This window comes from Cryptomeria japonica, chromosome 11, assembly GCF_030272615.1.
Source record: "Cryptomeria japonica chromosome 11, Sugi_1.0, whole genome shotgun sequence".
Lineage (NCBI taxonomy): Eukaryota > Viridiplantae > Streptophyta > Pinopsida > Cupressales > Cupressaceae > Cryptomeria > Cryptomeria japonica.
The window spans coordinates 156,824,792-156,896,880 of record NC_081415.1 but is presented as its reverse complement, the minus strand read 5'-3'; the positions used below and the strand labels follow the sequence as shown (position 1 = coordinate 156,896,880).

General features: G+C 34.7%; 1 protein-coding gene across 5 annotated transcripts; it reads right to left on the bottom strand.

The window, feature by feature from the left end:
* Window positions 1-38,575: 38,575 nt before the first annotated feature.
* LOC131066090 (nuclear transcription factor Y subunit A-7) lies at window positions 38,576-71,729 on the bottom strand. Of its 5 annotated transcripts, none has more exons than XM_058000794.2 (7): window positions 71,571-71,726; window positions 68,449-68,532; window positions 44,145-44,380; window positions 41,968-42,134; window positions 41,446-41,520; window positions 40,998-41,162; window positions 38,576-39,575 (listed from the first exon to the last, which is right to left on the bottom strand). In XM_058000794.2, exons 3-7 carry the CDS (start codon window positions 44,167-44,169, stop codon window positions 39,381-39,383), a joined length of 627 nt encoding a protein of 208 aa, XP_057856777.1. In that variant the 5' UTR covers window positions 44,170-44,380; window positions 68,449-68,532; window positions 71,571-71,726; the 3' UTR covers window positions 38,576-39,380. The 5 variants fall into 5 exon arrangements, with proteins under 5 accessions (XP_057856777.1, XP_057856779.1, XP_057856778.1 ...); XM_058000796.2 differs by lacking the exon at window positions 68,449-68,532 and adding an exon at window positions 44,967-45,058 and having other exon boundaries at window positions 71,571-71,718; XM_058000795.2 differs by lacking the exon at window positions 68,449-68,532 and adding an exon at window positions 46,646-46,797 and having other exon boundaries at window positions 71,571-71,717.
* Between the last annotated feature and the right edge of the window lie 360 nt (window positions 71,730-72,089).

The following is a 72,089-nucleotide window of genomic DNA, read 5'->3' as shown; positions in this document are numbered from 1 at the left end:
AAAATTTTGGGAGACTGTTATGACTATATTTAATAGCTTAAATCCAGAAAATCGGTTGATTTTGTTGATTTTTGATCCCTCTAAAATAAAAAATACCTTTAAAATTTAACATTTCAAATTTACAGAAATTTTTTAAAGTTAAGTGGTTAATTATAATTTGCGCTGATTTTAAAAATTTTGATTTTGTCAATTTTAAAATTAAGAGGTATCCCATTGGCCCTAATTTTAAATTCCAATTTCCTTTCATTCATCATAAAATTATTTTTTGGAAATTATGTCATTTTCTTCTTTCAACAAAGTTCAAATTGTTTAATCATTATTTTTCCAAATTTTGCATTATTCAATTTTTGTAAACTTAGTTCCTATAATTCAAAATTCAAATTCAAAATTTTTAAAATTTCCCTCTAGTGCATGAGTTTCACACTATTAGCCCTACCTATACTATCCCTGTTAGGCGAAGCATTAGAATTAAGGCTTCCCAAGATCTAATTACCAAGGAGATGGAGCATAATTTGGGTGACTTCTTTAGTGAGGATAATGCTAATTCTTCCCATCATAATCATGTCCGTATCTATCCACTTGATGATTCCCATGATGAATACGAAGAAGCTTTGACTAGAGTTTCCATAGATCAACTTTCAAAAATGGACAATCAATTTGATAACTTTCAACAATGGATGTCCTAAGAGTACCCTAATAGTGAAGCTCTTCCATTAGTTGAAGGCCTTAAATGCATGATTCAAAGTGATAATAATGGAGTTGATATATTGTGTGGTGTTGCTCATATTGTTGATTATAATGTCATGCCTATAAAGAGTTGTGTTGAGAACTTAGGTTATTCACAACCTTCGAATCAAATCAATCATTATATTCCTTTGATTACTTTTATGAAAAGTGTTCCTACTTTTACCTCAAACATCATGTCTACATCAACTCAAAATATAATTCTTACAACCATTAGTCTTGGGGGAAATCTCTCTTCTTCATTTAATCCTCCATCTTTACCTATTTCTTCCATAAGTATTTCTATTATCCCTCAACCAATCAATGTGACACAAGGGGGAAATTCATTCAACAATTTTATTCCTCCTTTAAGTGTCCCATTTCCTACTCAATCATCACCTATACCTACTTATCATAATGTCCCACCACCTTATTCTCAATCCATGCCTTCCTTCAATAACATCACACCAATTTCTCAATCAACCATGTCTAACATCAATTTTCTACCGAAGTGACCATTAACAATCTTTCTCAAATTGTGTCTTCCTTACAACAACAAATTGCTTCCATGAGTCAATCCAAGTTTAGTGCGCCCACATTTGATGTTGCGAGCCCACTTTCTCTTGATATTGTTAAAGTCGTCCAACCTAAGCATGTTGAGGTCCCTCAATTGGAACTCTATAATGGAAAAGGTGATCCTCTTACGCATGTCAAAACTTTTCAAACCTTGTGTACTGATTTTTCTTATGATCAAAGATTGCTTGCAAAACTGTTTACAAGAACACTAAGAGATAAGGCCTTACAATGGTATTTTTCTTTGCCTTCTTATTCTATCACTTCTTTTCAACAATTAGCAAATTCTTTCATTCAATAATTTCAAAACAACATTGGTCCTAAAATCACTTTGGCTGATTTAATGCATTGTAAACAAGGTGTTAAATAAAAAGTGACTAATTTCATTGGTAGATATAAGCAGTTGTCTACTCAAATTTCTTTTCTTGTACCTGATAATGATATTCAAAGAATTTTCATTTCTAATTTGCAAAAAGATATTAGGGAAAAGCTTATTTTTTCTGAGTATACTTCCTTTCCATAGTTGTGCACAACACTCCACAATCATCAACTGGCTATGAGTAAAATGGAGCAATCTATTGTCATGTCCCCTCCTTGATCGTTATATATATATATCCTAAATGAAACAATTATTATTATTAATTAATATAATAATTAACAACGAACAATTATTTGAATTTTATTTATTCATTTATTATTTATTTAATATATATATTAATAATATTCTTGAAATGTTCAAATAAAAATAAATTAATATTATATTAGACATAATAAGTTATAAACATTTGTTAAGAAATTATAAACAAAGGAGGGGTGATAGAGAAAAATAAACACAAATGAATATGTGGAGCATTAAGATAATGTCTTAACAAGTAATTACAAAACCAATAAACAGTGATCTCAAATGGTCTACATAGGCATCAAACTCGCTTTGCTAGAGTTTTGACCTTCCAAGACTTAATACCGGTGACATGAATCGTAGTGAAGTTAATATTGTTCAATATTGACTTTAATATTATATGGTCAACTTGTCATATTGATTGCCGACACATTTGATTTGATAGCCGAATTCATCATATAATATGGTCAAGCTATAGAAAAGGTACACACACGGGAATAAGGAAAAGAAAGGATAGAGATGGGATCATAGTAGTCACATTGACTGTTAAAAAGGTATTACAGTAAGGTTATATGAACGGTCAATAATTACGTGAGATGCTATATAATTCAACATAATATTAATATTATAATTAACAATAATAATAGAATCTGATCTTGTTAACATTGACAGTGCTGGTATAAATTAATATGATTGATATAATAATATTATTAATACGATTAATGTCAATACAGTTTAATGTTATTAACATAATCACTTTTGTTAATACATAATAATATTATTGATATAGTATAAAGATGATAAATAACATAATAATGTAAATAAAATCTAAAGTTCATAAGGTTAATATAATCTGATATAATATATTGATAATATAGTAATATATTAGCAATATATTACTATTGTAATGATAACCATAAAATGTGGACAATCCACATATTGGACTAGGTAATAATTGACAATATAATTTGAGTAATGTCATCTTAAATTCAATTCTTAACCTATAGATTACAGTGATCTGATTCTTCATCTTTCTCTAGTACTTGCAAAGATAGGGAGTGTGTGGGGGAAAGGAAGAGTAAATTGGTCACATGGTGAAAATATCCCAAGATGGGTAGAAATCCTTGAGGGAGTCGCATGTAGACTGTGTCATGCACCCTTGGCATAGTAAATATTCCATCTTGTAAGGATTAGCAGAATAGGGAAGAAGAGACTCATGCAATCTATGAGAAGTATATCATACAACAAATCTACAATATGTTCATCTTAACTGAAATAATATTGTATAAAGGATGAGTTCTTATTCCTAAACCCTAAAATTATTGCAAATTCATATTCTTAGAGACAAATTAGGAAGAGGATATTACATCTGCTCCTATGGCTCTGAGTGATAAGGGTGAGAGTGTTCAACAACTGTTTGCAAAGTTCAAACACCAAAAAGCTTCATCAAGTTGAATGATACAATCAACAACAACAATGTGAATGCTACAACAGGTGTGCCTCCTATTTCTAAATTCTTTAAAAAAGAAATACAATTTACTCCTTTGAATGAATCTTGACATAGTATTATGTCTCAGTTGTTACAAATGAATATTGTCAAACTTCTTCCTATCAAAGTGGTTCATCCATCTAAGCTTGCATCCCCTTATTTTGATAGAAATTTCTTTTGTCAATTTCACCGTCATCCTGCCCATGATACTGAGAAATGTTTTGCATTGAAAAGTAAGATTGAAGATTTGATTGATAATAATACTATATCTGTGGCAGGTGTGAATGATAAGGGAAACAAATCAGTAGCTCCTCATCAAAATCTTAAGATTTTTACTAATCCTTTGCCTTCTCATACCTCTAACGTGATTGAGACTGAACACACCTCTTTCTCTCCTTCTCATCTTACTACCACAACTCCGAATTTAGTAATATGGTAGAGAAACAAGAGACACCTAAGGACCCTTGTATTACATTTGACCCTAGTGAGACCATTAAATCACTCGATGGCCCTTTATACATAGTTGTGAAGGTTAAGAACATACCTTGTCGTGGTGCTCTTGTTGATCCCTCTTGCATGGTTAATGTCATCACTGAGGAGTATCTTTTTACTTTACAATTGCATAAACCGATCTATGATGACTCTAATGTGGTTGTGAAGTTATTTGATGGATTCTCTTGTCCTACCATTGGTTCTATCACCCTTCTCGTTGAAGTTCACACTAAATCTATGGATGTCAACTTTGTTATCATTCCTTCTTCCGAGTAGTTCCATGTGAAGTTGGGCTACCCTTGGCTATCTTCCATGAAGGCTATTTTTTTTCTAATTCATAAGTTTTTAAAATTTCCCCACAACGGAGAAATCATAACTGTTAACCACAACTTATTTTGACCATCTGAAAGAAGCCCAAGTGTTCCTATTGATGTCTTTTGGCCTAATCAATTTCAATCTCTTACACAAAGGAGTGATGCTCTTTTTCAATCTTATCAAAAATGGAAGAAAGATATGATTTTATCCTTAAGTCAACATATATCCCCAACAATTTATATCCCCATCCTTCTTGAAGATGAAATCCTTCCCCTAACGGATAGTACTAATCTTCCTCCTAAGGAAGATCCTCAACCTATTCCTATGTTAATTATTTCTTGTAAGGTTAGACCTATACCACCTCCCCATGATGGACCTGGTCTCCTTCCTACACCTAATATTCCTTCTTTATATGGCACAATTCCACCTCCTTGCTCTTATAGAGAGAAGAGACCCGCCTCTCCTCTTGTCCGACCTAAAAGACCTCAACCTAAACCTTCAACTATCAAAGAGGAGACTATTCCTCCTTCAACAAATATTCCTCCTTCTCATTCTTCCACTAAGACTCAACAAAATTATTATGCGAGAGACCGTTGACGAAGGCATCGTGCTCGAGCTCTTGAAGTTTTTCCTCAAACTATTCAATCTCCCAAGACTCTGACAGTTGACATGATTCCCTTTTCTCCTAAGAAATATGTCGAACCTACATCTCCAAATCATAAATTGCAAAAAACATGTGATGGTTTTACTCCTATTCATGTTCGCACTCCTCTGTCTATAAATAAAGATGAAGAAATGGGTGAAAATGTTGGCAATACAACTCCTAATGCTTCTGATAGTGACCATGAATATGTTGATGTGTACAAACATTTATCAACAAAATTTTCAAAAACCCTAATCCTAGCTCCTATAATCGAACAAAGTGACTTAGCCCATGAGCATAGTCCTTGTTTGGATCTTGTGTTAGCTCCATCTATTGTGCTCAATGTCGCTCCTCTAGCGTGTTGCTCGCCTTCCCAAAATAGTGATCAACAAGATCGAGAGGCGGATGTCGTGCTAGATTAGCAATATTAGCACTGGAGATCTTCTCCTTCTCTCCTCTCTTGCTCTTTTTGTGACCATTCTTCTATGTGTACCCCTATTCTTCTATTTTTCCCTTAATGTCTACTTGAGGATGATGCAAAGCATTGTGATTTCCTTTGCTCTCTTTCATGTTGACTCGAAAGACATCCTCTATTCCCTTTCTTCCAAGGTAGTGTCCTTTCTTTGGGGAATGACGATTATTATATGCACATATACATATATGATATACATGAGTTATCATATAGCATACTGACCCCGAGGAAAGCCAAACTACCTCATGTTTTGTGCTCATTATCCTTGGTTTTATTCCTCGATTGGGGGCTAAATCCTTGCGATAACGTGGTCCCTTTCTTCTCTCGCTCTTGAGTGTATCTTACCTTAAATAAATTGTTCCTGATAAGGTGTGCGCGATCACTTTAATGTGGGGGCATACACTATGCTCATATTTTCCTTCTTGATACTTAGAGTTATTTAGTGAACTCGGCTTTGCTTTATAATTTTGGTATTTTTTTCGTGACTCATAGTGAGGGGAACCTTGCTACTTGCAGTCATGGTTTTCCTTCTTGATTTTCCCTTTTTATTTGTCAATCGATGATGTAAGATCCTTAGTCCACTGGGGGCTTGGTGCATCTTGCCTCCTTGAAATGGTAGAAGTCTTTCAATCTTGTTTCCTTGTACTTTACCGATAGTATTGGCATATGCTTATTCTCTCGCTAAAGTGGGGGCTAAACGTAGTGTCATAAAATTGTGACCCCTGCAATTTGCAACCACATTAGGGTCTTCATATTGGCGATTTGAATCCCCAAACTTGATTGGAGACCCGAGACTTTCTCATCACTGGAAACTACACTTTTTCTGCCCTCCACACTACTTGTACATGCTTCTTGTCCTAAGACAAGGGCCACGCTAGGTGCCCCTATCCCTGCCCTATTTCGGGGCACCCTCTATCCTATCTTTGCATTGGACTTTGCATAAAGCAGGAAAAATTTACCTGTGTTGGCCCATGACAAAAAAAATTAGTCAATTAACCCTAATTGACGAATATATAAGTCGCATTTTCCCTCCCATTTTCAGAAGTTGGAGAAGCGAAGAGTGGGCATACGTTCAAGCAATCAAGCATTCAAGAGAATTCAAGCATTTCTTTCCAGCATTGAGCATTCTCAATTCTCCCTTCAAGGCTAGGTGTTGCATTCAAGTCATGGATTCAACCATTGAAGAGGAGATCCCTTTCAACATTCAATTTCACACAAGCAATTCTATCTACAACCTCCCTTGAGGTGAATTACATTTCAGTCTTTCATTTGCATTTACTTTCAAGTACTTTCTTTCATCATTTGGTTAATTCCAAAACTAGGGTTTGACCTGAAGGCAAACACCTAATCCCAGCCCCTTTTCCTCTATTTTTTATGTGTAGGTTGCAGGTACGTAGCTATGTTTGCAGATTTGAACTCTATTTGCAGAGGCGGAAAAACCCTTTTTGTTTCCTGGATTTTTCTCAGAGGACCGTGTGCACTTTCAGCACGGTCTCGACAATTTTTTCTCAAATTCGCAAGGCAACTTCATCTTGACATATTATAGCTAGATCCAGGTGCACAACTTCATCTCATGCTTCTATTTAAAGTTATAATCAGTTCTTTTCTACTTTTACACTTAGTTTCACAACACATAATTCAACCATTTTCCATTCTAAAAGAGGGGTTAGCTTGTCATTTCACACCATTATCAATTCATTTAGTATTCAATCTCTTTCTTAAGAGATCAGATCTAGTGAATTCTCCACCTCTTTTAATGTAATGTGGATAAAGTGTTTGAAGGGAAATCCGCACTGAAACTTTCATCTCTCCTTGGAGGGAAGAAAATATTTCCTCTTGATCTCTCCATCATTCACTTTTCCCCACACCACAATACGATCCAGTGTTGCTATTGTCTATTAAGGATGTGTAGGATGTGGTTGATTCCTTTGGATGATGACTCAAGGAAATGGCTCAACTTCTCTTTGGAAGACAACTTGAGGTCGTTGAGCTAATTCTTCTTCTTCCTCCAACACAAGGTTCACTCACATATATTTAGCTACACTTCTTCTACTGTTCCACATAAGAGTGTTCAACTGTGAAATGATATCTTCTTGTTCGTTTTCCCACCCTAAATTTGGTTGAAGTAATGGAAATATGTTCTCATGTAGAAAAACCATTTTTACTCACAGTGAGAGATTGTAGCTATTAATGTCCTTGGATTGATGATTCTCCTCGAAAATAATTCTCATTGAATGCTCTCCTTCTAGAGAAATTATGTTGATGTGTGTTTTATGACACCTCAAACACAAAATAAAGTATTGAACACTCTATCCTCTCGTAAACAAAATATTCTCAAATTCTAAGTGAAAGGATCACTTGAGATGACTCCAAGGTTTATACTATCGGGTCTTGACGTGTGAATAACTTCAATGGTTCTTGTGATTGCGGGTAATCCAAGGGGACTTATGTAATTGTGCTTAGGAAATAATCATTCAAACACAAGGAATACTCTATGAGTCTAATTTGTAATTTTGAATGATATGCAATGAGACTCTTTGATTACTACTACTGATGATTTTTTGATAAAAAGATGCAAAAGTATTAAAGGTTTGAGGAATACTAAATTAAACCTAGGAATGCAAGAACGATGGACGATTTTAGTGAAACTCAACTAAGCTTTGCTTTGACATGCAAAGAATAACTCCACAAAGCTAGTGTGATATTCTAAGGTAAGAAAATGATATTTAAATTACCACCAACGACATAGATACCATCAATGTGATGCATATCAACCAGTTGAGTAGAAATCTAAGTTAATCTTATAAAACGTTTCATTTGACCATGCAAAGCATTTGGCAATCAACAAAATACTAGTGTTATGAACATATGAATTTCACCATAAATCATGCATAATGATCTTTCATTCATCTAAAATACTTGAAGAAAATCTATTCTATATTTGAAAGGATGAAGAAACATGGAAATACTCCAAACAATAAGCCACCAACACTTCAATGATTTTTTTATCATTGGCAACATCAAAGCAACAATTCTTTAAAATATCTTTCTAATGATGTACTGATGAAATGAGTTGAGCTTATATAGAGCTCTCAATACAAATGAATGGCCAAGATCAATCTAAAATAAAGGGTCAATATTGTGCCACCTAAACCCTAAGTAGGGATTTTAACAACAAAATACCTAATTATTACATTTCCTTAAATATCAACCAATGAGAAAATAACAAATTTCCTGGCACAAACTCTAAGAATGAATCCTCCAAAGATAAAATGTGATGCCACATGGGATCATAAAAAAACTTTCTTCTAGAAGTTTGTTCCCCTTATCTCTTTCTCTACAACAAATTCAATGAATCTAAACATGATGCAATCAAGCTCATCCATTGGGACACGTGGCATGATCTTCAATTAGTTATCCATGTAATCTAATGTGGCTAAGGATGAAATGAAAATCTTCTCCTACTTAGGCCTCGAGTCTTCGATATTGCTCACAAGTGTCATGAATGACTAAATAACCTCTAGCTACTTCTCTGAAAGTGATGCAACTATCTTGAAGAAGATATACCTTACCCTTGTTGTCAATCTGTCAACAACTATGTCTACCTCTTCCTTCATCTCTTTTCCAAGTATTGTTTCACTTGCTACTACATTTCTATCATTTATCACTTTGGTCATCTCTTCAATTTGGGTGCAACCATTGTTGATACTTTCAAACATATCCCTTCTTATCATAATTGTGCAATACCATATGCAGAAGTTACACATCTGTCCATCCTCCACCACTCTAACATTCACTATTTTTCTTGTGGATAACCATCAATACTTGTAGCCTCAGAATGGTTAATACCTTAGTGTGACTAACGATATCATAAGAAGCAGTGAGCATTTGGATCCTGTCAAAGATATATGAAACTCTCTCAAATATGTGTGCTAACTCTCCCACAAACTCATTTGCCTTAAAGTAGGCATTACCAATTTAACTCTTCACCATGTGAGAGGTATTCCTCATTTACTCCAAGTCCTCAACTGAATCTAGTGGAAGCAATGATGGAGGAATGCATGAGGGATCACCTTGTCTTATTAGATTTCTGAGTTGTTAGACATAGTTCCTCAAGACATTCAATTATTTTTCCAACTTCCTCTTAACTTCTTGCACCATCTTCAATATATCTTGGACTATCTTCATTGACTCGCTCAACTCTTCTATATCTTATTCAGCCATAGCAGGACCTAACTCAATAGTGATCTAATCTTCTAGCTTGTCCACTCTTGGAGTAGCTATATGTATAGTCGAGGACCTTGTATTATCTCTTGTGATCTTAGAGAGCTTAGTAGGTTTCTTCTTCTAAATTGTCTTACCATTTATTTCTAATAATCTATTTAACTCATATGTTGTCTCTTCTTCTAGAACTATCACTTACCTAGACACTCTTTCTCTAAGCCATGTTGGGATAGTAAATTGTTCCTTTTATATTTCCAATTATTTGGACCGCTGATCTTCCTGGGGCAGAGAGATTCTTTCTTCATTGTCATCTTCATCCATGATCTCAACATATTCATCCCCTATGGTTGTATTATCTACAACTTGCTCTTACACTGTTGGAGGATCTCATGTTTGTGGTTGTTTTTCCTTATATGCTCTTTCACCTCGATTTCCTTATGTAGTAGATTCCAAATAAAAATTCATGACCTGATCTATGCCTTTCTTGAGTGATTGACCTTCATTTATAGGTGCTTGGTTTATTGTGAACTCATGCATGGATGAGGTGTTGGTGGAAGGATGACTTAACCTTATCTTCTGCTTCTTTTGTCTAGATCCTTCTTTGTGACTCTCCTTCCTCTTAGAACCTTTAGGTTGAGATGTCTAGGTTGCATTATCACTCCTGCTTAAGATATTGGTCTCTTCATCAGATGACTTTGGATCTCTGATCATATCATATATAAATTGAACATTCTGACTCTTCAAATTGTTGGTTTGAGCATTTTCCCACCTTCGTGTGTTGGCCATGGCATCTCTCATTAGCTCTTCTAGTTCTATGATCTCAATTTTAGTCCAATCACTTGTATATCTTTGACTCTTTCTTTGTCATAGGCACATTAGAGGCATCTTCCATCATCTTGCACTTGATAAAGGATAGGTAATACTTTACAAGTCTTATGATATCAATAGGTATTTTGGAAAACATCTTCCTTCTGATCTCAAAATCATCTTTGGAATTCATCCAATAATATTCAAGGTGTGGCTTGTGTTTGTGCCTACTCCCATTGATATTTCTTATGTTATCAAATGGATCGAAGTTGGTTCATGAAGGATAGGTAACAAGGGGATAGAAGTTCATATTTTCCTTTGAATTCTTAGCCATTTTTATTGATGGACATACTTACACCGACTGTCTAATTGAGGCAGGAAAGGAAATCCTAGCTTCATGTATATTCTTTTGAATTTTATTGTAGGTGACCAATTTCCTCAAGAGCTCCAATAATACCGTCTTATATGTGGGATACCTTGGAAGCTTATATGGTGATGATGAACATCCTTGAACTCTGATGTAGGTGAACTTGGGATATTGAATGAATGAGGGTCCATATTTCTTCACTAATTCCTTCACTTTCAGGGATAGCGTTTGATGGATACCACCTTGCAATGTTCTTATTATGTGCATGGAGAAGGCATCATTTAGTCTCTTGAAGTGTGCTTTGTTGTGGAAGTGTAGTTTTGTATAGCACTGACACACTCTTTTTTCTTCTTCTTCACTTCCAACTAGGGCTTTATACATTAACCCTTTGTATCCATAGGCTCTTTCAAGTGAGTAGACTATGTAGAAACTCATGCTAAACTACTTGGTGCACTCTAGCCTCCTCAAATGTTGATCAATGTTATTGCTAATGATCCTTGTCCAATTGACCATCTCTTCATATCTTGAGTGATTCCCACAATGCGGTAGAGAAAGGTGATCAAGTTGCCATATTCCTCCTTGAAGTCCACTCGATGAAGCTTATTAGGCATTTTGGAGGGATGAGACCTAGCCTTTGATATCTAATATTTGTTGATGATGCCTAATAACTTCTTAAGGTCGCCATCATACATCATCTATGCCCCTTCCTTGTTCTTTTATATCATGTTCTTGTGATTAGGTATTATTGGAGTTGAGGAAAAATCAACTCTACAGCTCCCAAAGATCACCTGCATGCAAACCTGTCACGGAAGGAGAGAAGCAAAAAAACTATGGAGACCATAATTCAGAGATCCAAAAAAGAGGAGTCATATTGATTGTGCAACAAGAATGCAATTCAATAATTATAGTTATTATGTAAATACAAAGAGATAATCCTTATAAAAGGATACTCAAAACCCTAAAGGTGAAAACCCTACAGAATTATAAGATTCCTAAGTTTAGCTTAAGCATAGAGTATAATAGATTAATAATTAAATAAATAATTATTAGCTAATAAGAGATTACTCTAACACCCCCCCCTTAAGATGAACTTAGGGAGTAGCTAAAAAACAACTAAGGACTAAAAAAGTATGTAAAAAATGCAAGAAAGCAACAATGGGTCCTGACAACTAGGCCTGATGAGGTACCCAAGTACAATAAAATCTCTGTAAAGTGGAGAAAAAGGAGAAAACCATGTGGGAACAAAACTCCTCTCCAAGAAGAGATGAAAGCTCAAGTGAAGGACTAATAAGCCTTTAAACAAGAGTGTTCCAGAAGATAGGAACAAAAAAGGAGAATGAAGAACACCACTGAAGCATGAAATAGCTACAAACATTGTCGAAGAGTAACTACTGATCTGAATAACTTCCACTGAAATAGAACATGATCAGGTAGAGAAGACTTTAATCTGTGTGAGTGCCCTCAAATGACACTACTTGAATTAGATGGCAAACAAAGGAAAACAACTAAACTCAAAGATACAGATGGCATGAAACACCAAAGCCTGAAGAGTCGATCAATTGAACCAAGGAAGCATTAGAACCAATAGGACAAATGTCCTCATAATGTTGAAAGGGAGAGGGATAGGTACACTGAAAAGAATGGCCAACAAGAATTGCATGACGAAGAACAAGGAAAATCGAAGGTACAGAGAAAGTACATAGTGTCATGGAAGGAACACTTACTTGACAGACATCATGAGGCTAATGTCATGGAAGGAAAACTCACATGACAAAGGTACATGGCAAACAAAAGGCAAACATCAACCCCCCATGGCACTTTATAAGTAGTGCATGTACAATAAGGCACAAGATGTGCAAGATCCCAAGTATACAATACATGATGACACTTTATCTTAGTGTGTTTGCATAAATACAATGCTACAATGATCAAAAGAGACAGAAGAATGGGAATAGAAAGAACAACCAAAGATGAGACATCCTACTCAAATAAAGAGATCTCAGGACTTGAAACATCCAAGATATTCACTAGAGTGTTGAAAAGCAAAAAACTAAATAAAATATACATGGAGTAGAATTTGGAAATAAAACTCATATGAATGGAAAAAATACAGAACAATATTTCTAATGATATAAAGTGTTCGAAAAATGAAGTTCGGATGCTCAAGTTATGTCTCCTAGAGTGCAAAAATGAACCTATGGCTTTGACAGAAAAAAAAACACCATCAAAAAAGAAAAATTAAAAATTAAAACCTCCAAATCTAGATATAGCTTGGAAAGAGCTTTTCGACAATATAATATTTATCGAAAAATGCCTATGTATGCCCAAGATATGGCCAAAAGACTGAAGGTGCTCCGGATGGGCCCAGAAGGGGCCTAAAGGCTGCCTACATAATGCTGACATCATCAGTCTGCGAGCATAAATTTGACAATCGTATGGCCATCACCACCAAGAAAACAATCTGCCTAGAAAAACTCGATGGAAAAAAATCCGGTGCCCAGCAAAAAATCTCGATCTCCAGAAAACAAAGGAGGTGTCGAAAATAGGTTGACCACTCCTGGGCGGCACGGGAGTGGTGCAGGGGCTGTGGCTAGGTGGCAGTCGAGCGGCGGGAGCTTGGCGGTCAGTGGGGTTTCTGGGCAGCGGGCGGTCGACGAGAGCCTGGCTGCTAATAGGAGTGGCGGTCGGTGGGGCTCGGTGGGTGCGTGGCAGGTGGCTAATGAGAGCCTGGTTGCCAACAGGAGTGGCAGTCGGTGGGGCTCGGTGGGAGCGTGGCAAGCGACAGGGCTCGGCGGCCGAAAAGCACGAAAGTGCCAAAGGGTGGGAGTCGGTCTGCAACACCTGCCACTTCCTGTACAACCTGCACCACCAGCCACAACAGGGGACAATGGGCCCATAGGGTTGTACCTTATGGGTACCCAAAGATTGCCCTTTTAAAAAAACAAAAAAAAACTGCGTTTTTTGATTTTTTTTTTAAATCAAAAGCAAAATTTTTATTTAAAAAAATGAACAACGCCCATTCAAAAAAACTACCTCGATCTACATGCCCGAGGTTGTACAACCTGGGCTTAAATATTTTTTTGCCTCCCGAAGACCTGACACCAAAATATATCAAATTTTATATTAAAATTCATGGAAACAACCTCCTGAATCCAATCGTGAGGTTCTTTTGGCACCAAAATGTACCAAAAAATCAGCTACCCCCAGAAATGAAAAAAGAGAACTACACAAACCCTCGAATACACAGATCTGAAGAACAAGGCCCAAAATCTCTCATGAAGAGAACAAGGGCATGCAGATCTGGAGCTTTGATACCATATTGGAGTTGAGGAAAAATCAACTCTATAGCTCCCAAAGATCACCTGCATGCAAACCTATCACAGAAGGAGAGAAGCAAAAAAGCTATGGAGGACAGAATTTAGAGATCTAGAAAAGAGGAGTCATATTGATTGTGCAACAAGAATGTAATTCAATAATTAGAGTTATTATATAAATACAAAGAGAATCCCTTATAAGAGGATACTCAAAATCCTAAAGGTGAAAACCCTAAAGAATTATAAGATTCCTAAGTTTAGCTTAAGCATAGACTATAATAGACTAATAATAAAATAAATAATTATTAGCTAATAAAAGATTACTCTAACGGGTATGTTAAAAGCCTCACTGATGGTGACCCTAGATAGGTATGCAAGGACCTTGTCGTCAAATGCCCCTATCTATTTGGTATCGACATTGCAGTGCTTGGCACATTCCACTATTAGCTTGTTGCATTGGATAGCTGGAGCAAAGCCAACTGCTTGTATAATTTCATTCTCGAGCATCTTCTTTGATACTCTAGAAGGTCCTCTCTTGTAGAGAGGTCCTTGAAACTTCTTCATGTTGAACTTGTCACGGTTGGTGTCTTTGACGTTGGCCTAAAGTGACACGATCCTGAACTATGGTAACACTCCTTTTGAATCTTCTTTTATAAGAGTTTGCCTTGAAACTCCTTTAGTCTTTGGGGTTGCCATCTTTTACATATGATAATTACCTAAGTTAGGGTTTTGAAATGGAAATTAAAGTGTAAGGCATGAATAATCATTAGCAAATATAACAATTCAACCTTAGAAAACTTGAAAATAAATACAAAACCTAATGAATTGCTATAATTTTAGCTTCAAACTTGTTACCCTTCTTAGCAACCAACCCATTGATAATGCCTAATGTCGTGAAGTCCATCTTCATCGCCCAAATCCTTTATCTTATGTAGTTCTTGAAACCTCCGATCGACCGATAAATCCTTAGGGTGTCAAGTCTTGTTTATGTTCAAAAGGAACCCCACCATACCAGATCAGTCTATCGCCTCTCGATGGAAGTTATCCTTTTGTTATTTTGCATTGTCACCCAATCTCATTTCACCTGATACTCTGACTCCAGATAATACAGTGACAATGGGTCCCTAACAAGTTACATATCGGTTGATCACACAATAGGGTCTTCTCGCACACACTTTCTTTTCTATTTTTCTCTTCTTGAAGGACGCAATCACCTGATGCTTTGATATTGATGGCTCAAAGATCGGTGATCTACATGATGACATCAGCCAAATGCTTTTTCGTAATGTGTAATAAATGGGACAATTAATATAAAAAGTTCATTTCAAATCCCAATACGGTACAACAGCCACCAAAGTCGAGTGATTAATTACTCAAAGTTTCCATATATCTGTCAAGCTCATGCATTTGGCATTCAAAACTTTTCAAAGAATTGAAGGGCGTTCTGGTGGAAGCAAGAAACCAGGTTTGGAAACTAAAACTCTTTGTGTTTAAAATTGTTGACTTTTCTAGTTATCTTATTGATATCATAAGGTTAGCATGTTATCTCAACATTCATGAGTACCTTCATTAGTCATATTTCTTTCTTGTTTTATTTCAATTCAAGCTTTCCTCTACTTTTAGAAACCCTAGCATTTTTGCAGTCAATTTCTATTGCGCCCAAAACCCCTCAACCTATAGAGAATAGACTAGATTCTATTAAAGATACAAAGTTTGGCCCATTCACAATGCATGACATCAATAAGAGGTTGTAAAACTTAGAAAACTCCCCCATTGCATGGAAGGTCATTGAGTCTACACTATCTCAAGCTGGCGGTTACCCCTCTGCTATTGCATGTCCCAAATTGGTCTTTTCATGTGTATAACATTATCATCCTGATTCCTAGGAAATATGAGGTGCAAATCAAAAAGTGATAGCCAAGATAGACATAGACAACATTTCCCTTCCTCTACGGATTCCAGAGAGAGAAGGGCAGATGGATTTCTCATTTCAGTCGAGATGGGAATATTTTCACAAATAGGTAGATTGGTGTTTGGATTCAATTGTTAGAGGGTGGTTGAAATTTGTTTGACCTAGAAAGTCTAAGTTACCATCTTGGATTAAAAGAAAACTTTTCATGGATGATTGCACCGATATCATTGTGTTTTTGTGTCGAGTGGTCGGTTGACCCGAAGTGAATTTTTTTAAAGAATGGATGTGTCACTTTATCCTTCTTGTTTGTGATGATGAAAAAAAAATTAATTGGGAAAGGTTAATATGTGACTCTCTTCACGAAAAACTTGTTAAGTTCAATAATAGAAAGAAATTTCATTTGTGCTTTGTGCTTCTCTATGTAATAGTTGCTGGACGATTTTTTTGGTTGGGTTTGAGACAAGTTGGTAATCTTTCAGATGGTGCCCGTGTTTATAATTATTTTCCTCATCTGCAAAAAGGAGAGGGTATGATAAATTTCTCTCATGTACATGATGCCTTTCTCATGACAGTCATCAGAGAAATTGAAGGAAACCCTGAAAAGATAATGTCAAGGGAGACTATGACTGTAATCCAAAAGTATGGAAGTTTTTACATACAATTTAGGAGTTTTTCATACTTAAGAGATGGAGGTTATGAAAAAGCCCCGTTGAAGCCCCCCAGGTATGCCTATGACTACCTTGTAATTTTGGAGTTGTGCTGCTAGATGGATTTTGTCAATATCAAGTATGTTCAAATGAGGAAGAAGAGTTATTCTTTTCCCCTTAGCTTGTCTCACTTTTCCTTCAAAATTAATGAATTTGGAAGGTTTTCAGATAAAATTCTAGCTAACCTTGGTCTTCATTCTCTACCCATGAGGACTCACTTTGACAGTAAAGGTTAAGTCAAAAATAATTTCTATGGAGCTTCTCATTATGCCCATGTCCCTAAGTTGGAAGATTTTTGGGACGATTGTGTCGACGAGAATGAAGTTTTTCAGAAGAGGTTTCATGCAGCTCACTTTGAACCAGATGTTAAATTTTAATATCATTTCAGTTGTTCTTGAGAATGTAACAGAGGATAATTCAAACTTGATAGATATTTCATATCAAGATGCCACTCTACCCCCTTTTTAATGGCCTAAAAATGAAGAAGAGATGAGCATCAAAGACAAAACTTCTCAAGTCATAGACAACTCGTGGGTCTAGCTGAATTGTGAAATCAAAAGTTTCTCTGATTCCTCTTCATAAAAAGGAACTCCCAAGGAAACTAGTGACAGTGGAAACAAGTGCATCTCAAGCATACTCACAGTCTTGTGGGAATACTGACCCACCTAAGAAGAACCAAAAGTTTAAGTTTGTTTGTGAGGAAGGCACCATAATGCCACCCAAGAAGAAAAGGACAACTCTGCAAATTAGCTCAATAAAGAGGACACTCAATTTCTTCATCAATTGGTAGAATAAAATCCATTATTTTCCTTCACTGATGGCAAAATCCCTCAGAATCATCTTCCTGATGTCTCTATAATGACACATGATAACACTACCAATACATTCTCCGTGAAAAGTCCAGTAAATACCTCATCGACCCCATGGCTTAAGAAGGCAATCGAGAAGCAAAAGAAGCAATACTACCACTGAAATGAGGATTGATACAATAAAGCATCTATTAGGGGAGACAACAAAGCCTAAAAAGGCAAGGAGAATGGCCAGGATGATTGTAGATCCCCAGACATACCACTATGTCCTAGAGATTGCCAACCCTAATGTTGATTGAAATGTACAGGAAATTATAGAGGGGGATTTTAATATAAGGATTGACATGGGACGTACAATGATGGAGGGAGACATATATCATGCTAAACATTCTGTCATCACTCTATCCAGAAGAACCAAAGTTGCAGAAAAGAAAAATCAAGAGTTGGCATAGTATGTTGATGTCCTTATTTCTTTCATTCGATCTGCCTATCCAACTGAAAGTCTCGCTACTAGTTCATCTTCAGGGTTGTCAATTACAGAACTTATCAACTCTGGTAAGTTGGAAATTTTTAAATGCTCATGGACCATCACCAGAGCAGTTGACAGTTGGGCTAGTCAAGTAATTGTTAAAGGATTATCATTCATCGAGCATGGTCTAATTAATTACAACACTCTAAATCAAATGATAGATTTCCATCAAGTTGAACTACAAAGAATAAAGAAAGAAACTCGTAGGCTATCCACATCCTTCCTAGAAATGAGAGAGAGATGTTTTAATGGAAACAACACATTGCAAGTAAACTTCAATCACAACTCACTGCTTCAGTAGTCCAATATACAAATATACGACAAGAATTGAAGGGTGTCTTTGATACAATTGGTATCAACATACTTGAAAGTGATGGAAAGGGGTTGATAGAAAAAGAAATAGTGAAGAAAAATTTCTGCAAAAAAGTGGAGGATAGTCTCTCTGCAACCAATGCAAGCCCTAAGTCACTAGAATGCCTAAAGGATGTCATGATGGTATTGAATTCAGTTTATGAGGAATTTCATGATATCTCTGGTAAAGTTGCAGATGCTAATCAGAAGGTTGCCAAGTGGAAAGTTAGAGTCGAAGCCACAATAGAATCTATGACAGAACGTATATCTCTTGTTCTATCCAGCTATAGAGCTTACAGGAAGAAGGTGAATTCATAGGTGCCGCAAAAATTACAAGGTAATGCAATAAACACAGCGATAGTAGGTCGAGAGGAAAATGATGATGATGAGGAGTTGCAAGATAAAGTGGTGGATGGGGGTGTTGTTGTTTAATTTCTTGTTTAGTTAGTGGTCTTTTTCTGATCTAGCTCTTGAACTATTAGTCCTGGTGGACCGGTTATTTGATTCTTAAGTTTAAACTTTCTTTAATTGGTTATCTCCAAGAAACAGTTATTTTTGATTAGTTGAGTTAAACTATTTATAGATGGCTAGAACCATAATTAAGGGTTCAAAATTTTGGAGAAAGGAGAATACATTGAATTAACAATAATTCTGCACGGTTTTTAGAAAGAAAAGGAATTTCTAGTTTGAAAGAGACTTGGTGTTGTTTCAATTAGAGTTCTAATTTTGTTGGATGTCATCATGGTGTCTATATCTGAATGATTCATTGAATGTGTTTAATGGGTTTCCTATTTCAGACTTTGTGTTGTGATGAAGAGTCATTTTATACATTATTGTGAATTCAGATCGGATATTCTATGGGTTGTTGTTAATGATCTTTTATATATAGTGATCATTCTTTAGTAGAAATATTTGTATGAATACTGATGAATGATTTGAGTTTTAGATATATGATTTATCTTTATACTTTGTTATGGAGGTCATGAATGTTTAGTTCTGCACTATCTTATTTCATTTTATCAAAATTTGCCTTTCCTACTTTTTGGTCAAAAGCACACCCCTGAAAAACCTCAAACTTACATCATGAGAGGGAGTTGTACCTCTAAAATTCAGAGAAAATTTGCAAAGGTAGTTGCAACTTATGCAACTATTGATTGGTAGTTTTTTCTCTTTTGTGGGAATAGAGTCACATTGTTATACTTTTGAAGGGAACAAAATTTGTTAACCAACAAAACTCAAACCCTAACCCTCTATAAACTCAGATTTTGCTTCGAAAATGGTCATGTAAATGTAAAAAATCAGTCAATTAAGAACAAAAATAAAAAATTAAGGTCTTGAAAATAAATGATATTGAAATAATTCAACAATCTAAAACTCTTTATAACTCTAATATGAGCTTGTGCCTACCCAAAGTCAGGCCTAATTATGATAAAATGCTTCAAAAATCACAAAAAACATACCTAGTATGAGCACTACCTTATAATTAAATAATGTTGATGCTCAAGAATTACCTTAAATGTTTCTTGGAGTTTTCCTAGATGTTGATTGCAGGTTGATGTGACAACAGAAAATTCGTTGATTTGAGGAAGTTCGCTGCTTGGAGAAGAAAAATTGTATGGAGTTGATGATAAAATAAAATGATCATCAACCCCCCTTTATAGTTTCTTTGGGGCATGACCTTTGGCATTTCAACTCCCTAGGAGACTGACCCTTCATTTCATATTTTGTAATGCTTCAAATTCCCACATAAGCCGACTTGTTTTTGCTTTTTAAATTTCAATTAAAATATCTATTTTAAATGTTGACTTGCCTATCTTAGTGCTACCCATTGCCACCTAGACCTTGAGTCGTGGATTTTAGTGCATCATGGATTCCTTGGAAGTGTGGATTCTTGAGGTCTTGTATTTTGTCCATCCAAGCATAAACTCACTCACCTTCCTCAAGTCATGGTTGCTTTGATCACTTTCACTCTTCATCAAACTTAGTCGCATATTTGTTCAAACATCATGATGTTGTACTTACCTCTATCAAGTCATGGATTTTTCCAACTCAATGAAAACTTGATCACATCCACCTCCAAGTCATGGATTTCTCCTGGTTGTGAATTTTTGAGGGTCGTGGACTTTTGCAAGTGGAGGATAATCATCAGCATCATTCAAGCTTGAAAACTCAAACACTTAGTCTATCAATTCACCTTCAATATGTTGTTGATCCTTGTTCAATCCACTCCAAGTCATTGATTGAGTAAATTCATTACTTCACCTTTATTTCATAGATCAAACTTGTCATCTTCATGTTTGAGGCATGGATTTTAGCAAGTCATGGATTGATTGTCATCACTCATCTTCAACATCAAGATCTCTTCATCCAATTCACTTGAAGGCATCTTCATCATTTTTTCTTAAGACATTAGGATATCATAACTCTCACTCATCATTGCCTTCAATGATCTTCAAACCTTGGACCTCCACAAGTCATGGATTTTGGCAACTCAAGGATAAAACTCATCACTCGCCTTCTTAGGTCATTGATTTCAGCAACTCGAGGATAAATTTTGTGAGTGTGACCTCCACCTTGACTTGATCTTCATTTCACTTCATTCAAGATTTCTCATCAACACCTAAGGATGTTGCAACCTACCTTCATCATTACTTTTCATGACCCCCAAGTCATGCATTTCCATAGGTTGTGGATTTCTATGAGTTGTGGATTTCCATTAGTTATAGATTTGGTGACTCAAGGACAAATTCATTGACCTTCACTTCGAGTTGACTGCTTCACAAGCTGATCATTACATTGCCTTTTCTTGCAAATTTAGAGGATTCAAGGGGTAAACTGACTTATTTCCACTTTCATTTAACACCATCATCAATAATTTCAAGGTCGTGGACTTTGGTGAGTCATGGATAACTCACTTCAACCTCCTCACATATTGATTTTACCAAGTGTTAAGTAACTTGCACATAGGATCGACTTAGTGTATTATTTCCTTTCATTGTCACTTATACCTTCAATCACTTCACTTCCTTACCTTAACCTAAAGGCATCCACCTTCTTAATAGGTTATTCATCTCACCTAAGACTCATATCCTAACCTAGCCTAGAGGTTGCACTGTGAAGCATTACTTGATGATCATCTTGACCTCTATCCATCACTTAAGCTTTGAGAGCTATAATGACTCTATTATGACCTAAAGAGAGACTTGACTTCTACTAGAATGCCTTAAACCTAAAACTATGGGAAAAGGAGGGGGTCCACATTTTCAATCGGGCAATGTGTGAATAGGTTACAACACTAACCCCAATATCAATTTGCTAAGATTGGTCTTAAAGGGTCATAATGATTTTCATGAGGTATTCATAACATTCCCTTAGTCACAAAAAGATTGGTCTTTAAAGGGTCATAATGATTTTAATGAGGTATTCTTAGCATTTCCTTAGTCACAAAAAGATTATTCTTAAAAGGGTGATAATGATTTTCATGAGGTATTAATTGCATTCCCTTCGTCACAAAAATTGGTCTTAAAAGGGTCATAATGATTTTCATGAGGTATTCATACCAATATCTTACAATAAAGCTTCATGTTTTAAACATTGTTGTCTTACATTATTCTTATCTTGCAAACATTGTTGTCTTACATTATTTGTATGATATGAACACACCGGAAGAGTTAATAGGTCGTGTTTAATATATGGGTTTTCTTTGATGACTCTATATGAATTTTTTTTGGTTTTATTATTATGGTGTAGTTTGGTAGAAGATTTTAATTTTTGCAATCATTTTATTACTAATCTAACATTTGTTTCATTGTTTTATAGATATATGCATCTTGTTCCTAGTTTTAGATTCATGTAAATTCTCTCTTTCTTTTCAATATGTTGATTATATTTCCCAATGAATATGCACCTATCATAAATGATTAAATAATTAATCTTTTAATTAATTCTTATTTTGATTATCTTCCATTTTCCTTCAATAAAATAAATATTATTTATATAATTATATTTTATTTATTTTAAAGTATTCTAAATATTGTTTGGTATGAAAAAACAATGGGTAAAATTTGAAGTCTATATGAGCATTTAAGAAACTTCCTATGTTATTACAAAACTTCCTATATGTTGAATTGTAAGGATGATGTTTTCTCAATGGACTTTTAAGTACAAGATTGAAAATGAATAAACATGTAATGATGTCTAGAATTATTTCCTTTATAATGTGTTGGAGGCGTGACCTATAGATAGTAGAGACCCTACTAGACAAGTAAGCAATATAAACCTAATTCTCCTTTAAGCTATTTAATCCAAATATTCGTTCATATTCTATTGTGATTTTAAATGAAAATGAATGCTTTTATTTTAATTATTTTCCTCCTTCAAAAAATAATATATTTTTTATAATGATATTTTATTTATTTTAGATTATTCTAAATTATTTATTTATTTTATTTATTATTCAAAATTAGGTTTTGTCTAATTTGGATATCTATAAGACCTATGAAAAGATCTTTTAAAAAATTATCCATCTATTTCTATATTTATAAATATTAAAAGTTTCCTCATGTGAAGGCGGTGAAATAAGGTTTGTCTCATTTTCACAAGTATTATCATAGTCCTATCTACGAACAACATTTTCTTCTTAATTTAGTTCAACATCACTAAACAATTAAGAAACCTAAATTAAACTTCTCCATTGTCACAATTCAAGATTAAAAAATTAAAACTACGTAATTTAAATGTACTTATCTCTAACATGTAAACTAAGGAAGATAGCATAATGAATTAGAGCTTCATTCTAAGAAAAACAATAATTTAAATGTACTTATCTCTATATTTATAAATCCAAAGGAAAGGAGTTTAGAAGTCACTTACTATTTATTTTTCTCTCATTTCCTCTTTCCTCTCTACTCCATTTTGCATTTATATATAGCTATCACACATAGTATATTAAATATTTTGATGAATGAAGAAGTAGTCTAATTTTCTTCAATCATTTTTTAATTCCCATGTATATGCTTATAGAATAATATCTTTAAATTTATTAACTCAATCTTTGAATAACATCTATATTTACTTGTCTCTAAGAATAATTATATGTAGTTATTCTTTCATCCAACTCTTCACAATTTTTCTAACAATTTCATTATAAATTAACTTAATTATAAATATTAAAAATAATAATTAAATTATAAATATTAAAAATAATAATTAAATTATAAATATATGTAACTAATTGTAAGTTATAAATACATATTAAATTATAAATTAAATCTATTTATAATTTTAATTGTAAGTTGAATATACATATTAATATTTTTATTATTAACAACATTAAAATTTAATATAGTATATTAATTATATTGTCTAATTTTATTCACTATAATATCATAGATTATATTTATTATAACATCTTTCAGAATGATGTCAATTATATGATTAAATTATCTTCATTTGAGTGAGAAGTTTTATTTTTTTAATTCACATTACTAGTAGGATTGAATATTAGGGTGACATAAAGTGATAAAATAGTATTCGATATTATGATGTTTAATTCATCCTTGTTTGTTAATTAATTCCCTTGATTTTTATATTACATTTGTGATCTATTTATGTTATCTTTTAAGCCATGGTAGATCAGGGAGCACAAAATTATGGTAAAAATAAATTACTTCAAAACATTTATTCAATCTAATAAAACCATTAGGCATTATATTCTTTAAAGAATCTATTTAACATGTAACATTTAATGTAATAATTATGACTATAATTGTTGTGTAAAGACATTAGGTTTTTCCATATCCTTATACTAAAAGGTGTGTTTAAACAAATGTCACACACTACATACACATTAAATTCATAGTTTAAATTGATATTATGGATATTCAATCAAATATAACTATAAGCATTTTTAGGTTATATCATTGTGTGCCACCTTTACTCTAAAACAATGCAACTTCATATAAAATTTAGAGTCTTTAAAAAATGTTTGTTAATTAATGTCTCTATATTCATTAAAAAAAGTTTGTTTGTTAATTAATGTCTCTATATTCATTAAAAAAAGTTTCACACTCTTCCTTGAATGTCATGCTCAGATTTAGAGAAAAACAATATTTGTTTGTTTTAATTGTCATATCTGTAAAGATAATTATACTCATTAAATGCATGATATATTGATCAAGGATAGGTGTTATTATTGTTGTCATGTGTGTGTACAATTCTATATAATTAAAAGCTATTCAAATTTAGGTTTCATGTGTTTCAAGTGCTTAAAAACTTGTGTGTGATTTTTTTTGTTATTATCAAATTTTAAATAACTGATTAATCAACTTTATAATTATTTGTAGGGATCTGAAAGCTAGTTCAAAGTAAAAAATAGCAAGTTGATAACAAGATGTTTCCTCATATCGCACACCAGAAATCAAGTAAATGTGTTTGGAGTGTTTCTTCTTGAATCTCTAAACTACATTAACTTTCATGTGCTATCTCATTTTTTATGATTTTTTTTTTAAGAATTAAAAATTTCATAAAGCATCAAGTGGTTTAGTTTATTTTGTATTTTGATGACTTATTTTGTATGTTTTTAACTAATCATTTATTGCACATTTTCCTTTTGATATTATTGCTATCCTTTTGTACTACCATAACTTCATCACATATTCATAAACATCCATATCCTAAGTTATAGATATAAAGACATCCTATGTCCACATACATGTACACTTGCAATGTTATCCTATCTCCAAATCTAGTTGCCACCACCATAAATTTTTATCCTTTAGGTTTACACCACCATTATAGTATCCATAGTCACATAACATCTTCATGGACATAGATGTCCTATGTTAGATAGTCACTTATATATCCCATGTTTCCATGTATATATATTTTTCTTCAATCTACAAATTAGGCCAACACTTTTATAAACATTTATCTCCAAAGTTAAGACTACCATCATAGTATTCATAGTTACATAACATCTTCATAAAACCTAATGCACACATCCTCATAAAATGTTCTAGTTTAGGTATCATAACATTCTAATACACATCCATTATCATATGGACCATCATCTTATGTTAGGATGTGATAGTTTACATCTATACCATAATTTCATACCGTACCACTACCACATCAAGAGTATCTATGCATGGAATTGAGATATCTTACATTCACTTGCAAGTAAATATTGAATCAAACTTTCAATCACGGGATAATGAATTTAAATGTTATTGAGAATATCATGGTATTTATATGATTTTCAAATAGTAAATAGTAAAATATTTTTTTGTTGATATAGTGATATCAATATAGTTGTTCTTACATATGTGAACAAGATAGCGGATTACTAACCATTTTATTATTGTTTAGAATGGTTAGAAAAAATAAATGGGAATCACTCATCCAACTAGAAGTGCAAGGCATTCCCAATGGAGGAAATCATTTTTCAATGGATGACATTGAATGGACACCTATTGGAAATGAAAAAATCCAAGAGTTGGACTTATGTGCTGCTATCCCTCTTGAGAGGGTTGCTCACTTTGTCAAAGGAGAAGGTTTAGTGGATGGTAAGGAGACAATGTTTATACGCAAATTGCATAGAGAGTACAACTCAAAAAAACCTATGGATGACAGTACTAAGATGTATTCAAGGTTTGCCTAGATTTAATTTAATAATTAAGCATGTTACCTTTTATATTTATCATTTTTATATCAATTAATATATTTTTTTGTATACGCATAAACAGTTATCATTGTGCTTTTGGGCTGAGGATAAAAGAAATATTGAATATGAAAACATGAAAAGGGGATAAATGTTAACCCAAAAAAGGGGTTTTCAAACCCACTTTCATGTTAGGGTTATGTATGGCAAACCAAATATTTTATTAGTAAAGCAATGTTAACTAGGGCACTAACCCTTAACATAGTAAAAAACTATCAATTGAGACAAACAACACCAAAAAAAATGATGTTGGCAACAAAAACAACTACCCAAAGGCAGTAAGAAACAGAAAATAGTTAGACAGGCAAGGGAAGCCTAATCAAACTAGAGATCACCCAAAACCCTGATCAAGGAGGGGGAGAGACACCCAAACCCCAACAAATGGGGGTTTGGGGAAGAGTAGAAGACTTTCCCTTCCGCCTACGAGCAACCACAGTTTAGGGGATGTTGTCATTGGGACCATCAAAAGAGAGATCAATCAGGAGGGACTCTGCATGGTTACAGTCTGTGGAGTTAACATAGTGTTGCAATGGAATAGGCTGTTGTAGAACATCAGCAAGTTGAAACCAAACAACACCAGAAGTAGGTCTTGTAGGAGTAAAACATGTTTGTAGAACCGAAGAAGTTGCAGTGGGGACCTTAGGAAATGAGGCCACAAAGGGATGATCAATAAGAGAAGCAATAGCTGTGAGGGGCACGACTTCATCCTAAGAGGAGACAACATCATCATTCTCATGAGAGGAGTCAGGGGAAGTAGAGTTGAGAGCATTGACTGTTAAATGATTAGCAACAACATTCTTCCACCAAGTAGAAACACCTTTGTGGCGCAAAATAGAGTAGTCCAAAGCAAGATGACCCGTAGAGAAGCATCTCTGGTAGTGAAAGGGGAGGCCCTCAAAGTCCAATAGTTGTGACCAAGGCCTATCCCCCACCATAAGAACCACATCTCCCGAGAGAGGCGAGGAGATATCAATGTCCACAAGGATGCAGGCAAAGGTAGTGTGGTCCATAGAAGACGTGGCTTCATCGACCTTCAAGAAACGACCAATAGAGTTTCCAATAGCTTCATAGCAAGAGTGCTCCCAAAATGAAGAGGGAGATTAATAAGGCAAACCCAAACTAGATGCACATTAACCGATTCAGTGAGAAGGTTAAAGGAGGTTGTCCAAGGCTTAGCAGAGAGGGAGTGCACTCCCCAAGCCCATAACATGCCCAAAACCAAGTCCTGAACAACTAAAGATGTGAATGAAGCAACAAAAAATCCTTTAGCACAAGTTAAAAGATCAATATTGTGAGCCACGAGCCACCAAAGGCCGCCAAGAGTCACTTACCCAGCAATGAAGGTCTAGTAGTGAAGGCCAAAGCCCTGAAAATCTACACACAAGAGCACAACATTGGTAGAACCCAATGTTGTCATCCACATCTTGTCCACAAACCACCACAGTGGAGGATTTGGCACAAGGAAGAGGATGAACCCCCTTGGAGGGTTAGGCAATATGTTCGGCCACACGATCAAAGCTATGCTTGCCAACAGAGGAAGGTTTGGACTTAGCACCAACACTATCAACAACAGTCGGTTGAGAAGTATCACCAGAAGCCAGAGAGCCAACACTAGCATCACCCCCCAGAAGAACCAGTGGGGGTGGACATGAATCAACGACACCCACCATGTAGGGAAAGTCTCCAACAAGAGAGTTCCCTCAAGGAGCACCACACAAACCAACAAGTGTTGCAAAGAGAGCACAAACAGCAGTACCAACAACCCCAACACAAGGAGGAAGGGGCGAAAAGGCAACAACATCAAAGGAGACCACTTCAAGAGCAGATACAGGAGAATGAGACCTGCGCTCATGAGAGTCATTGCAAAAAATTGAAATCGCCTTGTGGGCGAGAGCTCTAGAAAATTTGAAATCGCCTTGTAGGTGGTAGACCAAATGTTGCAATTATCACGTGTAATGGGTTTAGCCATCAATATGAGAATGGTGAATTTTGTCATGGAAAAGATGACCCTTTTGGTGATCCAAGAAGCAGTGTTGCATCAATACTATCAAATTAATATAAATCATATATTGAATCCTTATTATTAATGGGTGTGGTGATTGACACTATATGTGAACAACGCTACTTAGATCATTGTCTAACAAATTTGATGAATAAGAGGAACACGTGTTTGTTGAGAAAAGTTGTAATGAATGCATGGAAAAGAGTGTGCCCCCTTCGATCACAAAAAAAATAAAGATGATGCAAAAAGTGTATGTTTGTAGCATGCAAAAGAGGAAGATAACTTATTCTACTATAAAACACCAAATAGTGTGGAAAATGTTCCATTTATCATAGGCATCCAAACACCACGGATGCAAGAGATGATGGTGAAACATTCACATCACTCAATCATCTCAATGGATTCCACATTCTCAACAAATAAATATGGTGTAAGTAGATCAATGTTTATTATATATTTATGGATATTAATTTAGTTATTGATTTATTTTATCTAAAATCTTAACTTATCATAGAATTTGTGCATGTGCAATACAAGTTATATACCTTGCTTGTCTTTAATGAACAAGAGGTTGGCATACCTATTGCATGGGCCATATTCTTAAGAAATAAAGTTGAGAATATAAATGAATGGTTGACATAAGTTTACAAAAGAGGCAAACAGTGTAAAGAAGATTGGCATGTCAATGCATTCATGATAAATGATGCTAGTGCTAAGATTGAAGCAATTAGGTTGCATTACCCCCAATTTATATTTTTGTGATTGTACTTGCTTAATATTTAGTTTATAATAACATATTCTCTGTAATTTTCAACATAAATTAGTTTCAATTTAACAATTCATTTTATTATAATGCTACTTATGAACTTTAATAATGTAAATTGTAGATTATAAATTGATTGCCAAGTACTTTTATGTATTTAGCATGTACTTAGAGAATGGTTGATGAATGTGTATAGGTAAGTCAATCTTTAATTAAAATAAATGGATTAAGTTGCATTCTTGAATATCATAAGCTTGATATTATGTTTTATAATCAAGGTATGTTAGTATTAGAACAATTATGTTCGATAGATTGGGTGAGATAATGTATGCAATGAGTGACAACAATGAAGACATCACTAGTCACCTGATAAAAAAAATTATGGAGGAGTTCAAAGAAGAGAAGAAACTTATTGATAACTTTCATAAAACTTGGTGTCATGATGAGAGTTGTATTGGTAAGATCGCCAAATTATTTCACCAAATTATTATTTATGGTATCTATGCATTTGCATTATTTAATTTGTTTATTGTGTATACACTAAGACATCATTATATTTGTTTGTATAGCGATGTGAGCCAAAAAAATTAGAGGTTTTTCTCATGCAAATCAAGAAACCAATGCTTCCATAGAGTCAAACCAGTGTCACATCAAGAGTCACTATCTAAGTGATAGCTATAAGAAATGCACAAGGAGAATGGATTGGCTTATTCATACACTTCTTCATAGGGTGGAACCATTCTATAAAAATAAAAGATATTTGCAATTATTTGGGTCCTTAACTAACTTCAAGAAGGAAAGATATTAAAATATTGCTTTAGGGAGATCGAAAACTATAGCAGATAGAGACTGTTGTCCATATGATCTCCTCCCCAACACATAAAATAAAAAGCCAATTAGATCCAACAAAATGGTACCTTGTTAGAAAATTTGGATGAAATTTGCATGTGTGTGATTGTCAATGGGCAAAAAGAGGTAACACATGCAAACATGTGTTGAAGACTTTAGATCTTGTAAAGAGAAACTGAACAAATGAACAAGGTCAAGATTTTGGTAAGGGACTTTTGACATTTAAGTATGTGTTGTTGCAAGGTGTGCGCCCTTGGTCTCTGTGCAACACAAGTGGTGGGTTTGTAACATGGCTTAACTGCCTCCCATGGATTCTATGTGTCTGGTGGTTGTAGCGAGCATTGACAGGATGAACTTTTGGTGCAACGACAACCATACCCAACAAATGGTATCAGAGTTGGGTTGCAGGTTCAAACCTCGCTTATGCTGAGGGGGGATTGTTGCAAGGTGTGCACACTTGGTCTTTGTGTAGCACAAGCGGTGGGTTTGTGACTTGGCTTAATTTCCTCTCGTGGATTCTATGTGTCTGGTGGTTGTAGCGAGCATTGACAGGTCAACCTTTTGATGCAACAACAACCGTACGCAACAAATGGTATCAGAGTTGGATCGCGAGTTCAAACCCCGCTTGCGCTGAGGGGGGATTCTTGCAAGGTATGCGCCCTTGGTCTTTGTGTACCACAAGTGGTGGGTTTGGGACATGGCTTAACCACCTCCCATAGATTCTATGTGTCTGGTGGTTGTAGCGGGCATTGACAAATCGACCTTTTGGTGCAATGGCAACCGTACCCAACATGTTCTTAATATCTTGTAATGATTATTATTTTTTCTCTAAACTAACTAAAATAATTTCATTGAATTATAGATGGTGTCACTATATTAGTTGATGGTGATAATGATGTTAGCAGGAGTTCTAGTCATGAGAATAATATCAATGGTAATGTTTATATAGTTTTCATAGTAAACATTTTATTGATTTTTATGGTTCTTAAACAATAAATTATTAGTCCAATCACAAATACTTTTAATCCGTCAGAAGATCAAAATGTGATTGGGGTTGCAAGTGTTGAAGACCAAAGATCTGGTAAATTTCAATATCACAATTTTTTAATAAAGTATTAAATAATTATAATAATTTTTTCACTAAATCATTTTTATTTTTATTATAGATGGTTTAAACTCATCAAGTGCTTCCAATGATAAATTTCAATGTCTTGTCATACTATATGAACTCACTACTGCAAAATCTACCAACCAAAGAAGACAAAAAAATCATTTTTATTGAATGTGCTGAGAGATTTTAAAAACATTTTCATGCATCTCTTTCTTCCTCTTCAAAGTTTACATCAATTCTTGGCTCAGAGGACATGTCCATGAGATGAATATCACCATGGTTTAGTCCAAGCAAAATGCACAAACGCCATTCTCTTCATCGAAGACATGATGTCATTCATCAAGATTTAAATGAAGGAGTAGCAAAGCATAAATAATTCCAATTACCTTGTACAAGTGGTAGAAAATAAAAGAAAAAAAAGGGTCTTAAATTGTTCAAGCATTGCCATATAAGAAGAAGTGGCTACTATCAAGGAACAACATAGTGAGTACATCTATTTTAATTTAATTTTTGTTTTTCGTTGTAATATAATTCTTCCTCTTATTTCATATGTTAAAAATATGTAATTGTAACTTTGGATGGTCAAAACAATACTCGACGACACCAATTGCCCTTCTTTATTGATCTAAACCAATCAACAGTAGATGATATGCAAATTATAGATGGTAATTTTCTAACTATTAAATGTGTTGATTCATTAATTGTAATATTGCTAAGTTTTTATTTCTAACCTCTTTTATATCTTAATCAAACAATTAGTAGGTACATTTTGTGGAACTCAACCATCATTAGCTATCGACATTTTTTTGAATCAAAAATTTCAACAAACCATTCTAGGTAATTAATAATACCAATATTATTTACATTAACTACATATTGCAATCTTACACAACAATTTTTCTATGTTGATTTATTGAATATACATGTGATTGCAGTTTTAGATGATCAACAAAATAGTGGACAACATAGCTTACCATTTCATATTTATCTTAACCAGACACTAGAAACAACAGATGCAATGCAAACTGGAGAAGGCAAAAAATTATGAAATAATTTTCTAACAAGTTTGAAGATTAAATTTATAAATTAACTTATAACTAAAGTATGTAATGTATAGGTTTTGATGACATTAGAATCGACGATCATGATCAACACTATTACAAATAATTTTCTACACTAATGGTTGGGGAGGAAAGAAATTGTTTCAATGTGTAAATTTGATTACCTTCCACTTTAACAATGAGAGCATGGAGGGAGTAGCTTCAAGATTCATAATAGACACGTAATTTGTATATTGTACTTGTGACTTGCATATTATATATGTACATCATTTTTTTTCTATATAATTACAACAGAGTAGAAATTGGTAGAGCCTCTCAGAATTTTAGGCAAACATAGCTTAACATCTCTAATTTTTTTGTACATTTTAAAGTAAATTTAGAATGTATACCTTAATGATTACCTCGCTCTCAATGTCATGATTAAGCAAACTTAATTATATTATTGACATGTTTTTTAATATAAATTTTTATGAATAGAAATATAAGGTGGTAAATTTTATTCAACCTTCTCAACATTTAAATGGTTCAACAATTATAACTTCATACCAATTGTGCTTAAAAGGTATGATTGTATCTAAGTACATGAATAGGTGTTACCAAACATAGGTCCCGACATACTTTCATTTGGGTTATTATTGTCACCATATAGTTGTGTCTCTTAGTCAATTACATTACAAAATTGATTTTTATTCAAATGCGACAAAAAATAAACTATTTCAAGTGTCTCATTCAATATCGAATTATTTGTTTTAGTGTTAATTTGCTTCTTATACATAATGAATAGTTAGTTTCACTTCACCTTTATGTGTAATTTATAGTTATGACAAATTTTACAATTATGGATGTTCTTAATTTCAACTTGTTTGAAGAGGGCCTATAGCTCAATTATTATACTACTTTAGGAATTGAAATCAATGTGCTACTTTAGGAATTAAAAGTGTAATATCGTTGCCATCCTCATTGATATTTTATTATAATTTTTGGTTTCACAATTTGAGTAACTATTTTATTTATAAATTTATCTATTGAACCACATACTTGGAAATCCTTTTTTTCTTGAAGCAAAATCAAGAATAAGTGAGTTATAACTTCTTTCCAATGACTTAGATTCAATAATTTTACATGTACACATAGATCCATAAAAGGTAAAAAGGTATTGAAAACTACACAATCAATGTAAACTTTTAACTATTATATTTTATTATTTAATATCATGTATAGGAGTAAGAAATTTAGTGGACATAGAATGGAATTTTATGACAATCATTAATTATATAATTTTTATTCTTCTGCGTAATCATATAAATTACACTTGGAAACATAAGGTTAGACCATAAAGTAAACACTTCTTCAATGATTTGTATTCAAAATTATTATTTAACTTGATAATCCTTACTTTGTTGTTTATTCACATGGAAAAAAATATTTACAATGTAAAACAAAGTATAAATATTAGTCTATAAATTTATTAAAATGTTCTATTTTTCTCTAGTAATTTCTCAAAAAGATGATCTTTTTTTATATTAAATATAAAGGATACAATGTTTACACAAAGGACGCACTGTTCACAAAGACCACCAGTCTATAACATATATTACCCTTCTTGGACTAAGTAACATATAGCAGGACTGGTAGTTTTATCTATACAAAAAATATATTAGTTTACAGCTATACAAAAAAGGATAAACTTTCTATACAAAAGGTTCAGCGGATTTAGATCACATTAAGCTCTTCGTGGGGGTCTACCCATGAGGTCCACCCCCTGGGACCTTCCATCCAAATGACTCTTCTCCCTGCTTGCAGTTGAGCTAGCATTTGAATCTGTTCAAGTCATGGTTCACGCACTTTTTGGATCTCAGCTTTGAATGCATCAAGTGCATTAATGAACGAGGCTTGATCTCTGGCGATTCTTCTCCACTTGAGTCCATTTTCAAGCTCATAGATGAACACTGTGACATACCCATCCCTGAGAAACTGGAGCAACTTTGTCTTTTCAATCCTCATAGTGATTGTAACCTGCACAATAATATTGTAAAGAATGGGTCTACGAGATGACTCGGTAAGGGATCTAACTTTCTCTTGAAATCTTTCTTCATTCCTAAGTTTCCATAAACACAATAGGATAGTGGAAGATAAGGTAAACCAAAACATATTAGTATCCTTTTTAATGCCTTGAATAAAACCTGAAACCACATCCATAATACTAATCATATTAGGAAATGATAAACCAAATAATAACCAGATTTCTTTGGCAAAAATGCAATAAAAAAAGATATGTCTAGCAGATTCTAGGGTTCTACAAAAACTGCATATATCTGTAATGGCTTGATTACTCCTGCATGGCAATCTATTGATGGTCATAAGCCATTTAAAACATTTAATCTTTTGCGCAATAGGACTGCTCCATAGTTTTGAGAATATATCTCGCCACTTATTGATAGATAAAGTTGCATTCCACAATTCATTAGCATGTCCAAGAATGTTTTCATCATACATAAGTGTATTGTAAACATTTCTAACTTTAATTTTATTCAAATGTAATCCATCTTTCCATTTATATCACATGAATCTATCAAAATCTACGTTACAATCTTTAGGTAAATTAAACACACAGCAGGCTTTAATAATCATATTGTAAGTTCTTGTTTGAGTGGTAGGGAGGTTGTAATCCCCACTAAGCTTATCCCAGCTCATAATAGAGTCATTATCAATAATATCTTAGGTAGCAAATACCTTTATTCGCCTAGTTCTTTATTGAGCAGACTTGGGTGAGGGCGAGAGGTTTGCAATTGTAAGGTAAGTTCCACCATATGGATCTCTCTCCATGCACCTCGTTATTGTTGTTGATTCAATTGTTGGTGAGACAGGGTCTGACAATCTCCCAAGCCTTCCATATAGACTTAAAGACATTAGATCCCTACACTGATACAAGGAAAGTCCTTGCCACCAGATCACAGAAAGGAAGATTTTTCCAGGACTTAGCCTCTTTTGAAACTGCTCGTCTAATGTTGTTTCTAATAAGAACTTTCCAAGGTTCCTCCCCCTTAAAATACTAAAATATCCATTTAGTGTACCCTGAGTTTTCAAATCTTTCAATCCAAGTCCCCCCATCTTCTTATCAGTGTGACACCACTTCCACTTGACTACATGTGCCTTCTTTCCCCCTTTTCCATCAGACCATAAGAACTTTCTAATGTATTTTTGAACCTCAAATATCTGATAGTTACTGAACATCCAGACCGAAGAGAAGTATATGAGGTAAGAAGAGAGGATTTTTTGACATACCTGGCTTGGAAGAGAGAGATATCTCCTATTCCACTTAGTCATCTTATGCTCAGTTTTTCCCCTAATCCAGAGCCACATATCCTTCAGAGATGGACATATAGAGAAAGGGATTCCAAGACATCCAACTATTTTTTGTTGGATCCCCCACTGGTAACCAAACTTTTCTAGCCAATCTGGGGGGTCGTCATGCCATCTGAGGAGTATGGACTTTGCTTGTGAAATTTTGGCTCTTGATACTTTTCCAAAGAAGTTAAGCTTCTCTTCAAGAATTTTCATATAATCCTCATTGAGGTCAAAAAATAGTGTAGTGTCATCTGCAAATTTAATATTGATAAGCTCCTTAGTATTTGGTAGTTCTATACCTCTAATTCTTGGGGAGATTGAATTATCTCTCAAAATATAATATAGGGCATCTGATGCAATAACAAATAAAGTTGGGGCTAATGGACACCCTTGTCTAATGGATCTTCCAAGCTGGATGGGTTGTGTCAAGGCCCCATTTATTTCTATCTGAGCTAAAGCATCCTTCAGAAGCACTTTCACCATATCACTGAATTCAGGGGGGAAACCAAAAGCATCTAACATCATGATAATGAAACTCCACTCCACCCTATCATAGGCTTTCTCAAAGTCTAATAGGAACATAGCAACATTTTGAGCTGAGCATTTTGCCCACTCCATAGCCTCCCAACTTGTGATCAAGTTCTCTAGGATGTATCTGCCCTTAATGAAACTTGTTTGTGTGTCACAGATGAACTTGGGGAGGATATTCTCTATCCTAGTGGCTGGGATCTTAGCCAATATCTTATATGATACATTAAGGAGAGTGATAGGTCTCCAATTTTTAATAAGAGATTTATCACCTTCTTTAGGGATTAGTTTGATAATCCCTTTGTTAATGAATTTACCTAGTGACCCTTTCTCAATAGCTTCCTTGTAAATCTCAAGCAAGTCTTTTCCAATCCAATTTATGTTGCCTTTGTAGAATTCAACCGGGAGACCATATGATCCAGGAGCTTTGTCATTACTAAGAGTTCTAATGGCCTTGTCAATTTTATCCAGGGCTATATTCTTCCTCGGGATATCAGCATCTTCTGTTGAGATCCTCTTAGGAATAAGAGCTCTACAGTCTTCTCTAGCCCTCAATGAGTTATGAGAATCCTCCGAAGAGAATAGTTTTTGTAAAACATAAAAAAACGTTGTCTTGATACCATCTATATCCATTACTTCCTTATTGTCCATATAAATCTTGTCAATGTTTTCTCTTATCTGCTTTTGCTTTAACAGGTTGAAGAAGAACTTGGTTCCTTTGTCTCCTAAAATAGCCCACTAGTTTCTTGCTCTAACCATAGCTCCTCTAATCTTGGTCTGTTGGTACCTTCTCAATAGGTCTCTAGCTTGTGCCACTTTGTAACTCAGTTCTAAGTTGTTGGGATCAACCTGATTTTCCTCTTCCATCTTTTGTAGGTCATCTGTGAGAGATTTGTCTTGGTATCTGTTGTCTTTAGCTTTTTTCTGCCCTACAATCTGCAAGAGACATGGCCAACTCCTTACATTCTGAACCCATCTACCAATTTGTGAGTCAATCGGTTCATTCCTTTTATTGAATAATCTAATCAAGTTGATTGCACTAATGACATATGGATCCTTAAAAAGTTGAGAATTAAGCATAAATTTATCCCCCTTACCTGCCACCTTCTTCACTACATCCCCTAACTTTATATTTGCAATGATTGGGTGATGGTCAGACAGTGTAGCAGGCCAGACCTTGATGAGAACCCCTAGATCATCTGGTTTGAATGAGAAATGGCCTTTGTTCACATACATCCTATCAAGTCTGCAATAGATACTATTCTTCCCCTTTTGGTAGTTGCACCAGGTGTACCAAGTCCCATTGCTTCCCTACTTTCTACCTTCCAATGGATCAAACAAATTCTTACACTTCTTCATCCTATCCCAGTGAAGTTTCTCAAATCCCTTCCAATCAAGTGTTGTGCCTAAGGGTGAATAAGGATGCCCACAATTTTATCTTTCCATTTAGGGTGAATAAGGAGGCCCACACCTCCCCTGCCTTTTTTATGATCTAAAAAGATCTTAACTGAATCTCTCCATATATAGTCAAGATTATCTTCAAGAGTGAACTTAGTGACCTTTAATTCCTATAGCATATACAATGATGAATAAAATAAATTATGGTAAAAAATATATATTATAATAATTTAAAAAATGAATAATTATATTATTCATTTCAATTAATTATAGTATTTTATTTATTTTATAAATTTATTTTTCATTTGATCATACAATTTATTAATATTATATTAATTTTATTCATATTTTATAAATATTACAATTTTTTAAAAATAAATAATTATATTATTCATTTTTATATTATTTTAATTTTAATTATTTTGAAAATTTACTTTAAATTTAATCATTACAAATTATTAATAATATATTAATTTTATGAATATTTTATTTTATATTATTATTCATTTTAATTAACTATAATATTATATTATTTTTATTTTATTTATTTTATAAATTGACTTTAAATTTAATTTATAAATTTATTGGAAAAAACACACCCCCGCAGCCCTGCATGTAACCCGGCGCCCCGCAGGAATTTTGTGGGAGGTGGCCCAGGCCTGCGGGGCTGCAGAAAAAAAAATGCGACAGTGCCCCCCATATTTAACGGTTAACGTGTGGGCAAGGGCTCAATGCCATTAACAAATTGAACTACATAATCTACATCATGTTGCACCTTGCCATTAACAAATTAAAATGATGCCTTCAAGAGGTCTAACAATATAACCAAGCATATAATATACTTATGATTCCTCATAAGTTCCTTCCAATAAGACATGCTAGTTGTGATTCACTCGGTAAACCTACTAAATCTAAACTATCTTCATATAATATACTTATGATTCCTCATAAGTTCCTTCCAATAAGACATGCTAGTTGTGATTCACTCGGTAAACCTACTAAATCTAAACTATCTTCTCACCATTTAAAGAAGTTTACATTAATATGCATAAGTGAATGTCAATACCGTATTGAACCTTTTCATTGTTAATTGAAATGTATGTTATAACTGCAAGACTTAACAGTGGGAAAAAACTCTCATATGGCAAACAAGAAAATTACAGCATGATGACTTATAGCACTGATGTTCTTTTTAGCATTTTGAATTGGCATCATATTCAACATTGAAAAATCACAATAAACAGATCTCCATCATTCAGTTTAAGCTTCCAGTTTCAATAATTTTGGGAACATTCATGCCAATCAGTAATCAATAAATGTAACACAGATATGACATAATTATGCACTTAAAAGCAGATCTCAAGGTCAAGGTTAGGAGATTTTCTAGCTGGGTAGCAAAGAAAACGAAGAACTTTAATATAGAAAGTAACCAAAGCAAGCAGATGTATGTATCCTTCAACACAGATCTCTTATAATTATACTAGAGTTCAACATCCTATTTGCTGTGCAAAAACTATTTTTTACAACAGCAGACATTTTTAAAGAGATGAAATATGGCAAACAACTTTACACCATAAAATATGTTAATTTATAACAATTCTATGTTAAGGTTAAATAACCATCACCTCATTATTGTTAATACATGTGGATCAGCTCCAGCCTTGTCTTGCATCTATAGAATACCCATTGAAAACAGGGAAGTAACTGTACAGATTGTTTGTTCTAGCCTCCTAAGAACTTACAAGCCAATTCAGTTCAATAACAAAGGACTCAGAAAGCTCAGTTTCTAAAGGTTGGAAACAGTTCCAAATAAAATTGTACACAATCCTGTCATTTTCTTTACACTATCTTCACACAAAGAAAACTTCATGCTACAGATGACTCTTGCTGATTGAGAAAATTGCAGGAAACTGACGTCCTTTTAGTAGCCCCTACAAAGTATAATACTTAATCTACACAGAATTATTTTTGGAGCACTAAATAAAGAATAATACAAGAAGTGGCATCTCAACATTGAACTATGGAGTACAAGAAACTAATCTGAATCTGGATACATAACTGTGTAGACACCATAAGAGAGATAGGATACCCTGCCTGGGAAACAGCATAGCTACATTAACTCTCCCCAACACTGTCAACTGGAACTAGCTGTGATGTGTGCCATTTAAAAAACTTATTACTACTTCACATGTTGAAAGTACTGGTCCCGCAAGAAAATTGCCTGCTAACTGCAAAATTTTCTAGCTACGCTACACTAATATTGTGTTGAAAGTTTAGCTTTCTTCCCAGAATCTGATTTATCAAGGCCTGGTTCTTGTCCAATATTACCATTTGAATTGTTCTCCTGTGACATCCCATCTTGGTTATTACTTTTGGAATTGAGAAACCGACCACCACATCCCCTTGCACGCTTTATTGCATGCAAATGTCGCGATTCATGTAGATAAGGCTGTATCGCACATCAAGTTAAAACTTGCATCCCGTTGCAGGTCATAAAAATAACAACTATAATTAAGAAAATGGAAAATGCATCCTTTAAATCCTAGGCAACAATATGTTCTACACGTTCAATGATACAAGGAAATAAGGAAAAGAACACCGCAAATTCATGTTTGTCTAATTCTCTGCAGAGATTTTTAAGTCATCCTACAAACATAACTCTGTAAAAGCAATATGATTACAGTTTCTGCAGATTAAAACCTTGTGATTACCATTATTTAATGTAGTTGATGGTTCAACTCTGGCCTTTGGAAACTGCTACAACAGAATGGCTTTTTGTACAGGCAGTATTACGAAAATTTAAAATCATTAACGGAAAATCAATGACACATTAATCGCTTCTAGGCTAAAAGAAGATTAAAAAAACATTTTGAACAATTCAATTATCAGAATAAATTATACCATTAAAGGCAAGGGACACAGCTGTACGTGAGCATTTGATTGAACCAACAATTTTATTAATCCCAAAATCAGTACTTTAAGATGTAGTCATACTGTAACGGGTGACAATTTGTCAAATACGGTAGTTCTGATTTCAAACACAATACCCAAGGCTTTTTAAGGACGACATTCTTTCTTTAAAGATTAAAGCTGTCGAATCTTTAAATGCCCATATTCAGAGTTTAAGCACTTCGTTCAATTTTCATACAAGTTGATGATCATCACATTAACGAAGTACAAATCCTTTTTTGATACATAAAAGATCCACACTACTATGCCAACCAAATACATAACTTTTGTTGCTACATAACAGATAAAAAAATATGAAAGCACTTCAAGATTTATTTAGAATATATGTCGTTTTTTTCATATTTGTAGGATTTTAGCCTCCCAACATTTATTTCTCAACCCATCCAAATTAAATTTGAGGGCTTTGACAATTGGATTAGGCCTGATAAGTATTAAAACCCCTGTTAAAAGGGTGCTCAAAAGAAGAACTTACAGTGAACCAAGAAATTAAAAAACTGGCTCATCCTGATGTTAGCATCTGTTTCTGAACATTTACTCGCTTCCACATGACAATGGCCATAATAAAGGTCCAGAAAACTAAATTATACAATTACGAGCATGAAATAAGTATGTGATCACCACTATAGTATCGATATTTATGAGATTGACTTGCCACCGTATTCTACACTCAAATCTTTCTAAATATTAAAAATATCTTATAACTCTCAATCAGCATGCATGGCTAAATTCTATCTCAATGATCTCAAAGGTGAAGTTTGAACACACAACAAGGATCCCAAACATCAAGAAATTCAAGGTATCTCTCAGAAAGTTGAATGTGCATAAGAAAACTATCAGAATCAATGTTGACCTTTTTTACTGTCACACGACATGAAGACTAGTAGGAGGTAATAATATTCACCTTTCTGCTTTTTATGAGTTTGTTCTCAGATTCTGCTTTTGCTCGAGATTGCCGACGCCGCAAAATTCCATGATATTGTTTTGCATTGACATAAACAGGCTCCTCAATCGCATCTGATGGTAATGGAAGACCAGTGTGTGGAACACCTAGCATGTGGGGATGAACCTGCACATCTAGTGATAGTTAATGCTATAGGTTATAACAAACAAATATACTAATAAAAAATGCACTCAATCACGCTGTACATAATGTGCAGTAGCATATGAAGAAAAATCCTTCTGCATTAATCAAAATACTGCATTTTCTTAAAAGCAAATATATCCAACAGGCAACAACTAAAAATGAATTTCAATCCAAGAGCTGACTATCCCATCCAGACAAATATAAAGAGACAAAAGCAAACAAAATCTCCCCCAAAAAGCATGACAATTGGTCAACTAAAGATTACCACTGTTTGTGGCCCATAAGCTGCAACTATGCCTCCGTAGTAGGGATCTGGATAATGATACGCAGCCCTAACCTGCTACAAAACATTATCATTATTGGAAGTAGTGTTTTTCAGACATTTGAACAAAACAAATGGGCTACATAAAAATTGCATTTGGAAATCAAGTCCCAATGATCCTGATCTAAGGAAGAAAAGAAAATGCTTTGAGATTTCCACAGGTGAACATTTCAAATCATGTATCTGGATACAACTGCATTTCATTTGTCTTCTAAATCACCCTGTAGAGGGGTCCAGATGGTAGACCCGAAATGTTGGAGGAAGAAGAATCAAACACGGTTATATCCAGATACCTGATTTGAAGAAAATAAAATGTTATCTATAAAATTAGCTATTTATATTTCCCTTTTCACTTGATTTCCTTTCAGACACAGGAATTTCCACATTGTTGTTTACAATAACACTCCAAACTAAGAAAAGAAAGCATTGAATATATAGGTCCAAGACTGGAGGATCGAGCCATACCAGAGTTTGTCCTAGTTCAAGTTGAGCGTGAGGGATCATGAATTCAGGATGTGGCAAAGGCACAGCAGGTATTGGAACCATGATAGCTGGCGAAGCCTGCTGTTGATTTGTCTCATCCTGCTTTTGCTGCTGCTGTTGTTGCTCATCTAAAGCACTTTCATCAACACCTGCAAATAAAAACCAGGATATTCCATTTTGAAAAATGGGAAGTTCAGTTTTTTCAATGTTTTTAAATCTGGGAAGCTTTAATTCTTAATTTTTCTCAGTTATAACATTGATAGCAAATAACTTTAAGATAGATTAGGACTGCATATTTTCAAACAACAATGTTCTCTGGCATATGAATTATCAAGATTCATTAATTAATAAGGTATCATGAATCAATAAGTAGATAGAAATGCAAAATCAAACATATTTTGGCATTCATATCCTTCAATACAAAATTGGTTTCATATTATTCATCTTAAAGTTCAGTTTTACACGTTTTTGTGTTCCAAACATAGAATGCCAAATGATAGAAGACAGATGCAAAACAGATTTTCCTAATAGATATTTAAATCTCAACTACAGATTTTGATTCCAGAATAATACGGAAGGACATAACTGGCATGTACTTTCAAACAACTGTAAATTAATAAAATAGGTCTGCCCACAGAAAAGAATCAACTTTCACATATTTCCTCCACTTTCTGACGTTCTGTTGACTTCTGTTAAGCTTTCATTAGGTGTATCTGCTCAGTGCAGAAATATAAAACTGTCATATACGCATAATTTCAGTATCTATGGACTGCACAGATATTTAATGGTCATTTACATGGTACATGGATACTACCTTCTAACATGTTCAAAACCTATGGCCTTTAATGTTGAAAGAAAAGCATGCAACTGAGTTGGTAGGCCCTGCACCTGAAAGACTACAGGTTGCAGATTCAAATCATGCTGGGTCAGGGTGGATGGGCAGGGCAGTGATGGTAGTGGAGCAGCTTCTGGATCAGATTTTCAAACTGGTAGAATGGTGCCACATTTCATCAGCAGCTAATCATCTGAGCTGACCTTCACAATGCATTTGCTGGATATGATTATCCAAATCAAATATGTTTAATATGACAAGTTGTAAAACTTCTTCTGTTACCTACATTATTTTGATAATTAATGTTCTACCAACTAATCAACTGGCCTCCCCTGCATCTTACATGTTTAACAAGAACAGAGGTAAGTTTGCACATGTTAGCAATCAAAGACTTTAAAGTTTAAAACATATGGCTAGATCTAGGATTCAATAAAATTGTCCAAATGGTTTCTACTTGTAAGAGTGATTGATGTTTGCAGAGATTTTGAGAGCTTACCCAACCTTCATTTTTTTCAACTAAGATATATGCTTCCTCAATGTACATGCAATAAACAATAAATAACTTTGTTACATAGAGGTCAAATATATGGCTCTGAAAGTGTCCTATTAGTCTCCTCTTGTAAATGTATGTAGTTTGAACTTTGAGTGAATTCAAATAAACTCCCCATCCATCACTATTTTCAACTAAGATTTATGCCTCCAATGTATGAAAAGTTCTAAAGCCCACTATATGAATATGAAAGCACTCATACCTGCAGTTTACTTCTTGTTATCATTTTTATTAGTTAGAGCATAGAATTCTTACAAACTTAGATCAAATCCATAGGATAGCCACAAATAAGACGATAGTTAAATTTAAAATTTTCAGCCTAGCATGCTCAGGACATCATATAGATTAGAAATAACGCAAAGGAGTAATACCATGGAGTTGCATTAGGAGTAGAAATAATATGTACAGCCCTCTTTTTTATACAAATTTCCTATAATTCTTCTCAAATTATACACAAAAATTCACCATCTCTGAAAAAATGCTCTTTTCTGCAGAAAGATCCTGAAAGAACCCCAGGTACAAAATTAAAATTACTGAATACAAAGTTATTGACTCTTAAAAGACTGTCTATATCCCTAAGGACCACTTTCAACAATAATTCAGTGATATAGCCTTTTGAGTAATGTCAACTCCTCCTTAGTGACTGAAATGCTATTAATTTTAGGCAAAAAAAGCACGATAATAAACAAAATGTTTAAAGAAACTCTATTTAATCAATCAACATTCCAAATATAAGTTGATACTTGTAAATGAGAAACTAGGATAGTTCTAAATTACCAGATTGACTTGGTTGATTATCCATTGTTGTATGCTACTAGTACTGAAAAGAATGAACCACTGACAGGTACTGCAACGTTGTCAAGTATCCTCCAGCCTTTACAAAAATGAACATAGAAGAACTTAGATTACTTCCCAGCCACCACACTGAATTCTCCAGATAAGAACCTAGTGACTTCAATCCGGTTGTATGATGAACTCACAAAGCTTGGCTGCAGGCAGTAACTTCTCGCTTGCTGCATCCACTCAAATTACATATCACTCATGAAATGGCTTTAAGAACTAGTGGAATGTCAACTAGCAAATGTAAAAATACATGAACGTGAGGTCCAGTTCTACTGAAATGTCAAATAGTGAAAGTCAAAGACATGTAAAGCTAAGGTTTCCTTATTCCAATCATATTTGTCTCATCATGATGTTTCAATTGTATTTACTTAAATTTCAAACAAGAAAAATAAAAACAAAAATAAAATTTAATCTTAAATTTATTTTTGTGATGAACAGAAAATTGAAATGACCAAATGCATCTCTGATCTTGATATTTCCAACCTTTTAAAGGTCAATCAGTGAATGTTAAAGTAAGAAGCTGTTTACAGTTTTATACTTATTTTATAAAGAAGCATATAATATATATTTGATAAAAATAAATCTTACGGATAGAATGGCCACATCACGCTGATACAATGCTCACTTTGTAAATCTATGTTCTTCGATCAAAAATAATTGTAACAAGAAAAAATAATAAAAGTTAGTAAATTTTAAAATTTTGTCAGGTAGAACCAAACACCTTTTGGATAAAACTATTTTAAAATTGATTCCTACCTTATTTTCCTTTGTCAATGACAAAATGTATAGCATTTATTAAATTTGTCCTCTTGTCAAGACTTGCAATTGCAATTTAGTATTTGCTTGACCTGTAATCGTAGAAAACTGGTGTAGTTTAAACTTTACACAATGTTTAATTCACCAATGCAAAGGGAATTATCTAAAATAAATTAATGATAGCACTTGCTGCAAAAAAGATGCTGGCTTTCTTTTCTTTTGCCTTATTTTCCATGAATCAGATGTAACATTTTATTTGAATTTTAACCCTGATAATATACATTCTAATTTGATCTAACCCAAAATTCATATTAATTGATATATAAATTGCGTGGTAGGATTTAACAATAATGCTGACAATAAAATATCCTAATGGATGCATATACTACAACACTCACAAAACCAACTTCATTTCCATCAAATGCCTTCCACCATGAATGGCATTCATATCCATTAATATTCATCTATCCAGAAATTTAACAAATCTGAACTAAAATTATGTATTTCATATAAGTTCATCAAGAGATGGTAAATATAGCTCACAGTATTCAACAGACAGCTTAATAAAACATTCCATGAATTGAGCTCCTTGAGGCATAATCTATAATTTGTTACTGAAAAAAGCAGAATTTTCCCACTTTGAATACTTCAATTGTCAAATAGAATGCAATAAAAAAATGTCTCTCATTCCTCCTCTAGGCCCTCTTCACAGATTAAGGTTTAATTCCTAACAACTAATAGCCTAATAGTAACCATGTAAAGTAATGCTGCATCCGAGGGCTTGTCCATTCTCTGATGGCTTCTTACAAGATCTTAGAATGTTACAGACCTGATCAATCCCAGACATTGCTTATGCACAATTAGGAAACACAGATCAAGGGGGGCCCTATCAAGAAACCATTGAGGACTTTGTTATTATATTATAATTCATGATTGAGATGAAATCATTTGAAAATTTCATTTTGAATAACTAAAAATCCAGATTAAAGAATTCCTACACAGTTAAATACAGAAGCGCTCTCAACCCAGATAAAATTCAAGAACGAAACATACTTCATATGAAAATTGCAATCAAGTCTCTCCAACAATATGAAATAATTAACACTACTTGAAAAAGACGAGAAAAGAAAAATTTCTAATTATTTAACTTTTAATCCCCTCTAATCTCAGCCAATTGCAAGCCACAAGCAACATTAGAAGCAATAGGAAAAAGTATAAATAAAACTTTTTTGACCTCATCTCATACAATCATAAATTTTCTGCCTTGAGATCAACAGAAGGAAGTTAAAGTGGAGAGAGAATCTGCAATTGTAATATTAGTGTCAAGAGAACACTTTGCTTGATGAATTTAGTGAGTGCTTATTTGACAGCTGCTTGACTCCAATGACTGCCAACATAATTAAAGCAGGCAAATGACAATTTTGAATGAGTTCAATACTGTTATTTAAAATTTTCAATGTTGCTGCAGCGCTGTAAAGGAAATTTTGTATTTCCCAAGCTGTTCACTTGACATTTTTGGTCAGTATAATCTCTATATGAGCCACAATTGGAGTTCTTCAAGTCTTAGATCTGTAATAAGCTTTTAAGTATAGACTCAGTATTGTTTGTTTATCATATGATCTAATGAGGAACAATGATGAAATAATGATGAGATAGGCTGAATGACAAGGGACACCCACCTTTGGGTAATGGTTCGGTTATGCTTATCCATCTCACTAACCCTCTAGAATTTCTTTCTTTAATTCTGCTAATTCTTTCAAAGCCTTTGTATGTTGTTGTTGTGTGCAACACCACTGAAAATGGTACGGTCCATAATAGCATTAAATTTGTCCTTTCAGTCCACAATAAGGCAAACAATAGTCAAAAATTGAGTTGTTTAAGGGGCAATATCTCGAGCTACACACTCCATAAACTAAATGATGAAACCTATGGAATCACAAATGTATATCCACTCCAAACACTTGAAACTTTGTTAAAAAAATAATATATAATAGATTGTGACTGAAATAAAGCTTGAAATCTTCCCCGATCCCCTTCTAGCAAACTTAACTCGAATAATAATTTACAATTATTTGATTTAAAAAGTGGTAGACCATATCAAGCATGGCTGACGTACCCAATCATCATTCTCAATTATGTGATATCAGGAAAGAGAATAAAGTTCTTATTAAGTGTTTCTCAGTTTTGGGAACAGGGAAGGGGAGAAGAAGGCACGCAGTTTTGGAAAGAGGAAAACATGGGTACATGGTTATAGACATGACCAAAACATTCAGGAATTTGGGGATAGCAGGGTATGGCTATATGTAAAATATTAATATCTAAATTTTGAAAATAGAAATTTAAAAAGAAAAAGCAAGATAACTTGATCAAACTCAAAATTACATCAACAACCACATGTCAGATGTATCAAATACCACAGACAGACAATAATCATTACCTTGACTAAACCCCAACACAGAAAACACACTATACACAAACAATCAAACAGACATGAAGTGACAGTGAAAAACAGAAAAATGAGTACAGATGCAAAAGTAATACAGCTAAATGTCTGCAATGTTAAGCTAAAGCTCCATTTGTTGCATTATTTTCTGAGCCAAAAACACACAAATTTTCACAATGTATGTCAGAAGTCAAGCCCTGATAAAATTCATCATCCATGACAACAGCAGTTCTTTTTGCTATTTCTTAAACTGCAGGCCATTGGGGGCGTCCCAATATTCCCCAGGATGCCAGGGCTTCACCTTGGCATTCCATAATGGAGCGATGTCCCTAGAAAAATCCCCCAGATTGAGGGGGCATCGCCATTTGTCACTTCTTTTTGTTGATAGAGCAGAGACATTTTGTCCCCATCCCTGAGTTCCTGAAGTGTCCCTGTTTCCAGGAATAGGTAAAAAACCCATCAACATGTCCCCAGGGTACACTGCAATAATAGCTTTACAGTTCACAGAATAAGCCACTAAGTAGTTCAAAAGCATTCACAACAAAGGTGAGGTCAATGAACAATCCATCAACAGTTAGATCAGACCCAAGGACACAATGTCAAAAGATTTGAAGCACAAAATGATGATCTGGTAGCCTTATGGCAATTGTGAGCTCTTAGGTAAATTGTAAAAGTGGAATGAGTGGATAGGCATCTTGAACTTCTAAGTGCTCAGCCATCAGGTGTATATAATGCCTTCTGTCTTTACATCTGGAAGTCTATAATTCTGAACAGTAATAAAAGAGATGCCTTAAGTATTATCACTAGGTCTTGTTGGTTTCTGTTTTATCATCTTCCAATCAGCTCTCTGAAGGCAATGTCCATGGGCCTCTGAAATGTGGCTCCTGCATTGATTAACCCGAAGGGCATCCTTTTGTAGGCAAATGTCCCCATTTTGTTGTGAATGCTATCTTCAGTCTGTCTTCATATTCGACGAGTACCTGATTATACCCTGAATATCCGTCCAGGAAGGACATCATATGTGATCCATTCACAATTTGCAAAACTTCATCAAGAGATGGTAAGGGATAATTGTCTTCTCTGAGGCTTTGTTTAAATTACGGAAATCAACACACAATCTAATCTCTCCATTCTTCTTTCTGACTGGGACCAAGTTGGTGACCCACGTTGAATGGCGCATTGGGAATATGATCCCCGCTGCTAATAATTTCTTTACTTCTTGGTATATGAGAGGTTTCAATAGTGGGTTAACTGGCCTCTAGCGTTGCCTGAAAGGTTTACTGTCTTGCTTGAGGGGAATCGTGTGTGATGATAGAAGTATCATAAGTTCTCAAGTCTTCATAGCTCCATGCTATGACATCAGCATACTCCTCTAAAGCCTGAATTATTCCAGCCTTTTCTTCTGGTGTACAAACTTTGCCTATGTACACATTTCTGATATCGTTTTTGGTTCCTATATTGACTTTCTCGTACTGGTCACCATCAGTCTTTTGACTCTTTATTTCATTAATTTGGTCTTGATCAAACATTCTCTCTAACTGTATCATCCCTCTGGGGATGAAGTTTGTTTTCAGATTTAAGATACCATCATCATTCAATTTTGCTTCTTCCTCTGTCTCTTCATCATCAATCATCTGGGTTGCAAATACATCTGAACTTGTCAAAAAGTCATGAATTTGATCATCATCCTCAAATACTTGGAAAATCGTGATATTATCTGGGATTGAGGGGTTTAATGACAGTTCTATGGAAAACTGATCCATGTTTTCTATGGCAAGAGGCTCAAGTGAACTTGCTGCTTGAGCTAAGGTATTGGCAATTTGATTACCTTCCCGTCCTACTGACTGAATATTGAAAGCATCAAAGCTCTCGAGGAGATCCCATATTCTGTTACAGTAATGAGATAATCTCTTGTCATGGCAGACATATTGCTTTCTTACTTGCTTCACTACTATCTTTGAATCTCCAAAGGCATGTACAATTTTAGCTCCTTCACTTATGGCGAACAACAACCCATGAACTAGTGATTCATACTCGGCTACATTATTTGTGCAGGGAAACTGGAGTCTGTGAGCTATAAGAAACATTTCCCCATCGGGACTAGTTAATTTGAATCCGGCTCCTGCTCCTTTCTTTGAATAGGATCCATCAAACCTTAGGATCCAAGCTCGCCCTTCTGGTTGAGACCACGCTGAAATTTTTTCTTCCTTTTCTCGCTGAGGTGACGGAGCTTGGACCTCCATGATACTTTGATCAAGTTCTTCTAAAACTTGGTTTATTTCACCTTCCAGTTCTTGTTTGATCGTCCAGGAGGACGATGAAGCTTGTATTTCAAAGGTGCGCTTACGACGTTCTTGTAGTTGATCTTCCTCTGTATATTCAACTGTGTTTTCTTAAGGCTCATGCTTCTAACGATCTTGTTTACTTTCTGTATCACTTTTAGGATCTGCAAACTGTTGGAGCATCTAACGAGCTTCCTTGATCGCTTTGTGGCACATTTTGAAAGTGAACTCTGAATAAGATGTGTCGTGGACTCGACACCAATTGGTCAGCAACAATTCATGAATCTTACTTCTCATTTCTACTCTCCGGCATATACTTGTCTAGATAAATTCTTTGAAACTCTCAAATAGTTTCTCTTCTTTGTCTGGATCATCGAGCTTTGATCCTTCTTCAATTGTTTCCCCGATGGAGGAGGCCTGTAATGTCAAGACTTCATTTACTCTAGGTGTATAGGAACCTAGGTCTGTCTCGAGAAACAATATTTCATTGTTCTCTCTGCATTCAGTAATCATCAGCTTAAGTCTTTGGGGTGCTATCGATTTTGATTTGATTTGGAACTCCCTTCCACGGCAGCCACATGTGAGAAAAGTCAGTGGAAATGTATCCATTCAGTTTTCTGGACCAATCCCTGCTTAACAGCATGCCATATCCATCTAAGATATCTACGACAGAAATGTCGATACAACTTTGTACTCTTGGATCTGCTGCTAATTGCATGTGGATATTATTCAGCTCTCCCATCGCGGGTACCTTTGTCTTGTCTAGTTGTGTAACCTTCTTATTAGTCCTTGCCAGAACAAGTCCTAACCTTTGACAAACGGCTAGTGGCATTACATTGTTGGAGGCACCAGAATCAACTAGGCAATTGTGTAACATCTTGCCAAATATTCTTACTAACAACAAAAATGGAGCAGGTTCATCTTTACCTTGGTAGAAAACTACCAAGTTTTTCTCTTGTTTTTCTTCCTATGTCTTAGAAGGAAAACCTTCCTTTTGTGAGGTTTGTGGCAATTCATTTGCTAAAATTTCTTCTTGAAATATGTCTGTGTCCGTAAGGAACTCTTCTGGTGCCATATTTTTCTGGTTTTCATCTGATGTATGTATCACTCCTACAAAATTCGAAGGTTGTTGTGGAACATTGGATGATATTTTTGGTTCCTCTAGAACAACATCGGTATTAGCAAGAGCATTGAGCACTCCTCTGTTTACTGTATTTTGTGGGGGAGTTCTTGGTGCTACGGTTTCAATTAAACTACCTAAAACTGATTCTCTAATCTCAGGAACTTTCATTAACTCAATCAAATGCAGACTGACTTTTATCTTCTTGAATTCCTCCAACATGAAAGAACTTAATCTCTTTAACTCATCTTTGGGACCGTCTTTTGCTTGCGTTTGAGTTGGCTTTGGCTGGGAGATTGTTGATCGCCTTTGCTCAACTTGAGGAGGGTTGATTGGTCTCGTTTCGTTGGAATGGATATTCTGCTGGCGATATTCAGGAGAATCTCAAGGAGGAACTAGTGTATTGGTAGCATTGGGATTTGGTGGGGTTTGGAAGTTATTAGGAGGAATAGATGTGGTTAAAGGCTCATTATACCGAGTATTCCTCTGGTATACCCTAGGTTGGTTTCCAAATGTTTGCTGGAACGCTTGCACTTCTCTAGTCCCTTCTACCAAGACACTATCATATAAGGGGGGAAAACTATAGTCATTAATTGTGGTTGGCTGGTCTGATGCAACTTGAACTTCAGGCTTAACTTGACCTTGTGGCACCTCCACGGGGCTATTAGCAGATGCAGGTGGAAATCTTTGACTGGGCTGGTATGATGAGCAGTTCTGGGATGGGGATTTGACATTCTCTATGACTAAAGCTTGGTCATACCTTGATACGGGAACAATCTCATATCCAATCATTGGAGCATCTTCTGCTTCTGAATTTCTTTTCTCACTCCTAGAAAATATCTGTTGCTACTCGAAACTCATGGCATTGCAGCTCGGAATGTTGATCAGTATTGTGCAACCTGCACCATCCTGATAATGCAGCTTCAGCTAGGAATACTTTGTCCGTGGGACGATTAATTGCAGCAAGTTGGCTATCCAAGGGAGATGGCACAGTACCATTGTTAGGTCCAGTGTTCCATGTCTTTTTCTAGGGAACTTGATTATTATTTCGGAAACTTTGATTATTCCCTTGGTAATTTTGGTGTTCTCTTTGAAAATTCTGACCATCTCATTGATATCCTGAAGGACCTTGCCCTTGGTAATTCCCTTGATAACTTCTTTGCATATTTTGTATTTGATTGTTTTGACCTTTCAAATAGGTCACTTCTATTGACAACTTCTTAACCTGATTAATTAATTCCCTCATTTCATCTTTCTCCTCCTGGGTTCGACTTGAAGTTGTCGCGTTCTGGAGATATATTGGTTGCGGTGGAGGTATTTGCGAGACGGGTATTCTAGGATGAAGAACCAACTGACTACTGGCCATGGGAATCGGGTTCATCACAGGCGTATTCTGAGACAAAGCTCTGTTGATATTCTGAAACTGACCTTGCACGGCAGGATTCCCTAGATAGTTCAAGGGTCCTATAGCAGTACCTACTTCCAAATCATTGCTAACTGAAATAGCTGAAGCATACGCTTCCTTCAAATTAGTTGGGGGTGTGCCTTTTGACTTCACAAACATGGAAGTGAGGCGATCTAATGCTGCATAGTAGACAGGCAGCGCTGCAGCACTATTCAAATTGTAAGGATCTCTCAACCTTGTGTAAGCCTTATGAAATCAATTGTTGAAAGTACTAATAGGCTCATGCTCTTGCCTTCTTATTTCCACGAATTGCCGATATAACTCGAATGGAGAAATTGGTGATTTGAACTTCTCTAAGAAAGCATCTTTCATCTCTTGCCAATTATGGATTGAGTCAGTTGGCAAGTGGATATACCAATGGGAGGCTTCTTCATCAAAAGTGTAAGGAAACAATCTGCAGGCCACATCCTCATGCTGGATATCTCTATTGTGAAGGAGATCTTCAAAAATCTTTATATGCTCATCAGCTGAGTGGCTCAGGTCACCACTATGAAACTTGGAACAAAATTGCTCAGGATTCTTTGGCATATCGTGATAGGCTGTAAAAACCATAGGAGATGCATTAGCTGGGTGCCACGCCATTGAGACATTTGTTTGGGAAACTCCTGGTTGAACTTGTTGAATAATTGGTGGTAAAGATACTGGAGGTGAAGACCTTTGAATCGGAGTGCGTGGAACTTGAGAGGCAGGAGTTTGGAATAAATTGAAAATACCCTCTTCTTCAAGCTTGTCCTCTTTTGATTGACTTTCTCCTCTCCTTGGTGAAACCACCTTCTTCTGTCTGGATCTTGTGGGTCGTTCTAACTCTACAAAGTCCTTGGATGAGCTCGGAGTTGATCTTAAGATTCTTTTGAATTTATTAGGAGAGAAAGAATTGAAACGATCCAGTGTAGCGTCTACTCTTGTTGAGGCAGTGTGGGAGTAGGTACAGTAGCTGGCTCTTGCTCTCTTCTTATTTTAGCGTCGATATGTGCGGTAATTTCGTGTTCCTCTTCAAGAACAAAGCACATACGATACCAGTTAGGAGCGTTTCTTTTCACAGACCAGGCCAAGCTATATAACTCGGTAATGATGTTTTCTTGTCCATCATTGAAACTCAAGTCTGGCTGTAGTACTGGTTCAGGATCTCTTCCTGGTTCAAGAGGAACGATTGGCAGACCCATCTCTCACCATATTGATGGACTGGAAGGAAAATTGTCGAATTTCTTTAAGAACTTGCTCGCAAATGGCCAAAATCCTTTGTTTCTCTAAACCTTTCTTGATCGCAACCTCTATTCACTGACCCTTTTCTTCCTCCTCTGTAATAATGTGACTCACTTGTCTGAATTGAGAATAATTTACTTTCGATTTCCAAGCAAGTGTCGTAATTGATCTACAATATATGACTGATTTAGTCCTTGTTCAGGTTGCTCAAGAGGCAAATCAAATGGAAATTCATGCGGCAACACCATGTTACATTATATCTACTATCCAAAATTGATAACTTCAGCTGTTCAAGACTTGATAATGATCATGCCCTCCTTCTAGCGCCAATTTATGTTGTGCGGGAGGAGGGTAAAAAGCTCTGGATAACTCCTCGAAAGTATAAATGAATATGGTCCAAAGTTCTATTGTTCAGACATTCATCGCATTCAGCCCTCCTAGTGCCATTTTATGTTGGTGTTTGTTTTATCATCTTCCAAACATTAGAATAAGATACCCAAAGGTATTCTATCCTCTCTTGAAAAGTCACCGATTATCATATGGCGATTCCAAGGTCTATATGTGCGAACAAGCGACTTTAGTGGGATAGCTACTTGGGTAGTGTATGCTGAAAATCTCAAGGGGGACTTACGATTACAAATGTCTTTCAAGCTTATGGACTTAGATAAATTTGTCAATTTCAGGCTCTTTTTTTTTGGATTTTCCGAGATTTAGGCTTTCAAAAAGGGGAAAAGGGGATAGGGTTAAGAAAGCTAATCTAAACCTACGAATTCTGGAGACGGTATTAACTAGGTGTTCTCAGGAAACCACACTTTGCTTCGCCACACTAAGGACAACTACACAAAGTGGGTGCAATCTTCAATGGGTTATGCTTATGATCGAAGTTTTGGCATATACAGGGGATAGGCTCAGACTAACTTTGCACAGTGAAATGGAAATCATCCATTCACCAAAAGTATGAGTGGAGATACACCGTTAATTAATACTTATCAAATCCTTCATTCAACTCTTAACAACTTTGAAAGCAAATCTAAATTAACTTCTAACTAATGTGTTGAGGAAATTGAAACCATGCTAATCACTCAAATAACAGAAATTGCAAAGCCTTAAGAGAAAGCGCACATGCAATATATTATTTGAAAAATGACCTTCATGCAACAATATATCAAAAACCTCACACTCTCCAAATGAGAGGAGGTAGCCTTATATAGTTTTCTAGAAAACAATGAAAAGTCGAGATCAAACAGTGATCAAGGGCTCAGTTGAAAGATAAAACCCTAATTAGGGTTTCCCAAAACTAACTACCCCTCGACCAATGAGAAAATTACATTTGGGGACACTTGTCCTTCTTGCTAAATATGAACCAACAATAAAGATAGAAGGTTGTGCATTGTGAAGTGTGCCCTTCTAGAAGCTTCTGGATAAGTCAGGTTCATTGAACCTGGACAAGCTGACTTGGAACAATCTGACTGGTTGGAAGATGACAAGGCACCACCTCAACATGTTGGATGTCTTCTCTGAATTCTACAATTTGTGTGAAGAAATTGGCAAGTATGGAAATTTGTTTCTTCTTGTCACCATCTGATTCTGATTGGGAGCTTGTCTTTGATTTCTTCCAGAGATGAAATCCTTCAAGAAGTTGTCTTGACTGCTCCAATAGGTTTGGGATTATGGATGAAATTTCCCAAGAAGTCAGAAATTCTTTTCATCAAGTCTAAGGACTTTTTTTTCTTGGTGCCTTGAGATTCTTTCAAGTGCCTTGAATTTGGAGAAGAATTCCTCTAGGCCTTCCTTCATCATAATAGCTCTTCCCATACTTAGCCAAATTTTGGCCATCTTTATGCTCAGGCGAACCTTGCTTGTGGACTTGTCTTCAATTCTGAATTTGGCTCGAAACTCCATTCATGTTTTCTGCGATGATCCCGCCTCAGCTGCCATTTATGACCTATAAAACCAAAAGAAAATCAAGTTAGAATCCTCATTTTGAGCATGAATTTTGATGGTTTGATAGCTAAGTATATCATGATTTTCACTCTTTCTCCAATACTTAGCCTTAAAATGGGGTTTTTCAACACTAGGGTATTCTGGAAATCTCAAGAAAATCCCTTGAATATAACCAAACTCAGTAAGCTGCATGTCAGATTTCAATTGGAAATCAGAACTAAGTCCAACACAACTTGATTGAGATCATACTGACTTGTTCACAAGGCAGAGAATGAGAAAGAAGAGAAGGATAATCTGTTGGATTCATTCTTTCTTTTTAAAACTTTGAAGAAAACCAGGTTGAGAACCCAATACTCTGCCCATAGAATCCATTTTTACCTTTGGAAGAATAAGGAAGAAGGGAAAAGAAGCTTCCAAGGAGGTAAAATCAGAAGTTTAACTCAGAAAATTAATGAATTTGCCCTCCAATCAATCATGGTTCTTCCAAAATCTATGTGCAAACTCGTGGAAAATGGTTGAAACTCAGACTTATACTTGAAATTCTCTTGAAATCTTCTTTCAACCTGCAAAACTCTTAAAAACTCTCTCAAAATGTCCTTCGCCTGCATAAAACCTCTTAAAAACTCAATCCACTTGCTATCCAAAACTCGAACTTTATGTGAGAAAATGAAAGAATGAATTGTATTTGTATTGAAGTTCGAATTCTCAATTAGAAACTCAGAAATCTCTTCAAAAATTTGTTTCTAATATCATTTCAGTCCTTTGAATCCTTAAAGAATGTTTCTATTTTGGTGTTCAGTTGACTTGTCACTACTGAAATCTTCATCTTGTCTTTCCAATGCAACTTTCTAAATTGGTTTTCAGTTCACAATTCGAACCAGATCTGCAATATTCTTCTTAGAAAAAACCTTCTAATTTTGTCTCAGTTCAAACTTCATCATCAAATCTTGCTGACATCACTCGAGAATATTCCTCTCTCCCCAAACCTAGCATGTTCCTCATGAGGGCAGACTTCATTGATTTCGTGACTTCTTATCACCTCCAAACTTGGGCGGACATGGTTAAGTTTGTGCACCACTTTACTCCTGCTAGGGCGGACTTTACCTTGCATTGGACCTTTAAACTTTCTTCCTGAGGCAGACTTTGTTTGACTTGTGCACTTTGCAACCATTCCCTAGGACGGACTTGACAGATTTCATGCACCACATTACCTTGCAGATTGGGCGGACTTCACTGATTTGATGCACCATTCAATGTGTTCTAGGCGGACTTGGTGAGGGATGTGCACCTTGATTATTCTCTTGGGCGGACTTCACCAAGGTTGTGCACCATTCACTTGATCAAGGGCGGACTTCTCCACACTTAGGCACCACATGTTTTACTTCTTCAGCAGACTTGATCTGATTCTTGGCACCACTTCATACAAATAGCCATATTTCTTCATCCTCAAGGTAATCTTCACTTGATTCTTTTCTCAACACCTCCAAGGCGGACTTTACTTGTTTCATGTACCTTGTAATCACTTCCCTAGGGCGGACTTCATAGAAGCTTGGAACCATATGCAGGTTAGGCGGACTTTCTTGATGTCATGCACCTTGATTTGAAGGAGGGCAGACTTTGTTTGACTTAAGAATCTTTCAACCTTGTTACTTCCCTCACTTCTTGGGCAGAGTTTGAGATACTTAAGCACCAGATGATATCCTCTTGAGCGGACTTTGCTTGGTTCTTTCGTCTCTAACAAGTCATTCTTCTTCATTTGAGCAAACTTCACTTCCAATGTGCACTTCATATGTCCTCCTCCTAGGGTGGACTTTACTTAAGCTGTGATCCATCATTAATCACCTTGGGCGGAGTTCTTCACACTTAGGAGCCTTTCATCTGCATCATGGGGTGGACTTGACAGCACTTAGGAACTTTGTCCTTGCAGCATAAGGCGGACTTTATCAAACATGTCCACTTTGCATTTTAACTTAACCAAATCTCCCTCAAGGCGGACTTCGGAGGGGTTGATGACTCATTACCTCAAGGCGGACTTCAAGAGGAACATGATTATGCTTTTGCCTTAGACTCATCCTTAGGGCAGACTTTGAGAAGGTTTAGAAACCTTAACATTTCATTGCGAGGCGGACCTTGTTTGATTCATGATCTTAGGAGGGCGGACTTCCTTGCTTCCTTGCACCATGGCTATGAATAGTAGGGCGAACTTGGCAGCTTGAGGTAACATCATACCTTGCTTGGGCAGACTTTGTTGAGCACATGGAACAAGTCTTGGCACCACCATACCTTGCTTGGGCAGACTTTTTGGAGTTCTTGGAACAATATTCAACACCAAACATGATTAGCCAGACTTAGCAAAATACTTGGAAAACTTCAAAATTTGATAACTTCTTCAATTTTAGCCAGATTAACATGATATTTGAAATCCATACTCAGGTAACCCATCCGAAGCACCATGACCCCTAAAATGTAGGAACTTAGCCATTTGGGTCAAAACTGAAAATTTTCGATTGCAATCAATGCAAGTCAGTGGTACCAGTGCAAACCCTAGGTCCCTACTCCGAAAAAGCAAAAAGCAAACATCCCTAAAAAATAGGGAAAACTTTCTACAACTAGCCATCCCGGGGATTGAGCTAAAAATGTCAAAAACGAAACTTCCTAAAAAATAGGAAAATGCAAAAAAACAAACTTTCCAAAAATAGAAAGTTGTTTGAATTCGTTCAAATCAATTGCGTTCTTCGTCCTTTGGCCTTTCTAGGCACTTTGACGGTGTTTAGACTCTCTTATCACTTGGCTTGCAAATACTAACTTTCAATCCTTAAGACTCAAACCGTTCAAAACTTGACAGAACTGAGCAAAACTGAAGCGGAAGGCCACGGGACACTAACAAAAACCCTAGAAAGCAAGAAAGGAGAGGGTCCCCATTCTCAATGGGGTGATGTGTCAAAGAGTTCACAACAGGTCTCAAAACGAACAGTTCATAAAAGAAATTCAAAACCTAAACCTAGCATTTTAAATCCCAACATGCTGAGCCTCAAAGCAAAAGTACGGACAACCCACACATAAGCCAATAGAAATATATTCAATAATGGACACATCAATAATCTGGTTGTAAGAGATCAGTTTGGAGAATGTGTAGAAGTTCAAAACTTTTAAATCAGCTCATAATGTGTCTACAAATTTAGTAACACTATCTGGCCCAAAAATTCATAATTCCAATTGAATATGCTTGAACTAACACAATCACAATATTCAAAAAAAGGAACACTATTGTTGCCAACATAAAACCAAACCCAACGATATAGCAATATCAATAGGTAGATGAGGTTGATGATATCAATATCTTGAGGCCTCCAAAGATCAAATTCTCCATCTTCAGAAACATGGTATGATTAACTTTATGTCAACATAAGAAAATCCACATATGCCTGTGGCCTCATTATGGTGTTGTCTTTGTTCACAAACAAAAAAGGAAAGAACAAAGAACTTAATCTGATTTCAAATCCTTCTTCAATCAATAAAGTGACGAACTTCTCAACAACCAGCTACCAAGCTTATCAGAGAGAATACTTCACAGTAATCCTTGTGTCCAGCATAAGATGAGTTTGCTTATTTAAATAAACTGCTGCTTCCAGATGAAGATCATATGCAAGAATATATTTTATTTGGCTATATAACAAATCTTCAAGCATGCTAGTTCCTGACAATTGTGTTTAATCATAAATGATAGCAGAATTGATAACTGGAAATTTCAAAACTTAAGTCGGCCCCTGAACAGTTATATTGTTGCTTTTAATCTTCTTCTAGATTGTAGTAAGTTATCCATCCTTTTTTCAAAGTTGATACATAAGAATTTTCTCGTCATCCTCCTGCATAGGATTAGCTCTTGATAAGAAAATATGTTCTTCTTGGTACATAGAATTAGCTCTTGATACATGAGAAAACTCTTCATCTTCTTGATACTTAAAAATCTACCCTTGATAAATAAATCTACTTTTCTTCTTGAAATATAAGAATCTGCTTTTGATGTCCGAGATTGTGCTCTTTTTTGGCATAGCATAACTTACTCTAATTCCAAATGTAAGTATCTTCTATGCTGAATGAGTTGCTAGGTTAATCAAATTATGGGCCAAATAGGATATCCATTGATTTGCAAAACATTTTCTCCCAGGACTTAAATGGTTTCAGAATTTGAATTCTAAAACTATATACAAAGATACTCCCGATCAGTGCACACAATAAGTCATACCGATGTATAATCTTATTATTATACTTTTATATGATTGAATCTTCTAAGTTCAAACTAAAGTTTAGGCCACAGCTCTGGTGCCAATAAATGTGGAAAGAGATTTGCTCGCAGAAACATCTTTGCAAGTATTCCCCTTTCTACTGTATTTTATATTTTGAAGTGCTTTTAATCTAATCCCAAGGGCTTCCTATCACTATTGTTTGCTAATTCTGCATTTGTTGCTTACAGCATCACCTATACATGTGGTCAGACAAGTATATTGATGTTGTGCAACCACTAGCACATTTCATATGTATGCTCAAGATGATACAGTGTTGAATTCACAAATCACCACCAATTAAAATCAATGCTCAAGATGATACAGTGTTGAATTCACAAATCACCACCAATTAAAATCAATATGCTGTAAACATAAGTCGTCATTAGCAAACAATAAACATCATTAATCACTATTGATATACATGATTTCATATCTCAGTCTACCATCAGTGAGCATAATGTCTCAGAAATTTCTTGTTAACATTGTGATGTCCATTTTTGTAATGTTCTGACATCAATCAACCTTGAATTTCACTTCTTAACTTTGTCTGACACTATGCTTTCTATACAGTTGTAAATGGCCTTGCATTTCACTTCTTGACCTAGGTTGACAATAAGCATTACATACAGACACTGAATAACATTAAAATTTCCTCACCCATAATGTTAATCTCTCCACAAAGCTTTCCTTTCTAATGTCGGTAGTAATCATGCTATCTCACCTTCCAGATTTTGTTATACAGAGTGGCTGGAAACTCCTTTGTCCTTCCCTTGGCGTGCGTATCGTCATATCCAAACGGATACGTATTCGATACAGTCCGGATACACATAGGATATTGTACCCACGTGTGCTCAAAAAACCTTGATTTCCCAACCATGCCAGATACTATGTGAATTTATTGTATTAAAATTTGACATAAATCTTCCTAAATTTAATATTAAAAAAAAATTCATTAATGCATTTAAAAAAAAATGGTATAAACAAAACCTACACCAAATGAGAAAGACAAATGAAATGTTTTTCTATTTCAGCGACCCATTTTTTTAGGTTATCTTCCAATGCAACTCTACTGTTTTTGCATATTGTAAATTGATAAATCAACTTATAATTAATTATGTAGCAATTATGTGTCTAAATACTCCTCTAATAACTTACAAAATTGTGTTAAATATATGTGTATTTGATTTTTATAAATGTTGTATCCAGCTGTATCCATATTGGGGGTCTTAAAAAATGGCCGTATCCATATCCGATACTGTATCTGTATTTGTATCCGTATCCATGTGCATGCAACTTTGTTGTTATGTGTTCTCACTTCTCTTTTATTTTTGTTGCAGATTATTCCATTTGAATCATTTCTGCATTGGACGATTGCATCATTTAAAAAACACTTGTATTCAGGTATCATTGTACTTGAGTTGGTAATGTCAAATCGTCCTATTTACCTTGTATTATTCAAAACTCGTTAATATGTTGTCCAGTCTCTATTCTAGATTACTTCTCAATAGTATTTTCTTGCAAATTCTCTATATATATCATAGTTGTAAAAAAATGACTCAAAACATCATTTTAAATTTGCTTCTCGTTATACTTAAACAAGCTGTTGAGGATCAAACTAAACAAAACCATAATTTAAAAGATACTTCAAAGAAAACTCCGAATATTTGACTTCGGCACTCTTTGTCAGCAATCCTAAAAATTAAAAACAACTTATTCATTTTCAGAATATTTCACTACTTATTTTCATACTATATTCCTTTACTAACGATTGTTCTAACTTCTAGTACCAAAGTGTAGGCTACTACGACCTTATAGCAAAATCATATAATTATCATATAGATAAAAAGAAAATATTTTAACTATCATAAACTAGTGCACATTGAGCTAAACAGTTATAACTTATAAGTACGGGACAAAAAACTATAAATATAAAGCAACTTCTACAAATGAATAGGAGAACATCTTGGTGCTCTCGAGGACCTTGCCCCTACAAGGAGTGAGTAACTCCTACCATGAGTGACTCTCTTTCGCTTCACCAAAGAACACTTATACTCCTACAACTTAAATCTTCTTATATAGTATAATATAACTAAAACCATAACTCTTAAACGTACCTCTTCATAGTTAATAATATTATATAACATCACTCCCTTCAATTCAGATGTATTTGTAAGGCCCAACTGTGTTGCAACTCCATCTCTCTCCATACCGATTTTAAATTCAATAGTTTTAGACATTCCTTGGTCATCATCACTGTAGCTCTGAAGATAGCTTGATTTTTTCGTGTTTATCGATATACTAACTCATACTATGGATTCTTATGTTGAGAGTCGTCAAACAGTGGTAGATCATGTTTAACCTTGACGTATGATTTTGATGTTAATGATCCAGATTCTCTTTTATGATTATAATTTGCATACTTTAGGAATGGTTGAGTGGTTGTTGATTTAATCATAACTGGACTGAAGTAAGCCTTTATAATGATGGAATAGATCCATGAGTTATCTTACTTTTTGACATTTGGCACCATGTGGTAGTTCTAAGGTGTCATGCAGGTGAGTTGTGTATGTTAATTGTTTTTCCTGGATGTTTCTCTTATCTTTAACCTTGGATTTAGCTTGTACCACCTACTGCATTATTTTCATTATAATCTTGCTTGCATATTATATAAATGTTTACTTCCTTGACTGGAATTCTTATAAATCATTAATCGTGTTCACCAGTAAATCATGCTCGAGTCATTTCATTGGATTATTAATAATGTTGACACTACCTTGTGTCTTGATAATGCTGATCTGATTTTATGGATGCTTCTGGTGCCCTTATATTAGGGCTGTAATAAACAATAAGGAATGATTGTTTATAATTGTCCTAATTATGATGTTGGCAAATATGTTAATTTGTAATTCATCTAATTCATTTTTGAATGATCCTTAAAATTAGGGTTGTACGCTGATAAATTCTTTAAGATGTTGCTTCTAGTGTATTGCATTTGCTTAAGTGTGGCACGCATTGGTTTTAGGTTTACATAATGATATATGCTTAAGGCTGAACATCAGTGTGAAAACTATTGTGATTAATCTTAAAGAGTAATGAGATGTGGTATAATTGGTTGAATCTAAAATAGTATTTAATTAAATAGTTGATCATAATATTTATCTACAAGCTAATGAGGTGTTTGATTTGAATTAGTTAAATTATAGATTAAATGTCAATCTTAAATAGATTATAATTTATGGAGGTTAATAATGAATAGTGATTTTACATGCATGATTAATATTACATATATTACGATAGTACTTTGGCTATATATTACCAAGAGGAATTTTAACGTGCAATTGAGTATGCTGGGACTTACAGGTTGGCTAATAGCACACTAAAGGATTGTCAAGAACCACCCACCATCTTACTTCACACTATAATGTAATGAGACATTGACCGTGTTTAACTAGTGACAAGAAGTTGTCTTGGTCAAGTTTGACCAAGATACCTCTTTGTTAGCAATATTGCGATGCCTAGTTACGTCCACTTTTTAATTATGATATGTTGCATATTTCATTTGATGGTTGATTTTAAATGTTTTTGTCTTTATTTTAATTGAGAAATTCGGATTTGACCTTTTATGGATTTTGGGGGGATTGTTAAATGTGATTTTTTAATTATTTTATGTTGATTTGAGGTCCCTAGGTCAAGTACCTTCCAGGTAGGGTAATTTCGGGATGGCTTTGGAGCATTTTGGAAGGCATGTGCTCATGTGGGAGCCTTGGGAAGTCAACTCTTTCGTTGTTGCACTTTTTTTGGGGGGGAAAAATATAAGGAGAGAGCTCATGAGAGTTGGAGTTTCGGGAAGAAAATGCTTGGGATGCTTGGAGATATTGGGAGGTGTTGGGAAGGATTGGGAGCTTGGTCGAGAGGACAAGTTTATAATCTTCCTTGGTAAGCTTTAGATTGGAAGTGATCTCCTTAATCTCTTCATTTTTGTGCAATGTCATTTTGGTCTTTGGAATGAATAAATTGAAAGATTTTAATGACGTCCACGAGACTAAACAGTCTATGGGCCAAAGATGACATCCTTAATTAATTTTCAGATTCTTTTCGATGTCAAATCTTCTACTATTGATTTTGACTAGGAGGCTGGCATTATTTTTTTCGAAATTCACTTGGCAAGGTGGATTGTATAGTAGGATGAGAAGACTGTTCTTCCTTCTTTTCACATTTTTTTAGGGAAATATTTGTCTGTAATCGCTTTTGAGAATGTCTATGATGAATGTGTATTTTGTGTCTGTTGAGTTCATGACTTGTTTGATTGTTTGATGTTGTTTGTAGCCCCAGTCCTTGTATAATCATCCTAGCATGATGTTGGTAGCTGATGGCTACCATAATGTTGGAAGGTGAGCTACTTTCATTGGTCATGCGTTGTTTCGTGGAGCTTAGAGCCATCTTTTGGAACATTAAAGATTTGTAAAAAGCCGTTTTGATATCAATGCAAGCTTGTAAGAAAACTGAAATTGGGTGGCTTAAATATGTATCTCAATCTTGAAAGAAAAATGTAACTATATTGTTTGCACCGAACTTTAGAAAAAAGTTAATATGTGAAAATCATTACCTATTTCCTGATCCAATTTGATTGTGTATTTGTATTACCCTAATAAAGAATCTTGGTAAGTGTTTTGAGGTGTTTTGTGTTTTATTTTGAACACTGAAAATGGAACCAATGGTTAAACAAATTGCACAATTTCCAGAACCCATGGTCCAACGGTGTACGAGAACAGGGAATTTATCGAGAAACAACAGTCAGACTATGATCAGTCCCCATTCTCTCTTTTTGTGGTCAAACTGTGATTATGACCTAAGACTACGGATTTCTCTTGAAGCCATAGTCAGGACCAACTTTACCTCATGAGGAAATTTGTTTTGCAATCTACATCTTCCTAGTTGCACAATGACTATTTTTGACGTTTTAATGCTTAGAGAGGCGATTATATTTGAGTTCATATGATTTATAGTTATATGCTCCTTATTTGATTTTGTAGCATGCCTTGTTTGGTCTTGTCAAATTTAACTCTTTATTTATACAGTTAAGGAATGCAGTTCATTCATTATATTGTATTTCTCTTTTCCATCTTATGCATAATTGGAAATTATGTTTAAGCAAATGTTTCCTTATCGTATCATTGGGTTAACATAGATAAAGCATGAGGGAAAGTTCACTCATAGAATTATGCTAGCAAGAGCAAGTTCAATATAATTATTCATGGTCTATATACTTCTTTGTAACGTGGATCAAGGAACGCAATCCCTGTTGTGATGTCTTAATGTTGAATTTGATTTTAAACCTTGTGAATTGTATATGTAGGGGTGAATGGAAATGGTTGCATTAAGGTTTTAAACTTAATAACGCTTTGTGTATCTATCTCTCACACTACCTTCCTTTAAGTTGACCAAATCATCAAAGGAGATTGAATCTTCATATTGATAAGATAGGCAGGCAACGGAAATATCATCTCTTTCTTTCTCTCTCCTTGTTAGTGGACTTAAAAAAAGAAATGGAATCACTTGCATATGTTTGGAGTAAGGTAATGAAAATGAGCATACATCCTCTTGAACCTCCATTATATGTTAATGGAACAAACTTTCTACTAAAGAAATGTAATTGATCTTCATGTTGTTACTCTCTACTTACTTTAGCATGCTCGCATAGTGATAAAGTGAAATTGTTCGTATGATTATTGATGGAAATTAGAAATAAATATTCCTTATTATTGAATCCATCTTAAATGTTCAAAGGATGAATGATGTGTTGTGAAATAATTTCTTGTAAATCTATTCCTTGTTCAATGCAACCCTTTGAAATGTTTAACATGGGTAAATGAATAAATGTTATTTATTATGTTGATTAAAATAGATGAAAAAGGACAAATTTATGCTTGCCTAATTGAATATTTTAGCTGTTTTTTTGGCTTTAGTCAGCTTTGGAAGACATTACCATTAACCCTTTTTAACCCTTATAGAGTGAGTTGCCCTGGAGACAGACACTCCTCTAGCTTTGTGATCATAGGTGCCATCACCCCTACTCTTAATTCTTCCTTTTGCAACATAGGGTGTAAAAGCACGGGGATGTGCCACCTGCTCTTTCCTCGTCTTTTCTCCGTCCCTCCTCTTGTCTATTCCCTGATATGTCTATTTCACACGCAGTAGGTATCAAGTAGTGGAGTATGTACCGATGACAAATGCTGTGTGCATATTTTATTGTCATATTTGTGATGCATTAGTTTATTTTATATTGCTGGCTCTGTTTTGTTCAGTTTTTTCCATGATAAATTTAGAGCATTTTAATATTCACCAATAATGTGCATTTTGTTATGTCTATTAAATACAGTCATACAACTTAGACTCAAGGTAAACAAGGTGAGGGCTAACTCATTTGCACTTGTCACTTGGAAATAATTTTGCAAAGAGTCGAGTCAAGACCTGTACGTACTTGACTACTCAGAGAATATTGTGACAATGTATACAATTTTTTATTAAGAACTTGGCAACTCTTTTGAATAATGTGCCTAAGTATAGTATAAAACCTTTTTCCTTGTCATAAGAAGTCTTGCAAAATGTTGCAGAAAATGGCAAGCAATGCAGAAAAAAAAAACCTTAGCATTGCCAATGTGAATGAAGTAAAATGTCGACTTTTAATTCACATCAAAATTTCATAATAAGATGCATAAGGTGATAGGTGGTTATAACCAGCAAAACTGCTTAATGTTGTAATTAAAGCTATCATCATTCTCAATGATATGGTATGTGATAGTATCCAAGTAAACTTATCCCCTATATTATATTTTCTACATTGTGTTTTCCCTAAGTTACTGAGTTGGCAAAAAAAACCTGTGTTTCCAAGTAAAATTCATCTTGCAACCAGACTCAAATACAAACCCCCTGTGGAATTGGGTAGGATACCATTTTTGGGGGTCAGAATCATATGGAATCATTGATGCATGTACCTAGGCAATTCTAGGTTGCAAATGGTATTTTTATGGCGTCGCCATGATGATTCGAGTAGCAGACAACATTTTCCATCATAAAACATGCATTGGAAACCCTAAACGACAGTCATTTAACATTTTTTGTGTGTTTGACAAGTCCCAGACAGCAGCGAAAAGTGACTGTTTACTGCATACATCGCAGGCTGCTTGAACCAGACTTAGCAATAACATCACCATTGGCTGCACTCAAACTAAACTCAGATTCAATCAAACAATAAAAGGTGTTGAAGAAACACGATGTATTATCATCCTCGCTATAACTTGGTCCAACCATTTTCTTTTTTCAAGAGTAGGCATGATTTAATGAGGCAACATTTTCACCCAGTAAACCCCATCACATATTTATTTAACTTATTTCGTGAGGCTCAAGAGACCGCACGTTTTGATGAGAGCTGTAGGAAGGGCCCCTTCAAAAATAACCAATCAAATTTTCATCTACATCTACACTATCATGCATTCCATCTCTAATGAATGTATAGACTTTTCTTTTATCATTGCCCTTTATTACGATAATCAAATATACACACCAATCAAATGATATTAATATATAATACCTTAGGCGTGCCCAAGCAAGTACTTTTCTAATCAGTAGGCATTGATTTAAATATTGAAAGGCAGAAATCCAAGTCATAAAAAGTTATGGTGTAACAATATATCAAATTAGTATATTATATTTTCAAATTTGACATATTTAGAATAGTTTTGTTTAGCATATGCATGATGTGTGGTGTTCTGAACTTAATTCCTGTTTTTAGGATGTAAATATGTATATGTTTTTATGAACATACCTATCCCCAATTTGGAAACTTTGTTTTCCTCGAAAAAAAAAAGAACTTCAAAGATATGTGTACTTCCTTTGGTTTTTATGATAAGCTCTATGGGTAAATCACCCTCTAAAAACTGTTCAGGACTTGCATCCAAGCTCATCCGTCATCGAGACACCAAAATTCAGTTAAATCAGAACTTTGATGAGTTGTATGTCAGCCTAGTTAACTCCATGACGGAAGCACATGTTTTGACACAAACTATATCTGGATAAAGATAGCTGAATATGGCACATGATCTCTGCCTCACCCTCGTGAAACCGGAAGTTAATAATTCTTACAGATGGAATCAATCAAATTACCAATACAAAGATGACCACCCTTCTACTCCAAAAACTTGTTTAATGAAATCCCATATACCAACTATTCCAGACAAAAAAAACACACTTTCCATCTTTGTTAAGTATCCAGAACCCTGGAATTATTAGGAATTCACAGATTGAACCTTCATACAACGTGCCAAAAAATACTATCAAATTGAAACTTGCAGTCACCAATACAACCACAAATTTACTCATTAGAAATTTACAGAAAACGAACCCTAAATTTACACTCAGTGGTTAATAAAGCAGCAGCAAGCATCACACTACATAAATCTTCAGTATAAAACCTGATACAAAAAGCCTTCCCATAAAGTTTACACTCAAATAAATAAGACCCGTTCCTTGTATTTGCAGAAAATTTTCAGAATATAGCATCATGCAAAATCCACTTTTGTCATGTTTGAATATCCAGTGGACCTTCATACAATGTACCAAAATATACCATCAAATTGAAATGTGAAGTCACCAATATAACCACAAAATTTACTCATTAGAATAACTGTAAAAATGACAAACCCTAAATTTGCATGGTGTTGTGAATAAATGATAGGATACCTCAGACTGCATAAATTTTGAGTATAAAACCTCATACAAGAAGCCTTCCCATCAAGTTTACACTCCGCATATAAGACCACCTCTCTGCACATAAGACCACCTCTCCGCATTTGCACTCAAATTCAAAGATAATATGTTGGATTGCAGAAGTTTCAGAATAAAGAATTGTACAAATCCATTTCTCTCAAGTTTATACTCAAAACCACCATTTCAACAACTGCAAAACACTTAATAAATCGAACATCATAAAGTGGACCTGTCACAACTTTAAACTTGTACCATAACTCTATTCCAAATTAAACTTGTGGCCATGAATCTATTCCAAGTTAAACTTGTTGCCAAGAATCTATTCCATTCAAGATAATAAACCCTTGCACAGAAACACTTTCCATCATGTTTACACTAATAAGACCATAGCTACCTAAAGACTCACATTCTGACCTCTAATACTCATCTCAACTATCAGAAATGTGTCCCCATCTCATAGACACACATAGGAGCATCCCAAAATTAAGAGAGTTCAAATGATGTTCCTAATATCTGATGTTTCAAACAAATGTCCCTTAAGAATTGGGAAGATCTAAGAGAACTCAAAATAACACTAAAACATGTAATTGTCTATATTTTATCATTACAATTTATGGGGTTTTTTAATAATAAATTATTTCTTCTTAGAGCCCAAAGTACTGCTAGTAAGGAGACAAATCAATAGACATCTTAAGATTTCTACGTGCACAGAAGTTTTATCAAATGATTAGGGTTGAATTCATGGTAGCATCTCGTGCTCACAAACTATATGCTACATATGTAACTTTTAACAATAAAATTAGGAGAGTTCAAATGATGTTCCTAACATCTGATGTTTTCATACAAATGTCCCTTGAGAATTGGGAAGAGCTAAGAGAGCTCAAAAAACACTAAAAAATATAATTGTCTACATTTTCCATTACAATTTATGGGGTTTTTTAATAATAAATTATTTCTTCTTAGAGCCCAAAGTACTGCTAGTAAGGAGATAAATCAATAGACATCTTTAGATTTCTATGTGCGCAGAAATTTTATCAAATGATTAGGGTTAAATCCATGGAAGCATCTTGTGCTCACAAACTATATGCTACATATGTCACTTTTAACAATAAAATTCTGAAAATTAATAATAATATATTGTATTTACATAATTGGTAGTACTGTAATGTTTTTTAATTAATTGCCCTCGTCCTAGTTACCATCTCCATATGATTATGCAAATAGACAATCCAATAATTAAAATCCTCGGGATGCATAAAAATTAAATTCATACGCCCTGCAAATAATTTTTCAATCAAAGTTGCCATCAATAGATGTCACAGATATAACTACAAGACCCTTACCTGTCTATATATTACATAGTAAAAACTAATATCGGTCCAAGTTTATAAACCATAGCCAAAATCTAACTCAAAGAAACCCTTGGCCACATAAACAATAGATATCAGAAACTCCTAAGAGATTATTTCCATTAAATTCATACCAAAAGAAAATTAAAACTGTCTGTCAGAGCAGAGCCGCATTTATGAAAAACATTTCCACAAAAGAATACACATCAGAAGCCTTGTAAGCGACTATTTCCATCAAATTCATATAAAAAAATAATAAAATTTGTCTGTCAGAGCAGATTCTCATAAAAAAATCATTTCCACAAAGTTTAAGCTCTACACTTTTAGACTCCAATTCAACTATTAAAACACATGGATTGCTGTAAATATTATATTAAGACACCATAAAAAGACTGTTTCCATCAAATTTACATTCAAATCTTAACTCTTAACTACAAAACCCTCAGACTGCGTAAACATAAAAATCATAGAGCCATTTTTGTCACAGTAAAACAGAAAATAAGTTTGTATGCATAAATCCTTCGTGGAGGAAAATATTTCCATCAAGCTTACACTCATAAACCCCAAATCAAATGACAAATAAGTTAATAACCCAAGTGCTGCATTAAGATAAAACAGGGAATGAAAAAATCATTAAAAACCCTTCCCAATAAATTTAATCTTCAATTTCAGCTAAAAATCCTCTGACATTGTAAACATCAAAAATTAAAAAGCTACTGTATCAAAATCACCTCACAAATCTGTCTAAAGCCTCGCAAAAACCAAGTCTCTCAAATTCATTGAAAAACAACAGTTCAACCACCGAAACCCTCGAAATGAATAAGACTTCAAATTTACCAGTTATCTCAAATTTACAGTCAAAAGCATCAATTCGAAAACCAAAACCATTGAATTGCACAGGTCTTCAATTTTAACCCTCATGCAAACGGATTTGTTCCATACAAATTAATGTCTAAAGCCTCACAAAAACCAATTCTCCCAAATTTAAAGTCGAAAGCACCAATTCAACTACCAAAACCCTCAAACTACAAAAGACTTCAAATTTAACTCTCAAACAAACGAATGTTTCGCATAGAAATTAATGTCTAAAGCCTCACAGAAACCACGTCTCCCAAATTTACAGTCAAAAGCACCAATCCAACCACCGAAACCCTCAAACTGCACAAGACATCAAATTTAACCCTCATACAAGAATATTTGTTCCATAAACAAAGGAATTGAAAATTTTCCTCTGAATTGCCTTTTCCCGCAAGTTTACACTCGATGACACAAATCTAACTTCCAAACCCTCAAATTGACTAAAAATTACAAAATAACACCTTCAAATATTCCGTAACCGCCCAATTCAGACGCAAAACAGGCAAAATCCACAACGCAACAAGTGGCTGGTCTAATCAATCCAAAACGAAAAATTTATCATCACATATTATCAACTTCGTCATTCAAAATAAAATAACAAAAAAATCACAAAAATCACACAACTTAACAAAAAAAAATATGTGAACAAAATCCTCAAAAGAATAGAACTTCATTCACTCCACCGACATGAATAGCATCTTCTACAAATGTTTCAGTTCACAGCTAAGTTTGTTTTTCTTTAGGGAATTCGGTCTGAAATTTCCAACTACAAGTCTAAATCTGTCCAAAATTTAAAGATCTCTTTTAAATTATCCTCTAAATTTTTCAGTTGACAGCTAATAGTATCGATATTTAAAGAGTGGAGGTAAGAATAGGAATTTGGCTAACCTTTGCAAAAAAAATTGGTGCTTCAACGGCCGGAACGAAGATCCAAATCAGCCAATAGCAGAAGATTTGTTTGCATACAAAACCTACACAACCTCCAATCAGTGCATTTCGATATCGTAAGATTTTTAACATTTATCCTTAATGACTGCTACATATATATGAGGATCTTTTATAACTAAAAATAATGATTATATTCATAGTACGGAAAAATCTTTCGCCCAATTTGTGGCTCAAATTATTTTAAAAGATACCCGAATCTCTATGCTCTATCACTTAAAATACTAGGAAGTGAGATTGTGTTCAGTACCTCAAAAGAAAATTTTATTTATATATATTTGTTCTTAATTTTTAATTTTCTATTTTGTGTAATGCCAATTGTATCTATGAGAAATAGATATGTACACCAAGCGTTGGTTTTAAGTTGAAAGAGGTGATTATTCCTATATTATATTCAATGATGTTACATTGAGAAAAGGTTATATCGTAAGATATTTAAAAATTAGCAGTTGCAAGTTTAGT

Bases quoted from the DNA above. Each gene is read 5' to 3' on its own strand.
- LOC131066090 (XM_058000793.2), bottom strand. From the start codon at position 44,169: ATGGATAATCAACCAAGTCAATCTG. The intron at 41,521-41,967 runs GTATGGCTCGAT...AATGTTTTGTAG, and splicing joins TTGAACTAGGACAAACTCTG to CAGGTTAGGGCTGCGTATCA. The intron at 41,163-41,445 runs GTAATCTTTAGT...CTAGATGTGCAG, and splicing joins CTTATGGGCCACAAACAGTG to GTTCATCCCCACATGCTAGG.